The sequence below is a fragment of the Pogoniulus pusillus genome, chromosome 33 (genome assembly GCF_015220805.1).
Source record: "Pogoniulus pusillus isolate bPogPus1 chromosome 33, bPogPus1.pri, whole genome shotgun sequence".
In the NCBI taxonomy this organism is placed as follows: Eukaryota; Metazoa; Chordata; class Aves; order Piciformes; family Lybiidae; genus Pogoniulus; species Pogoniulus pusillus.
This window is the reverse complement of record NC_087296.1, coordinates 100,038-169,609: the sequence shown is the minus strand read 5'-3', so window position 1 is coordinate 169,609 and position 69,572 is coordinate 100,038. Positions and strand designations below refer to the sequence as shown.

Genomic DNA, 69,572 nt, shown 5'->3' with positions numbered 1-69,572 from the left:
GCTCTGCTACCTGCATTTTCATTGCAGCGTCTCCTGCCTTACAGGAGCAGCCTACAGCACGCTGCCAGCGAACAGAGCCTCCTCGGCCGTAGGTGCTCGGCGTAGAGTTCAGATCCGACCCAAGCACGCCTGGCCGCCGCTGCCAGCCCCGACAGCCGCCAGAACCGCCGGGCCGTGGCCTGCGCACACACCCGGGAGGAGGAGCCACGGGCGGGGCCCGCTGTGGCTGCGGCGGGCGGGACGGGCGAGCGGCTGGGGGGCGCTGGTTCGCCTGCCCGCTGCTGTGCCCGGCGGTCCTGCGGCGCTGCCGTGGGGCAGAGCCGCTGCCGAGGCAGATGGGCAGGTGGCGCTGAGCGGGCTGACGGCCGAGAGTCGGTGGCAGGGGGCGAACAATGCCCTGCACTCCTCTGCTTGCGCTGCCCTTCCGCCTCCTCTTCCTGCTCTCGGCTTTGAAGCTTTTGTTCTCCTCGGCCGGCGCGATGGCAGGAAACTTAACAGAGGGATGGGCTCAGGCCGAGCTCATTCCGCTCCGAGCTCCGTGGGGCACCGGCCACGCCGTGAGGTGAGGCGAGGCGCCGCGGCTGGCACCAGATCCGAGGCGCCGGGCTGCGGCTGCTCGTGATCCCAGGGGTGGCAGGAAGGGACAGAGTTGCAGCGGCGGCCGCCGAGGACCATGCACGGCTGCCCCGGTTCCTACCGCTGCGATCCCACGGACAGGAGGACGCTCTAGCCCCGCAGGATCACTGCAGGGGTCCTGCCGCGTCCCCCAGCCGCGCAGCTGTGTTCGTGGGCAGGCCGGCTCGGGGACCGAGGAGGCTGGCTGGGCACGGGCGCTCCCGCTGCGAGGGCCGTTGGCGGGCATTGGCGAGGGGGCTCGACGGCGGCTGCGGGCGGGGGCAGAGCGGGGCCCGTGAGGCGTTGCGGGGCTGGCTTGCGGGACGGCAGCGGGCCGCGATCCTCGCAACTCCCCGCGCAGCGCAGCCGCCCGGCTACCGCGGGGTACTCCGGGGGGGGGCGGTACTGGCTGTGCGCTGCCCCTGGGGCTGATGTGGGGAGTCGCCCCTGGGGAAAAGGGCCGTCTCGCCTTGAAAATCCTTATCGCTTTTCATCTGCTTCAGTCTGTGGTTTTTGCTGGGGTGTTCCACATGGTTCTCTGCACACTTGATGTTTAAGTCAGTCAGTGTGGTGTAGCCTGACTTGTATGTGCGCGACCCAGCCTGTCGTGAAGCTTTCCTTGGACACGAAAGCTTTCGCAAGCACAGGGATTTGCATACAGGTGACATGTCTCTTTGAAACGGTGAGGGCTGGGTGCAGCGGACAAGTGAGAGCCATGCCCAGGATTGGTAGGCAAAACTATTTATCCTGGCCGAAAACGTGCATGTGAAGCCCTGGCACAGGTCTTACAGTGTGTTTTCCATGGGACAGCTCCTTTGGAACGCAAGAGCAAAGGCAGCAGGGGCACTGGTCACAACACGGGCATTTTTCAGGAGGCTATTGCTAGATACCTGAAATTGCAGAGACTGCAAAAAGCACTGATCACACAGAGCAGTTGTGTGCTGTCAGGTGTCAGATACATTTGCACAGTTATCTGTTGTGGAAGTGTATTTGCCAACAGTGCAATAACTATGTTTCAGGATAACAGACTCGCTAGTGATCAGATTGTTAGTCTACAGGAGCAAATCTGGAAATGACTAGTAACTATAATAATAATAGCCTGTAAATAACTTTCATGTCAAATATTTACTGCCAAATGCTCAGCATGCAGAAACCCAGATCCTTACACTATTTTGCATGACTCATTTGCTAAACAATGTCTTTATTGTAGGAGCATATTTTAAGCAGCTATTATTACTTTTTTAAACTGAGCAAATAAATGAGACTGTGCATATTAGATTATATGCCAAGTCTGCCTGCTCAGAGAAGACTGGAAGGGGAGTTCTACTCATTTCTACTTCTCATGTCTGCTGTGGGGTGTTGACAGCTTGGAGCAGGTGATGCTGTTCAGACTGTGCTTCCTTGCATGTGTCACTTTGAAAGGCTTCCTCTAAGAGTAATAGCAAATGAAGCCTGGAGAGCATTCAGCAGTTTGGAGTTCCACTTCCAGAGAATGGTTCCTGGCATTGCTTGATTTGCTGGTATGGACACAGTGTCTCAGCAATAGTCAGTAGCCCCTCTGAATTCTCTGCTCAGCCATAGCTAATTTCCCTGTACTGGATCGCTGGCGCTATGAAATGCTGATTTCACAGGCCAGTGCTTCGAACTGCCAGGGCTGTTCTCTTTTCCACTTGTGCTTCCCCACCTGCCCATAAGGGAGAGGTGAGCAGGATCAGGGAAAGGCTCCCGCGGCTTGTTCTGCTTCTTTGGAAATGTACCCCTGATAGAGCATGTCCGTGAGCAGCCCCCGTGTCTGGGTGTGCACATCTGTGGCCTGCATTCTCATGCTGCTTTGCTGCTGTTTTAATTGCTTATCTGCAAGTGACAGGTTGGTCAGAGGAAGTTTGTGGGTTTGTATTTGTATTTGTGGTTTTTTGGTTGGGTTTTTTTTGAATGCTCTGAAGATTACTCTGGATGTCTGGAGGGGTTACTAGCTTGTTAGAATTCCTAGACTAGACATCTGAAATAAATCCCTCTGGTCTCTGGCCCTGCTCAGTGCCTATCTGGTCGGATGGTGACCAACACCATGGTACATTTGACACAGTTTCTGTACCGTGTGCTTCGGAACAGTGTCTCACTGTTGGGCTCAGTAACGCAGTGGTGCACCCGCCTTGTACACTCTGCTTGCTCCATGGCTGTTGGTGTCTGTAGTTAAGTTCATAAGTCTCGTAAATTTGCTCCAGAGCAACTCTACAGGATATCAGACTTGATTGTTACAAGTGAGGGAAGTGAGACGAGATCTGTGGCTGTCTAAGGCATCCTAGATTTGAATCGACAACTGGAGTCTCTGGTGGGAAACTGCTCTGTCAGGTCACACTGCCTCTCACAGACATGTCAAATAGAGCCTTTTTAACTCTACATATGCTGTCAGCCACCAGTTTGCTAATCTGGCTACTGTTGTAGTTTGAACTGAAGTAGGAAAAGTGTTTAGCTGCCTCTTTTTCAGCTGAGGATAATGCTTCGATGCTCACCTAAGCCCTCCAGATGTGATGGGAGGGCTTTTAAAGTACTTCACTGAACGGGTGGCTTGCCTCAGGGAAATTCCAGCAAATTGCAACTGAAGCAAGCCTCAACATTAAGATTCGTATTTCACGAGAGATTTCAATATGTGTTTCAGCAGAAGGAGGAGCTTTCCTTCTGGCCCTGAGGTGAACACACCGATGCAGTGAAATGTTAAAATGCTTTTGCACATGCTGAAGTGTCTGGGGAGTCCCTCTGGTTTGAATAGCGCTGAGAAGAATCTCTTGCATCACTGTGACATGATTTATCTCAGTCTAGATCTGTAGTAAAAGCATATTGTTAAGACCACATAAGCATGAAAATGTTTCAGAATGTAAAGCTGTGAAGTGGTGATAATGCAGGCTTTGACAGCTCTGCTTTATGCTATCCAGGATATGATTTTTCTTCAGAACACTTAGGATAACAGATTGGACAGCCACAGTTACTGCATGGTTATGAGTTTCACATCTCTTCCTGGATGTTTCTCCTCCTTGGACATACCAAAACAGGGGTTGAATTGTTGATTAAATATGGTGACATACATTAATTGGGGGAAAAAGGCAAGGTTTTGAACAGTTGCTCGTCTTGGTGAGCACTGGACCTTCTAAAATAAGCTGAATTCTGCCTGGATAAGGAGTATTCAGTCACGTGGCTAAAGCCTGTATCAGTGTTTAATTAAAGTTCCATGCCTGTTCCTTCTCAAGTCTTCAGAGTTTGACTTTCAAACCTTAGTAGCATTTGTTTCTTTGCATAGTTTTGGGGCATGTAATTTTCCCTTTGTTTTTTTCCCCTTAGTTGATATCCTTGAAGCTGACTTCCGGGCACTGACACAGACAGTGGAGAAAAATAAGCCTGTCCAGAAAGCAGTTTATCCCACCTATGTCTGAGTGACTTCTCACTGCCGCTCTGCTTTGTGTTGTGAGAGTCTCAGTGGCTATTAGCCATGCTCTCCAGCTTTTAGGACAGCTCCACTTAGATAAGGTTAATCCTCAGTGAGCACCTTCATAGTCCTTTCTTTTCTTGTCATTATTCAGTGTGTGATCATATTTGTTATGTACAACACATTCTGAGTGCCTAATGCTTTGCTTTGGTGTGCGTTGTCTGTGGCAGTATTCATCCTCATAATGCCTCCCTTCTTCAGAAACAGTAAATGATCTTCCTTATCTCGCTGTCTTGTGCAAGCTGTCTTCTCATTGTAAAATCAGGAAAAGGGAAAAAAAATGATAGAAGTTAACAAATGAGATGCTCAGTTTGGGTTTGTTTGAGCACAAGGGGAAGACTACAACAAAGCAGGAGAAAAAATACTATTTTAAGTCCCATTGCAAAATAATAACCCTGCCTTGTGCCTCCTCAGAGCTTCAAAACCTGATGCTACTCAAAGCGGTCATTGCTGTGAGTTTTCTGCACCGGTAATTCACAAAATTGTCCCTTTCAGAGGACTGTACAAGGTTCATGTGGTATAAAGATCTTGTGAAAAATAGAGATCACTTTTTCTTCTCCACAGTAATCTGAAAATGTGTGATGTGTTGAGTGAGTAGGGTTCTTCAGTAACTAGTACTTCAACAAGCCTTGTGTCACTTGGTCATTTGGATTTAGACTCTGACAGATGCCACTCCTGAATTTTCTCTAGACTTTTTCTGGAGTCTTACATGGTGTTTGTGGATATGGTTTTACATGCAGGAGCACGAGGAGCACGTGGTGTGCTGATTCATGTGTCACCAACTGTATGTGCTCTTCCATACCTGAACTCCAAAGCATAGATAAGGATTTCAAATTCTATTTGTACACAGATTTCCTGTCTTTAATCTTACTAAAACCGATTTTGAGAAACAAAGTAAAAAATATCTTGTCAGCAACATCCCAGCTTCCCCTGTCTAGCCCATGACCTGCCACGAAATGCTGAAGGGAAGCATGTGTCGTGTTTGCAGCTCTGTTCTCTCAGATGGACACACCAGCACGCCGCTGCCCCAGACCTTTGTGTACTTGTCTTGATTGCTTTGGGAAAGTCTGTATTTAGCCTGGAGAGGAGCTGTCCATCCTACAGAGTAGCAATGGAGTGTCCCACATCTAGTATTTCTGACTTGAGGTTTCATGAACTGGTGGAGCCAAGCAGTTGATTTTATCCTTCATACTATTGAATTTGTTCAGCATGCCTGCTCAGGCTCCAAGTGCGTTGCTTATGGTTAGGAGGTGACATTTGAAGGAAAGTTGGCAACATTTAATACTGGCTCTCAAAGGCATGTTGGAGGGAGAGGCTGAACTATTCCTTACTGGCATCACGGCATGTGCCATGAGAAATTTCTGTTGCATTTGTTATGAGAATAGAGATGAGACTCAGTGCATTTGCTGGCTGAAATTAGGAGACTTTCTCTCCCCACTCCCTTCATTTCTATAAGATAAGGCAAGTTCCAAAAGCATTTATCTTTTCTGGAGATGGCAAATCAAAGCACAAAATTTTAGGTAACAGCATTTCTGCTGATAAGCTGCTAGATCCAAACGAACTGGGTTGAATTCATGCTTCAGGACCCCTACAGATGGTGGACTTGACAAAATGTCTCTGTGGTGCACTGCAACCTGAGGAGCTGCAGACACAGCAGTCCCTGTGGGTTCTCTCTTGTGTCCCCTCAGCTTTCAAAGTCTGCCTCTCTTCCGGGGTGTGCAGCTATCTGAATAACTCACTGGACTCCTCACTCCTTGATGCCAGTAGAAATGAGCACAAATTTGGCACTGGCTCAGGCACAGACCGGTCCCTTTGGCGGTCTTCCAAGAGTTCACACTTTGAAGCAATGAAGAAGGTGCAAGATCTCGATTCCCTTATGGTGCCTGTGGGCTTCTGGCAAGCTCCAGAGCACACTGATCCTTAGCAGGGCACCTGAGCCAGCAGTTAAGGCAGGACAGAAGCGGGTGCAGAGTGCTGGGGTTGCTGGACATTCTGCTGTTGTCAGTGGTGTCCATCCTGCTGATAGAGGCCTGGTGTTACCCAGCTCTGTCTTCTCTTGGCTGCAGTACTTGGGCATCACTGGTTACTTCCTAGACCCTGAGTTGACTTCCCTGAGTATTTTGAATTTGTGCTGTTTATGCTCTTAACAGCATTGTTGATGGGACCGGATTTGCATTTTCCTTCGTAGGGATGGTATTTGTAGTGCTAGATGCAAAGCCCTGAAGAGTGAATAGAGAGCGACTCACTTTGTAATGCAGTCACCTTCCGTGGGTCTCTTCTGGCTGCCACTGATCCCATTGCATTCCAGCTCTTTCGGATCACTTCTCTTGGAGAAGTCTTAGCTGACCTCGTGCAGTTGTGAAGGCTTCCTCAGCTGGGTTTGAGGAAACGAAGATGAGAGTAATGTTTTGATTTCTGAAACTTGCTGAAGATGAGGTACAAGATATCAGCATCTGGGAGCCAGGACTTAGGTCTTCAGCAGCTCTGTTTCTTGTCAGAAAGAGATGCTCTTGTGACACCTGGGAGCTGAAAGGCTCAGTGTTTGAATCACTTGTTCAGGCTGGAGCAGGGAGAGTCTCTCTGTGTGTGAAGAACATTACTGCCTTCCCAGATTCATCTGCAGCTCACTCATTGTGACGACTGTGTGCTGTTTAAAATAAAACTGTTTCTGAGCCTATTTCCGGTGTACAGGAGGACATGATTTGGAAATTTAGCTTTCTGCAGCCAGATGGATTATTGTGTTGCTAAGGAAACAGACTATAAATGAAGTGGCCGCTGAGTGTCCCTGGAACATCAGGCTGCTGGAAAGCTGGTATTTTAAACTCATTTAGGTGGGTAGATAGATTGATGATGCAATGAGAAGTTAATTTCCTGCATGTTATGGTTTGCTAATTTTCATTGTTTTGCCAGTATTTGTAAAAGGTACCTTAACTTCCCACTGAGACCACCTCATATGTGGGTTACTGAACAAAAAATTACTGTTAAAATTAGAAAACTGACAAGAGCTGTACAGAAAGATCCAAAAATAATCACTGAAAATGCTACTCAGTGCACAGATAATGGTGTAACAAAGACCTGGTAGCAGGATAAACCTGCTGGAAAACTGTGACGAGGAAGTAAGTTGAGATTCTTCAAAGTACATGGAGAAGAAAGGAGCCTTTAGAGATCTGGTGGACATGCAGGTTCTGAAGTTCATAGGTAAGCTGGTTAAAATCTACTATACCCGCATGAGTTACGTACGTGGAGTTACTCAGAGTAAGGGAATTATGGTTTTGATAGTTGCTCTGCCCAGGACCTTGGTCCTTTTTTCTAATGCTTTGCTGAAAATGTGTCAGGTTTCCAAACCAGAGTTATTGCCAGCAGGATTCTGGCTTTTATTTCATCCCAAGCACAGCTGAGCCATCCTAGCTAAGCATGTAGCTGCAGGGATACTTAACTAAGCTAAGCCTAGAAGACAGACATCAACCAGTGCTGTTGGTAGGCTGAATTGACAGGGCAAGGAGAAGGCAGGAAGAGTGCTGAGCAGCTTGAAATCTGCAGCCCTTAGACATTCAGATGCCTATGGGTAGGACGTGAATCCTCTGCTGCTGCTTGCCTAGCTCTGCAGGGTAAGAGCTGAAGGAGTGAGCCTGTTTCACATGGCTGGCTTTGCTGTTCAGAGCCTTGTTAAAGCCCCTGCTTTGCAGCTTGATGGGCTTGGAAACTGCAGTGCTAGAGAAGGTGCTGGTGTCCATGTCCTCAGCATTGTGTAAGCTGGGGTTTGAGATAAAAGGCACGACAGGCTTTGTTGAGACAGATGTAGAACTGCTCCCAGCAAGCCCTGGTGATAGCAGATAGGCTTTTGTGTTGTCTTTTGCTAAGGGAAGAGTCTGCTCTGCTGGTTTGCAGTTGTATCCCATGCAGACAAGGGTGTCAATTCAAGCACACAAGCAAGTGGCTTTAACTGTTTTCAGTGCTGTTATTCTGGGGGCTTATCTATTCAAAATGAGACTGGCATGGACTGAACATGCCTGAGTTTCACAGCCCATGTTTATGTAGAAGAAAATGAATAGAAGAATGGTTTGGGAGGACAATGAACAGTGGTTGAGTCTATAGGGCTTCGGAAGCTTACTTTAACCGCTACTGTGATGAAGAGATCTGGAAAGGCCTTTGTAAGACTGGGAACGGTAACAACTTGCCAAGCAAAGAATGTTTGTGAGCAAAATACAAAAAGGAAGTCTAAGGAGGGATTCACTCTGTGCAGTGGTCAGTGGAATTGCCATGCTCTGTTTGCTGCATTGAAATGAAACTTTCAGTAAAACACCTGGAAAATGAGTCCCTGTTCCAGCAGCGTTCAACCTTCTCAGCATGCAGTGCTTCAGATGGTATTTAGAGTACACTACAGAGAACTCTGCCTGGGCTTTTCAGCAAGCTAGGAGCAGAGGTCGCTGCAGAGATGGCAATAAGTGCACTGTAGCTCTGCCCTCCAGGTTTGGGTGGCATTTATTGTATTAGACTGGACTTACTGCATTGCCCCAAGCACTGTCAGCCTACATGTGGGTCATGACTCAGTTGCAAAGCAGTGGTATACTCCAAACATTTCAGAGTAGTTTTGAAACCTCTAGCCTGGAAAATATTTTTAGGTTTAAAGTTGTTTAAGGTTTTAGTTCTGCTATTTCAGTTCTGGCAAGTGTTGGTATTAAATGGTGAGATTCTTATGCTCCAGAAATGGAGTAGCTGGAGGATCCCTTTGGCTTGGTGGAATCTAGATGCTTTAATCCTGTTTAAGGTCTATCCCTCCTGCAAGGAAGGGACACACAAGCTGCCTTTTGTAAGGAAACAGCATCTTCTGCCTCTCCCATTAAAAATAGTTTTATTACATGAAAAAACTTGTGTATTTCTCATCCTATCCTGCCCCAAGTGTAAATATGTGACTATTTTTTTTTTGTTTGTTTGTTTCTGGCCAGGCTACTTGGGAAGGCAGTGCTTTGTTGAACACAGCAGCACAAGATGACTTATGATTCCTGCTCTTCATGGGAGCCTGTCTGCACTGGTATGTCTTTTTGGGTGCTTTTATTTGTCAAACTGACGTGTATTGATTGTATGATCTCAAGGCCACTTAAAATTGAGGAAACCAAGCATTTAGGGAGATGCTCACTTGTGATGTTAACAACTAGGCAGCAGCTAGGAATTTAGAGAGTATGTTTTCAGCAATATCCTCAGTGTTTAGTCCTCAGTATTATGGTATTCAGTTGGATACTGTTAAGAAGACCACTGAATTAGTGGGAAAGTTACAGGTCAAGAGGAACACTGTGGCAGTACTAGAAATGAACATAGAACTGCTGAAGTCTTCACATGATTTACAAATAGAGAATATGATTTCTCCCAAGGGCTGAGAAAATAGGAATTATTCTTTACATTTTGTGTATTTGTCGTTTAGAATAGTAATAATGATTCTCATGACGGACATTTCTTGGCAGTTAATGGCTTTCTAAATTAAGGACAGAAAGAAATATCCTCAAGAGGGCAATTAGTTGTACTCGATGATCCAAAGTAGAGGTGGCTGTTTCCCACAATACTGTCCTGTGAAATTTGCCATAGTGGTGTTTATAGAGTGGGGGAAAAAAAGGAAAAATTCCTAAATTAAACTAGTGCCTCTTGTGAGTAGTTTTATGGGTTGTGTGCTCATGCAGTGTATTTGATCAGTTTCAAATTTTAAGGTATGTAAACAGATACTAAACCCAAAACCTGAAGGGGCACGATTAGGTGAGCCAGAACATTGTCCCTGCTGCAGGGTTCTACACTTTGGCCACAACAACCCCAAGCAGTGCTACAGGCTGGGGAAGCAGTGGCTGGAGAGCAGCCAGGCAGAGAGGGAGGTGGGGGTGCTGGTAAATAGTAGCTGAAGATGAGCCAGCAGTGTGCCCAGGTGGGCAGAAGAGCCAATGGCATCCTGACCTGGATCAGGAACAGTGTAACCAGCAGGACAAGGGAGGTTATTCTTCCTCTGAACTCAACACTGGTCAGGCCACACCTAGAGTGCTGTGTCCAGTTCTGGGCTCCTGAGTTCAGGAGAGATGTTGAGATACTGGAACGTGCCTAGAGAAGGGCAGCAAGGCTGGGGAGGGGTCTGGAGCACAGCCCTGTGAGGAGAGGCTGAGGGAGCTGGGGGTGTGCAGCCTGCAGAAGAGAAGGCTCAGGGCAGACCTCATTGCTGTCTACAACTACCTGAAGGGAAGTTGTAGCCTTGTGGGGCTGGTCTCTTCTCCCAGGCAACCAGCATCAGAAAAAGGGGACACAACCTCAAGTTGTGCCAAGGCAGGTCTAGGCTGAATGTCAGGAGGAAGTTGTTGGCAGAAAGAGTGATTGGCATTGGAATGGGCTGCCCGGGGAGGTGGTGGAGTCACTGTCCCTGAAGATGTTCAAGAAAAGACTGGATGGGGCATTTAGTGCCATGGTCTGGTTGGTTGGATAGGGCTGGGTGCTATGTTGGACTGGCTGATCTTGGAGGTCTCTTCCAACCTGGTTGAGTCTGTGATAATGCTTGTGGGAGCACTTGAAGCACTTGGCTAGGTGCCACAGAAAAGCATAGAAGCTTTACACTGGGGAGAAAGCAGAAGGTAGGAGGTAGCTGTTTGCTTAGAGAGCTGGGATGGTGAGAGCCAAGAACTCTGAACACTTGGCTGATGTTTTGAGAGCAGACTATCAGAACTCGAATATCTTGGTTTATCATCTGTTACTGTGCAGATCATTCTTTTTGTCTACGCATGTGTAGCTTTACCTCTAGCAACATCAAGTTTTATCAGGCAATCTTTTAGCTTGTCACCAGCTGTCGTGAGATCCTTCTGTAGCTCTTCATAGTTGACCTTTGCTTTTATTGAATTGCTTAAATGGTTCATGTTCATGAGCAGCAAATGTTGCAGTTCTCATTTGCATTTTCCTCCCTGCAGGTTGAAGATCTTGGATACCAGTACAGATTTGCTTTGTAGGATCATTCTAGGGACCTTTTCTTTTCATTGCAGAACTAGATTCCTATTTTCTTCCTGATTTTAAACTGATTATTGCCTGTGAGGGAGCTTTGCATTTATCTCATGGCAGATTAGTTCCCTTTAGAGCCTTGGTGGAGGAATATTGTCAAAAACAATCAGATATGCAAAAGTTAATTTTGTCTTAGTGCATACTGAGCTGCCCTGGGGATCTAATCTTAGATCCAGAATTACTTCTTGAATTTCTGCTCTTTTGCAGTCTTTGCAGAACGCTACTGCTTCCTCCCCTCTTCAGTGTTTCTGCCTTGTGGAGTCATAAACCTCAGTGGAACTTTGGGTGAGATTTTCCAGTTCATTACTAAATCCTTGCCGATTTATCCTGGAAAGCTGTGTTAACTTTTCTGCTGTTGGCTACAGATTTTATTCTAACAGATACATTAAAGAAGCTTAGTAAAGGAAAGGTTTGTAATGACCAAAGAAAGAAGAGTTTTGGCTACTGAGATTGCACTCAATCCCCTTGTCCAGGTCAGTGATAAAGACTTTAAAGAGAACTTCTCTCTCCCATGCTGCAGGAAGAAGTGATACAGTGGCTGAAGGAGAGATGGTTTCCTACAGCTTGGTATGAGTCAGTCAGTGCATGGATTAAGTGGAGAGTGCTTTAATCTTGGGAACAAGATATTTAATAATTAATGACAGGTTAGGATGTTTTGCATGTCTTTCCTGCCATGGAACCCAGGATTCTGGAGGCTAGCTCAGGTAGGCTTTGCAGTGCTTACCAAACAGCAGAAAGGTGATATTGACACTGCTGCAGCTATTTGGAAATGCTATTGAAGTTTCCAAGTGTAGGCAATATCAGAACAAAATCGTGACCTTAGTTTTACAGTTACGAGACTTCAGTATGGATGGTCTCCCTGCCTGTGGAATGAGATGATCTTTAAGGTCCCTTCCACCCAGATCATCCTATGGTACTCTACTGATTTGATTTGTTCACTCTTAATCAGTAAAGTTTGTTTTCAAACAAAAATGTTTTCTGGTCCAGGTTATAATAGAAAACAGCCTGGAGAGTGAGAGTGTTGTACAGTGATCGCAAGGCTACAGTAGGATCTGTGCGAGAAAGACCTCACCAAATACTATGACACTTGCGTAACCAATGCTGAAGTAAATCGAGTTGACCTAAAGTGTAAATATGTATTGAGAACCCTTTCCTCATTAAGTGTGGCATCGGTTTGCTTCCCACTGGTTTCAGAGAGTCTTTGTTTCTCTAAGTTATTCTTCTTTTTCAGATGGAAACACTGACATGAATTTAAGAACTTTGATGCTTTCAGATGGTGAATTTTGATTTGTCAAATAACCAGGAATAACATACTGCCTGCACAAGATGAAATGCCTTGAAGACCTTTGGTTCAGCATTCCTTTCTCCTGAAGCAATGGTTTTCTCCCCAGTGTTGACGCTGGCCCACTCTGGGACCTCCAATGCTACTTTTATTGTTTATGAAAATGCCTATACGAATTCTACCCCTCCCCAGTCCCTGCTTCGCAGTGGCACAACAGCTCCACTGAGATATGTCCTCACCACTGCGGGAGGTGCTCTTCTGGTGAACACGACAGCTGTCCTGCCGTCACAAGAAGTTTTCAGGAGCTTGACTTTGCCCCTCCAGATCATGCTTTCTGCTGCTATGATATTTATCCTGTTGATTTCTTTCCTCGGCAACTTTGTTGTCTGTCTCATGGTCTACCAGAAGGCAGCGATGAGATCTGCAATTAACATCCTCTTGGCAAGCCTGGCTTTTGCAGACATGCTGCTGGCAATGCTGAACATGCCTTTTGCTCTGGTAACAATCATTACCACTCAGTGGATTTTTGGGGATATATTCTGCAGAGTCTCTGCCATGTTCTTCTGGCTCTTTGTCATAGAAGGGGTTGCCATTCTGCTTATTATTAGTATCGACCGATTCCTTATCATAGTTCAGAGGCAAGTTAAGCTGAACCCTTGCCGTGCAAAGATCCTCATTGTGATTTCCTGGGCAGCATCCTTCATCATTGCTTTTCCCTTGGCAATAGGGAATCCAAACCTGCAGATACCCTCGAGAGCACCTCAGTGTGTTTTTGGCTACTCCTCAAGCCCGGGGTACCAAGCCTACGTGATAGTTATCTTGCTGATTTCTTTCTTCATCCCATTCCTGGTGATGCTGTATTCTTTCATGGGCATACTCAACACTGTCCGCCACAACGCGGTGCGTATCCATAGCCACCCTGACAGCATATGCCTCAGCCAGGCCAGCAAACTTGGTCTCATGAGCTTACAGAGACCTTTTCAGATGAATATTGATATGAGCTTTAAAACTCGTGCCTTCACAACCATCCTGATTTTGTTCCTGGTCTTCATAGTCTGTTGGGCACCCTTCACCACTTACAGCCTTATTGCCACATTCAACAGCCACTTCTACTACAAGCACAACTTTTTTGAGATAAGCACTTGGCTCCTTTGGCTCTGCTACCTCAAGTCTGCACTGAACCCGCTGATTTACTACTGGAGGATTAAGAAGTTTCACGATGCATGCCTGGACTTGATGCCCAAATACTGCAAGTTCCTGCCGCAGCTCCCCGGCCACACAAGGCGGCGCATCCGGCCCAGCACCATCTACGTGTGTGGGGAGCACCGGTCGGTGGTGTGAGGCTGCCCTTGCTGGACAGGGATTGTTACTTTCTGGGGTCGTTTGGGTTTAGTCTTTAGGTTAAACTTGGGTTTGTTTAATACAGCTCCTTCCCTGCGGCCATACCTTAGAACTTGATTATGTTTTCCAGTACTCTGTGCAATGTTGGGAGGGAAGGTGGAGGGAAAGCAGTTGATTATAGCTGGGTTTACTGCCAGAAGGTGAGTAAGCAAAACAACAAATGTTACCTCTAGGATTCCATGGAAATCCATTCTTTTAAAGGAAAACTACATTTATAACGTTCTGTCAGGTTTATGCTTACTAGGCCTGCACTTGCATCTAATCATAGGGACTCTTTATGCTGCTAAGATACAGGATATTGAGTTGGTGTCATTTTTCTGGAAATGCTGCTGCTGTCTGCCAATACATTGGAGCCAAAAAGTCTCCTTGGATCACTTCTATTTAATTTTAACACTATTTCAGAAGTTCTCATGGTGACATTAGGAAACTTTTTTATTAATTTCCAGTAATGTTTTTGTGCACTTTACAAAATTTGCCATGAAATTTGTTCGTTGCAATATTTTGTTTTGTATCAAAGGGGTATTACTATCATCATCACTATTTGTTGTGTTGGTGGATTTCAGTGAAAGCCCAATGTAAGCTCTAAGAGGGTAGTAGCAGAGGTTGGTATAGTTGCACATGTGGCCAGAGACCTGCTGGGTTTCTAGAACTGATCAAAGGGAGCAGCGACTGCTCAGTTACCAGGGGAGTGGGAAGATGAAGATGGAGGAGTGAGAGGGAAAGCAAGCAAGGAAAACATGCCTCAAGGTTTAGGCTGACAAGATTTAGAAAAACAGAGTTCAGGTGAAAATTGTCACATGGGAAAGGGTGGCTGTGCTGACACTTTGGGCTATTGCAAGCTCTCCAAACTGAGGATACACCTGAAAACCTACCTGAGTTTGTGGGCCTGCACTATGTTGCTGTAGCACTGTTTGTGCTGGGAACTGGAGTGAGGCTGAGTTCTCCATGCTGCCCAGGTCAGGCTGTCAGGCCTTTGCTGGGGAGGAGTGAGAAGGAGCAGGATAAAGCAGTAAACAAATGGCATGAGTCCTAGTTGAGGCTGGGACTTGGCCTGCATAGGAATGACTGGGAAGAAAATCTCCACCTTGCTTGTTTTCCAGTGTAAGTACTGGAGTGAAACCACAAGCTGATAATAACAAGTATGAGGTGACCAGCAGAGCTTGCCTGAGATGTGAGCTGAATTCCCCTTTTCCCTCCAATTCTACTTCACATTGATTTTTCATTGCCCCTTTTCCTCTATAGTGCCTGCAGCCTCCAGGGCTTAACTCTTCTGTTCTCTGTTAGGTATCAGCTGCTCTCCTTGAAATGCCAAACAACCTTTCTGATTGCCAGGTTGCCTCAATACCTGCCTGGAAAGCAGAAAGACATGTACTGAGTGTAGCAATCCACACTCAAGGTATTTTATTTCTTTTCATCAGCTAAATATTGAATTGTGAGGTAAGTAAAATTAAGACTTGGGTTTGGGCTTTGCAATGAGATCTCCAGTTGCTGTGATGCTAGGGAGGAGTGCCTGCAGAATTTGTGTGTCCTTGCTTCTTGGGGCTGTCTGTGACCAAGCTAAGGAGAATCAGTGTACAGCAACCTTAGCATCCAGGGCTAAGGTCTGAGCTTCTCTAGCTCTCATCTCTTTCGTTACCCCAAAGCATAGGAACCTGTTCATTGTTCTTTTACCCGAGGAACAAATAATAGCAATGTTACTTGTTTTGTGCTGTCCACACTGTACAGAGCTTTTCTCTCATGAGGGAAGTGCCCTGTTCTGTGTGGATGTCTAGGAAACGGTTGCTTCCTGAGGCCAGCCAAACAGTCACACTCCAGACTTTATTTAGGTCTTCATTGAAGAACTGATTTAACAGTTATCTCTGTTCTTCTCATTGACAGCTATCAGTAAAACTGTTGGCAATCGTTACGTTTTAGGAGTAATAAAGAAACCACTTTGAATATAGTAGCTTCTCTCTTTTTTTTTTTAAGATGCTAACTGGCTTTGTGGGGTACTTGTAAAGGCACCCAGACAGCAGTGATGTTACTTATGTCCTTATCAGCTCCAGTGATGGTGATCTGGATTATTCTATCAGAATGAGTGGCAGTAGAGGCGTTCTGTTGCAGAGCAGTGTTTTACTGAGTCTTTTCAGTACGTTGTGTTTCTTAATTGCATTTACATTGATAGCGGAAGTTTAGGACCTGGTTAGCACGGATTTTCTGCTCCAGAGCTGTCATGCCTGTTTGTCTCTGAAAGCAGCAAAATTGTGCTTACAGCTAATGTAACAGAGTGAGAGCATGCACTGTCTGAGCTGACAGGAGCAGGCGTTTTTGCTGTCTTCCAGAGCTATCATGTAAGAAGTTTAAATGAATGCTGTAAAACAGTAATTCAGGAAGGAAAGAAAATGAGTAGTAGAGGAAAGTGAGTGGAGTTACCTTCTGGGGAGGCAAGTATTTTGTGGGGATTTCATAATCTCCAGTAAGTAGTGGATGAAGTAGATATTGCAGGCATCAAGGAAAGTTAGTTTGTCTTGATAATCGACTGTTTACCCCGACTGTAGCAGGGTTCCCACTGCACCTGCTGATACTTGGAGAAAGAAACCCAAAGTGTGTGGTCCAGATTCAGAAGTGACTCACCTAGTGCTGCAGCATTCACATTGCCCAGAGACTGTAGAGGTGATCAGAGCATACAGTGAACAAAAAGGTGTTCAGAGGAGAAGCAAGATGGCACAGAAATGTCCTGAGAGTGTGCTGTGTTTGCAGGCCCATTGGGGCCCATTGTGTCTGACATGCTGTCTTTGCAGCAGTGCCTTGACGATGGCAGCCAAAGGCCCAGGACCACATTGAAGGCCACTGAGCTGCTCAGTCTTTGGGTGATTCTGCAAAGATCAGCATAACCATGCTGGCATTTGGAGTGGTAAAACACATGTTGGCAGGACTGGGGCTACCAAGGCATTTTAGTGGGCTTGGCCAGGACCAAGGATTCTAAATGTTGACATTGATACTCCTCTGTTCTAGTGGGAAGTTCTAATTTCCTCCTTGCCCAGAAATGCTACTTGTTACTCAGCTCTCTTCCCTCGTGTCACATTTTCAGAAACCTTTGGTATGGAGGGTCTGAAATGAATGTATTTTGAATTATGTTGCAATTTAATTAATTCTGTCCAAGCATGCTGCTTACACAGGTCTCACTTGTACAAATCTAATGCTAAAATAATTCTTTTGTACTCAAAAATTGTGTATTTTTGACATTTCTTGTTCCTCGTGTAAAAATATTTATGCATATAGAAAAGAAACTTGTTTTGCTTCTTACTGCATTCTGTTACTGTGGTTTACACTTTCCTATTTTCTTGGGCATTTGCATAAACAACTCTAAGATTTCAGTGGTATTTCTGCAGCTGTTGACGATTTTTAATCCTCCATTCTTTCAACAGTGTCCTCCTTGAAAGTGATTTTGATTTATTTTTGTGTGAAAAATAAAAGGTCAGAGCACAACTTTGTTATGGTTGGAAGAGTAGGGGAGTCTCTTGGGTCCAGTTTTCCAGGAGCCACTGCTTGCTGTGGTGAGCTGCTTTGATGCTCTTTTTGAGGAGCGGTCACTTTACGATGTCAAGAAACCTTGAATTTCTGTTTTAAAACAAGCTGTTAGGTAGGATGGCATTGTCTCCTCTGTACATATTACACCTGTGAAAATGCCTGAGAAACAATAACAAATAAACATGAACATCCCCCAGAAACGTAGCAGGTCTGTAGGATTTCTTTGTGCAGTCACAGGTCCCTTGGATGGAGTGCCCAACTTCAGCGTTTCAAATACTCTACCTGTGTATGAAATAACCAAACTTGTTTGCCTGCTTTAGATGGGTTTGGGTAAGACAAACCAAATGTTTCTTGTGTAAAGAATTTCTGAGGTGTCAGTATACCTGAAACAAATGCAGTACTATCCAGCAAAAGAGACAGCCTAAAAAGAAAACAGCTTTCCTAAACCTGCTGCCAATGCTACATTTCGGCGAGGCCTGAGTAATGAAGGCCACGGTGTGCAACACACAAAACACCACTGGAGCTGCGTGGTCTGAGTTGCTTCAGTGCTGGACAGTGACCCTCATGACTCAAGTACTGCATGCTTGTGAGTGGTGGATCACTAGTAGAATGAAACATGTTCAGCATCTTGGCTCTTCTGGAGGCACTTGTCATCTTGCTAATGATTTAGCAGAAAGTCTCTAGGAGTAACTTTTTGAGATGATAGAGACACTTTCTAAAGTCAGACTCCACTTACAGTCTCTGTGATTTCTGGTGATAACTGCCCTGGAAAAAGTGCATATTAGAACTGTAGCCATGGTGTGGGTTTTCTCCAGCTAAAGTAAATTTGCCTTAGCTTGGTCTAATTTGTCTGAAGGAACTGGACCAGCCTGCTTTTGTGCCAGAGCACCTACACCAAGATGTAGCATTGTTCAGCTAGAATGTGTTACCCTTCCACCTTCAATAACTTGGTCTTTTATTTCTCCTGTTTCAGTGTAGAGCAGACTTGAGAGCTGCTACTCGACTAATGAAAAAACTCCTATTGAAGCAAAGGATCAGCACAAACCTTATCACCATCATATCACTATGGACTTAAAGCTGGGTTCAGCCTCTGCTCAGATACACCACAGAGATGGTGCAGAGATGCACCACAGCTTGACCAAGGGAAAGCATTTGACCTAACTTTCAGCATCAATGAGTCAGGCATCTAACCTCAGCTACCCCTCTGTGCTCCCTAGGTACCTCCAAGTGGTGAATCATCCCTTCTAGCCAAGAAACTTCTTTTGAGTCATTCTCCAAAAATGCCCACCTGCTTCCAATGACTCCCAAGGAGGGTAGATTTGGCTGAGGGGCAAATTCTGCATCTCCAGGGTGTGGTAAGATGGGGCTTGTGCTTTTTCCTTGTCTTTTCAGATGTGATTTATTACCATGGTCATGCTTGTTTTAGAAAGAGAAAAGCACAGAACCACACTGTGATTATTCCATGATGCTTATACTACGGTTTTACTAAATCAAGCCCTGTGTGGGCAGAGAAATGAGGTATCTCACACAGCATTCCCACTGTGTTGTGAATGTGCACCAGTCCTCTCTTCTCAGAGCTATAAAGATTGCTTTAGTTCCAATGTTGACTGCCCATGTTGTGTCATCTTGCTTCTTTCCTGCTTCTGGTTAAGTGTGGGCAACAGAATTAATAAGCATCTTGTTCCTATCCACTAGGACATTACTTAAAGCTCACAAAGGACCCCACATTTCTGGGTGACAGATTCTGCGGTGGGATTCTCACAGCAGGCCTAGCAAGGCACTCCTCTCACCCCTTGTTCAGGACTCAGCACATTTTGCTTCCTTTCAGTAACTTGCTCCATTTATTTTGTGTGTACCTGGTTGTTGAGTGTTGTCTGTTGGCATCACTGCCAACTCAGTTGTTACAAACGCAAGGCAAAGATTCCAGCCTGGTGATTGTTCTTAATGTTGCTACTCTCAGATTCTGGATCTAGTGTTTGTATTGTGAGTAAACTGTACTTACCATTAGACTGTTCTATACCACACTCTGTTACAATACAGGTATGAGATATTGTTTTGTAGAATACAGCACAGAGAAAATTGCCTAAAGGTTCTTCTCTTAGCTCCAAGATGCATCTAGCAGCATTTCTCTCTTTCCTTCCAAGGATATTTTTAATACCTTCAGCAAATCTGCCTTTCAATTCCACCTACAGAGACTTGTTCTCACAGATTGGGACCTAAATAAAGGAACAACACAGAGACTGTGATGAGCTGTGGTGCATGACTGTTGCAGCAGTCACAGTGATGTACTGTGGGACTGCAGAGCACAGTCCAGGTTGCTCTAACCTAGTGCTGTGTTAATAGACCGAAGGAGGACTGTCAAATGCCATAGCATGTGGTGTTATTCCCAGCAGGTCTGTAGGTGAGGCAAGATGAGTTTCTAAGAGCTCTTTCCAAGCTCTAACAAGCTACCACCAGTACCAGTGCTGATTGATGTTCCTGTTCCAACCTCACCAAAAGGGTTGTCTGCAAGGGCTGTCCAGCGTGGTGCTGTGCATGAACATCAGCTCTGGGAAGGTACAGGTGAACTCATTTGTGCTCAGGTATTGTGGCCCAACTCCCACTAAAGCCGACAGAATCACACAGCTGGATCTCTACCCTGCAGCAGGGATGCAGCCAGGAGAGTTCTGCTGAATTCCTGAGCCAGCTGTTATACCAGTATAAAACCCTTGCCAGCACCATGCCCAGGGTCTGCTGCACATCAGCAGGAGTGGAAAGCAGAAGGACATTGTGTCAAGCAGCAGAGCCAATGAACCGGGAGTGGGACTGGCAGCTGCAGGAGCTCTGCTTGTCTCTGGGCAGCAGCACGCCCCAAAATCAGCAAGACAGCAAGCAAAGGGCCAAGACTGCCCTCAGCTCCCTTTCTGTGCATTCCACGTCTTGGAATAGGACAAGGGGTGGTAGGCACAAACTGGAACACAGAAGTTCCACCTCAACGTGAGGAGGAATTTCTTTGCTGTGAGGGTGGCAGAAGCCCAGACCAGCTGCCCAGAGAGTTTGTGAAGTTCTCCTCTGCACAGATTCCAAACCCCTTTAGATATGTTCCTGTGACCTACTCTAGTTTACCCTGCTTTGTCAGGGGATTTGGACTTGATGATCTCCAGTGGCCCCTTCCAACCCCTGCCATTCTGTGGGGTTCCATGTGCTTTTGGAAAGCCAGCTGAGACCCCCCAGTCAGATTGATCTGAAGAAGACCTTTCAGAAGATCTGTCCAGGTTTGCACTTCAGGGAGAGTGCTGCCATGAGAACTCTGGATAGCAGCGGCTCCACAAGGCTGCTGTAACCTTAACCCTGTGTAGCTTTGCTTCATGAAGGGTGAAACTGGATGAAGAAAAACATTCCAAACTTCCTGTAGCACCTCACAGAGTTTTTATTTTCTAATCAGAGAAACAGATGTGAAAGAAACCTGTTTTTTTTCCTTCCGTGTCCAGCAGGTGTGGCATTGTATGATGCTCTTCTCAACTATGACACCATAAAGCAGTTTGCACAGCCACTGGAGAGAGTCTTTATGTAGATCTGCCCAACAGTGACCTAAGCACAACGAGATGAGGAGCACTGCTTTGTCATAACTACTGGGCAGGGCACCAGAGAGATTCTCTGCTCTCTGAAAACTGCAACCTGTAAACAGATTTTCTTGGGTATGAAAACCAAAGTGAGCACATTCTGGTCAAAGCAGCTGTCGCTGGTTTGCCTCTGTGCACTTCTGAGCAGAAGTTTGCACCAGAGATTGTGCCTGAGCAGGTGCTGAGGATGAGCAGGTGGCTGCTTTTTGCCACATTTTAAGCTTTGAATGGCATTGTGGCAATGTATTTGACTGTGGCAGTTTCCATATCTGGAAGTCTCAGAAACCAAAACAGTTAATCAGTGCTTCCTAACTTGTAGGCTGGTCTGGTTTGCCTTTTGATGACTGAACTTTTCTGCTTTACCTGCAACTCTAAATTTAGTTCATTTTAATATCTCCACCTAGGCTGGACTTCTACAGGACTAAATATTCCTATGCTTGAGGCCACAGGCAATGTTTGGTATTTAGCTGGAGTCGTTTGTCTACCTCAGGTGCATCCTCCAGGCGATCACTGGAGTGGTACCAGCACTACAATCAAATACAAAGCAAGTGAGAGTGCAGAACTTCCCAAGGCAGGAGTGAGAAAAGAAATGCTGCTGTCAGGGAAATACTAAGCACCACACGCAGGAGAGCTGAGCAGCTGATCACATGGATGAAGCTTTTTCTTTGTTTAGATCATCACATGTAAGAGACTTTCCACTGCCTTGCTCCCTTATTAGAGAGTTGTCTTCTAGTAACAAATTACTAACACAATAAAATCAGAAAGGTTCTCAGCCTGATACCACAGTAACTTTCCTTAAAAATAATTGTGTGTGGCTGCCATCAGTTTTTAATGATGTCTGTGACTGCAATCTTTTATGGTAGCATCCTTGAGGTAGCATTTACTGTTTGGTCTCCTGGGTTGCCAGTGCAGTCTCTGCACATGCTGTGTGTCAAAGTGGCAGACAGATGATGCAAACTGTGCACAAACTCTGAGGCTACAAGATTAGCTAACCTCTGGTCTTGATGTTTTTACCTTCCCCGTGTCACACTTTTTCAAGAGGTCACCTGCCACGTTAGATGTGGCAGTGACAGGATGACACCATCACTGACACAGAGGTGGTAAAAAGATCTGCTTATTTTATATGCCTGACTGTGTGGTTTTTCTCTTGAGATCCATCTGTTGCCACTGGCTCAGAAATCTGATTTAGATGCAGCACAATGCCCTTCCATTCCAGCAAGTGCATAAATGCAGTGCTGAATCACAGTCTGAGATCTAAGTGGGTGGAAAATACATTTCATTACACTACAGCTTGAATTCTTCAATTTCCTTTCCCTTGCTTCTGGGAAGCTCGATTGCTTTGCTGTTCTGGCAGTGGGATTAGACGTAAGCCTTAAAAGCCTTCTTTCCTTGAAAGGGCCACCACGGGTTGCTTGGCTTTCCCTCTGGTCTCCACTGGCTTCAGACACAGCCATTCACCTCCAGCTTGCTTCAGCTGAGTGCAAAGCCTGGCAGAAGTGAGTTCCATCTCACTGTGTCACTGGCTTTTCATGTCTCACCAGCTCTGGTTTCTCTGCCCACGCTTCTCCCACAGGTTGTCTGCATTACCTCTTCAACACCTCTTGTGTCTACTCTGCCTACTCTTGCTGGCTGTTTGAGAAGCAGGATACAGTGCCTGTGGCAGTGCCTGTGGCAAGAAGCCACCCAGCTAGTTGTGTGGATTTCCCCTGGGCTGTCCTGAGTCAGAGGTATGTGCTCATGGGCTCCTTCACCTCACCTCCAATCCAGCCTTCTCTACTTTCTGTTCCTCACCTTCCTGCAATGTGAGTGCAGGTGAAATGACAGATGCTGTGCAGTGAGTCCAGAGGTAACACGTGAATCACTTTCTGTTACCTGCCTAATTGTGGCTGCTTCGTCCCCATCCATGCAACAAATCATTTACATCTCAGGTTGGGAGGCAGAGCAGAGCTGTAGTCAGAGGGACATTTTCCTGGGAGAGTTTCAACAGAACTGGACAGTGTCTGCTCTGCAGATGAGTCTCTAAAAAGCCCTGGGTGTTTCCTCTTTGGAAATGCTTTGTGATGTTTTCTCTAGCTCAGAACCAGCTTGACCCAGAAATATCAGCATGGTGGAGATCCCTGCGAGTGTGGCTTTTGGCAGTCCAGAGTGGCTCAGGAGGCTTTAACAACAGTGGCAAAAGTCCTGTGGAGAAAAATAATCTCTATCAGAGCCAAGTTACTGAAGAGAATAAACTCGGGGCTTCAGTGAAGTGCCTTCAGCAATCACAACTAACCTGCCTTCCTCTCTGCTGCCTTCCTGGTTGTGCACTTGGCCCAAAATCATGTCTGATGTCTGGAACCCTCTGCCTGCATCACATCTCTTGTGTGGTTTAGCAGGTAGCAGAAGGTCAGATCAGGAATGTTTTTGTTTGAGATAGTGATACAGAACGGCCACAGAATGGGGCAGACAGCTTTTATGATTGTAATTTGGTACAGCTAAAGTGAAAAGGGGAAATCTAGGTGCCACTTGACATTGCTGGTCTTAGGGAGGAAGGTGGAGTGAGTCAGGGGATATGTGGCAGGACAAGAGTTGCTTGTACCAGCAAGACTACATCTGGCCTTCCATTGTGCCTCCACGCTTGTGTTTCACAGAAAATTCTGGTTGCTTTGAGTAAGTAGAGCTATGAGCTACAGAGAGACAAAAAGACATCAGAGGGGAATCACTCAGTGGGCAGGAGAGTGGCCTGCTCTCCTCTGCTTTGTTCCATCTGCTGTTCTCCACTGAGAAGCTGAAGTGCAGCTGCTGGGGAGCCTTGCTCTGCTGGCAAGCCACACTGTTTGATTTGCTTTCACAGAACTCAGGCTGAAACCTGTGTTCCAGCAGAGCTGGGTTTATTACACCAAGGCTTTTCCAGCCTTGGCAGCCATGTGTTTTCTCCTAAGGCTTTAGTTTTCAAAATAAGCTATCACCTCATAGTGTACATTTAAAGATTATCCAAATTTAGATAACTTCAAGCTGCAGCGAGGGAGGAGAATGAAGCAGCAGTTACCAGTCTGTGCTGGGTTTAGGAGCTTGGAGTGACAGAAATAATGAGGGCGTTTAAAGCAGTCAGCAAGGGGCTGTATTGAGAAGAGCAGCTTTGATGGCTGTCGATGTGCTGTCTATGTGCTGGTGTGGGTGATTCATCCAGATGCGCCACCTGAGGCGTTTTGTTTATTGTGTTTGTTACAGTTTGCAACTATCCTTTGTGTCAGAGAAATCCACATATTTATGTCTTCTGATGCCCTCATTTCTGACGACCTCTAATACTGTGAAGTAAACCAGGCTAATCCCACTGATCTTAATTTAGCATTTCTCTGCTTGTTATGGCAGTGTCACAGCTACAGCGCAGCCCCAACACATGTGCTGAGCAAAGACAGGTTAAAGACAGCCTTTCTCTCCAGAGAGCATCTCATCTCCTGCAGTCCTGCTCTTCGGAACTGAAATCAGAACAGGAGCAAATGTTAGCCGAAATTTCCCTTATGAAATGTGAAAAATACACCAAACCCCCTATTTCAGGTGTGTTTTGGAACAGAGAGCAGTATACTCTGGAAGGAATCAAGAGCAAGGGGTCAGAAATGGTTTTTGTTTTCAGACTTGAGACAGAAGAAGTAAAAATTCTCGATCTGTGAATTCTAAAGTTCTGCAGTGTTTACAATCATCTAAGAAGTATGGGGATGGGTATCTAAGAAGTATGGGGATGGGTATCTAAGAAGTATGGGGATGGGTATCTAAGAAGTATGGGGATGGGTATCTAAGAAGTATGGTGTGACAAATTTCCCAGTCAGGATGAATAAAGCGAGATGGCTCTTGTGTTAAGCCCTCAGACAAAAAAAACAGAGAACAGAGAGTGGCTGCAGGCAGGGCAGGCAGTAACATCCCCTTGGCTTGTCGGGGAAGCCTCGTGTTGCATGGGGCCTTTGTGTGGGCTCTCTCTTCTCAGAAGCAGTCTCACTGGCTGAAAGTGGGGATGCTGATCTGGGACTTGAAGAATTACAGGCACCTGATTTGAGATGTCCACTCAAAGTGGCCAAGGTCTCCTCATGAAGGGCAGGGAGTGCTGAATTTTGCTGTCTCTTGGCCAAGGACAAAATAATTTGTTTCCTTTTGACGGGGTGATGGAGGTGAAGATTTTTGGAAAGAAGGAAGTTGCTTTTCTTAAGGATGCCAGGTGATGTGGCCAGGACTCGGATAACAGCCTGCACCTAAAACCAGCCCTGAAATGCCTAAGTTAGCAGCTTAGTCACACAGCCTTCCAGTGTCATCGGAGCAGAGGCGCAGCGAGTGGCATAAATCTTCACACGAGCATGACCTGAGAATAGTTGGTAGCAATCCACACCTGACCTCACCACAGGTAAGACTGGCTTGGCTGAACTTGGCAGAAGACCACTAGGAATTTAGCACCACCGACAAGAAGTGTTGCATGTACTGGGAACAAGGCAAGACCACACCTCAGAATACCCCACACCTGCCTTTTTGCTGTCTGAAGTAGGTACTACTGCGGTGCAGCCTCAGCTCTTACAGGTGTCAAACCACAGCAGGGTTTCTCCAGGCCTGTTTCCTTTACTGAGATTTGTGAGCAATCACTGACGGTTGAAACTGAGGCTATGAATTGTGTGAAGTTTTTCACAATATAAAATAACCTTTTCCTTTGTATTTTATGTAAACATATCCACATATCTTCTGGCAGCTAAGCACAACTTCTCTTAGGAAAATATTTTTTCACATGGAAGCAAGAACTGTCTGGTCTTGTGCCCCAGAAACATGCCCTATTCTTCTTGCTAGATGGAGGGCTGTAGCTTTTTTGGTTCCCTGTTGCTGGTGAAGTTGAGATGGCTGCCACAGCAATCTAGCAAGGCTTTGCAGCCATGTTCTCAAGAGATAAAGGGATGCATATTTAGAAATCTGCTCAGGCCTGTTACCCTCTGTTAAGAAAACAATGAGAAAAAGGAATGTATGAAAATGCCATGAAGTTGTAAAGATTTAGATGCAGATGTTTAGATGATGAAGATTTTATGAAATGCAGTTGTACTGAGTGAATTTACTCATCACTTCTGCCTGGCTCCTGCATCTTTAATCCTGCCAGTAAGCTGCTGTATCTAATCTGTTTTCATTAGGGAAAGTAAGGACTACCATTTATTTTGCTTTTCATTTGTTCAGTCATCATCCTGAAGTCCCAATGCATGTAGCACTCACCAGTCCTTGTACCAGAAGCAAAGGAGCTAAGACCTTGAAAGATGCTTTCCAACTGTGAAAATGAGGACAATTTAACCTCCTTAAGTCTTTACGTGACTTTGCCTTTCACTTCCCAGAAAGCTGTGTTCCCTTTGTCCTCTTTAAACATCTCTCCTTAATGTCAGGTCAGACTTCTCTGAGAACCATTCCCAAAGCCAGATGTGTGCTTTAGCCAACAAATAGGACTTACAACATTGTATTTATTACATAAACAAGTCGCCTTGCCTCCTATCGAGTATAAAATAAGCACAGTTTATGAAAATTATTGCCCTTGGTTTTGACTCTGCTTAACAAATCTCTTGCTCAGATATGAGAACTGTTAAGTGGGAGAGCACATTATTAGTGTTAACACTGAAAGAATCAGGTTCAAACTGAAAAAAAAACAAACCCCAAGTATCAAGGGGTGAAGCCTGTGCTCTCCAAACATGAGACTGCAGCATTATTAACTTGAAAGATAACTCTCAAAATCCCTTTAGAAGATAGTCCCTGCCTGAGCTGCCTGAAGACTGTTAGAACTGTCTCCAAATTCAGATAAAATGTGTGTCAGCAAAGGGGAATTGATGAATTTGAGGCCATCTGAGACAAATGCACCCACCTCCATGAAACATTATCTACAGAAAGTCATAATAACCTTGAAAGGTTAACCATTGCACAGGACCTGTTGTACAGGAGCTTACATCTTCTGCTAAGATCTGAAGTCCGCACAAGAAACCCAAACACCCAGCTCATGTTGCTGGAAAGCAGTTGGGCTTTTTCCTTGCTTTTCATGGTGTTGTTTACCAGAGCATACTGGAACTAGAGGGAATTACCAGAGCAGTGAATGGAATCCAGTGCTGAAACCCACTCAGCAATAATGGAGAACGTTCCTCAGATAGTGCAAGTTTTTGCTGTGCTGTCTGCCCCATAAAGCAAAAAGCTGGAATTTAGTCCCTAGTGCCAGGCTGGTTTGGAGTCCCAGGGATGGGAGTACCCCTTGGCACACTCTTTGACAGACCACATTCTCTTCATCCAACATGGTACCTTTAGGTGTATGAGAGAAAGAATGAAGAACAAATATTGGAAATTTATAATACAAAAAATGTTATTTGGTTGAGTAGCACTTCATATCCTGTGCTCCTTCAAATACCTACCAGGGAAATGGGAAAGCTGCAAAAGCAGAAACATTTGGCATTCAGGTCTCCCTCATCCTTCTTGCAATGCTGTGGGAGTTGCAGTAGAAGGATATGAACGTTTCATTACAAAAAATGCAGAAGCTGTGTGATTTGCATTCCAAGGATGTTTTCATTATGCATATCTGTCAGGCTGCTTCCCAGTCTTCAGCTGACTTTAGACCAGAAGGATTTCATTGTCCCTGTTGACACAGAAAGGCAGCCAGCCTGTCCACGAACGTGCTGCTGAATCTCCAGGGAAGGAAAAAGGCAATTACCTGAGTAATAGCATCTGACATTTTTGCAGTGGAGATAAAGGCTTCTGGTGCCACAGACTGCAGCATGCTTGCGTAACGGCGGAGCGCGAGTGATGCCAGCCATGGGAAAGACAGCTGGGCTATGTGCTGTGCCTCGGTTGCTATAGCAATGTGTGACACTGCTCTTAGTTACTTCAGCAAGCACCCCATGCTATGCCCCTGGATGATCTGTCAGTTCAGGAAGACTGAGAGCAAGGAGCCTGCCCAGATCTGGAGACAGACCTCATTAGTTTTGAGGATCAGACACAATACCTAGCATAGATACAAGTAATCATCACAGATGCGTGCAGAAGAATCCCAGAATGCTTCTAATGAGGCCACTCAACCTGGATGTTGCATTACTCTTCAGCTCTTCAAAGACAGCCAGTTGCAAGGCTAGTGGGTTACCCTACTGGAGCTGCCCTTCTAATCATAGCTGTTCATATTTAAGCCCAGGCTACATCAGCTCAGAAGCTTCTATGACTTTTGGGGGAGTCACATGGATATTCACAGGGCTGCAAAGAAATAGAAGTACCTAAAGGTTGCTCTTTGCTACTGACTCAAGCCTTTGGACCAGTTTTACTCTGAGAAGTGCAACTTCAAGACAACTTGCACAGGAGTAGCTCTTCAAAGGCAGGTGTTGGCTGTTCCTTTTTCTCTTTTCACTGTCAACTAAATCATCACCATATCTCTCTTGCTCTGGGAGGGCTGAGAAGGAAGGGGCAGCACTGCTCTCCTGCCCAGCTTTTGGTGCAGATGTCTTTCTCAACACCCAAGTCTTTGGCTGACAGAGTGAGGTTGTCAAGTATTTTACAAAAGGTAAAGCATGTTTCAGTTCTGTGCTGTAGGAAGCATCCCCCTCAGCCTGAATCGAGCTGCTGGAGACTTTGAAAGCAGAATGCTAACAAAGGTGCAGTGGTAGAAAAAACATCTTTTACTTCCTGCAGGTGTTTTAAACCTTTTTTTTTTTTTAATCTTATGACTGAGGTCTTAATTTTGGACTCTCTGCCACTGACCATACTTTTTGCATTTATATTTGTTCAAGTTCCATGACAAGTTAAGGGAAGATTGGCAAGGGAAAAGGGATTTTGAAATCTCTGCTGTCAGAGTGGTTGCAGTTCCCTCCTTCCCCAAAAAAGCTTTTGTTGTCTGTTACTATTTTCCTATGTGTACATAGAGGTGCCTGGAGTCCTAATAAACCTGGTGAGCATTCTGTGCTGATAATACTTGCACTGTAATTCTGAATTAGTTATCTCTGCATATATGTGAGAATCTGTGAATTCACAAATGGCAATTATCAAACAGATCTGTTGTGTTGAGAAGTGTGTGCTCACTAAGTAGGAGAATCACAACTTTGGAAAAACTTTGATTGGTTTGTGTTTCTCCACAGATTTTGTCCTCCTGACACAAGGTTTTGGGAGCAGAGATTTCAGACAGGGTTTCCATTGCTTCCCAAGGGTGGTTACCTCTGGGTGTGGAGTCACCTGCACCTCTCCCTTCAGTGTTCCATATTCTCACCTGACCAAGCACCTGTCTTCCAAAGTGGTCTGTGTGCAGTCTTAGATCTTTTTTTATCTTTAATCTGCTTTTCCTCCCAGCGTTTGCTTTCCGAAGCTGTGCAGTTTGCACAGATGTGGGTTTTGTCTTCTAAGCACAACTGCAGTGGCCTGCACACCTGCAGCCCATGCGGGCTGTTCCCAGAGTCTGCCCCTGCCTGGCAATCAAGGGTATGATGTGGCCCGAGGGAGAACACTTGCCCCTAAAGAAACCTCATTTACTTTCCAGAAGAGATGCAGTAAATGCTAAGTCTGTAACCCAGATGCACTTGGAGTGCTGCTCAGAGAACGCTTTGGGGAACAGCTTTCTGCTTCGTTAGCAAAGATCTCCTGCCTGCCCTGTGCTGGCATTACAGCAGCCAGGCCTCGAAATGATCCTGGTGACTGCAACCTTGGACTGCCAGCAAGAACTTGGTGTAAATTGCCGTATATTTTAGACTTGTTCTAATGCAGTTTTGTTCCCCAAACCAAAAAAATAGCTGAAGTGTGGCACAGTAGAACTCCTTAATCAGACAGAGCTACTAGGCATGTAGTCACAACACTGAACTCTAAAACCAATGCACCTCTTACAAGCCATCTCCTGATGTGGGGTTTCTGCTGGAAAAAGAAGTCCAGTTTGGCAGCTGAGTGCTCCACAGGTGCGAAATCAGACAGCTCTGAGGTTTGTGCCACCTGCTCTGAAGTGGGGCTGTAAATGGCTTGGAGAACATGTCAAGAAATTACAGGAGCAAGAAGGGATGGGCAGTTATGGGAAGATACAGGAACAGCTGGGAGCAATTAAGCTGAGGTGGAGGGTATAGGAGGAGGGACAGAGAGCTGTCATGGGTGATCAGAGCTGTCAAAGGTTTAAATTGAACATGTTTGGTTGAAAATATTTAGTACAGTCTACTGTATAACCAAGCTGGATTATTCTTTGATTTGGAAGGGTGTGCATTTGTTCAGGAGAGCTGAATAAGGTACAGAGTGGGTTGACTGAAAAGAGACTTGGTGTTCTACCCAGGCCTTTCCTTGGAAAAGAGATAACAGCAAAAGCTTTATTTTGTTGCCCTAAGTAACAGTGCAGGAATTGATATTCACAGAATCAGGTTGGAAAAGACCTTTGAGATCATTGAGTCCAACCTATCACCTAACTCTTCCAACTAACCAAACCATGGTACTAAGTGCATCATCCAGCCTTCTCTTAGTCACCTCCAGGGATGGTGACTCTACCACCCCCCTGGGCAGCCCATTCCCATGCCAGTCACTCTTGTTGTGAAGAACTTCTTCCTAACATCCAGCCTGAACCTTCCCTGACACAGCTTGAGACTGTGTCCCCTTGTTCTGTCACTGCGTGCCTGGCAGCAGAGCCCAACCCCACCTGGCTACAGCCTCCCTTCAGGTAGTTGTAGAGAGCAATGAGCTCTGCCCTGAGCCTCCTCTGCTGCAGGCTGCACACCCCCAGCTCCCTCAGCCTCTCCTCACAGGGCTGTGCTCCAGGCCCCTCCCCAGCCTTGCTGCCCTTCTCTCAACACCTTCCAGCACCTCAATTATCAGACTCCAGGACTGCAATCTAGGTAAGATGCTGAGAAAATACTTACTGGTAGGCTTTAATGTTTACATTGTTCTTTCAAACTGCTATTATTACTCCAGAATTTGCATTGCAGAAACTCAGATTCAAAGCCTGGTAGGAGCTGGAAGGGACTTCTGTAGACCATCTGGTCCAACACCCCTGCTAAAGCAAGATCACCAGGATCATGTTGCACAGGAGTGTGTCCAGGTGGATGATAAAAATGTGATCTTGCACTTAGTTACTATTTCTCATGGGTATTTAGGTGTTTGGGAGAGAATTGTGGAGGTGGGAACCAGGCTTCTTCCAGCTTTTCTGAAAGAGTCCCTAGCTGACCCCCCTGTAGCACCCAGACACTTGTTCACAGAGCGCGCAGAGGATGGTTACTGAGATCATCTACTTAAGGCATTTAGAATGTCAAGCATAATTTATTCTCTGCGTTCTACATATTTAAGAGAAATTTAAGTGAACAAAGCTTGTGAAAAAACCTCAACCAAACTATGTTTCTGTGTCGGTGGAATAGCTCTCAAGGAGACAGAATGTTCCCAGAAAATGCTTAAAACAAACATGCAAAACAAACATGCAAACAGACTTCTAAATTAGGACCACGGCAAGGGTTCAAGTACTTTATTTTCTTTCTGAGACAGGCAGCTTAACCGTTTGCTTCAAAAGATGCAGATCAAATGAATCCCTATGCCTTGCTGAATCCCTGTCCAGAAGGTTACTCTGACTGCCCTGAGGTGCAGCAAGGTCCCGTTCAGGGTCAGCTTTCCTCTGTGGAGAGCAAAGACAGGCCTGACCCTTGTGCATCAGTAGATGTAAACCAGAAACCTTTAAACATGGGAAAAAAAGCAGTGCCCAAATCAATAGGCACCAAATGGCATGGCTTCAGCTTTATCAATGATTTTAAGGAGGTTTTTGTGATCAAAGAGTGTCAGGATGAATGTAGAAGTTACTAGCCCAGTCAGCCTTGCAGCAGCAGTGGCTCCATGCTGTGCATGCAGCGTTGCAGAGGCAGGGCTGTGGGTTCTGCTCAGCGCAGAAGCTGAGTCCTGCTAAGGCCTGCCTCTGGAAAGCCTTGTGGGCCTTGGAGGGCTGCCAAACAGGGAATGAAAATAGTCGTGAGTGATCCTGGCTAATTTGAGCTGGACTTTTCAGAGCTTGTCTCTGAGCTGGGTGAGGCTGCCCTGGAATTAGAGCTGCCTCCACCGTGCCCTTCTCTCCTCACCTAGAACAGGCTGCAAGCAGAGCTGTGTTGCACTTGCCCCCAGATGCAATGCCCTGCTCTACACCCACCCTGTGAAATGGAGGGACTGCCTGGGTGCCAAAACTGCAGATCATCTCAGCAGGCTGCACTGTGATGTTCAAGTGTACAGCAGGGCCACTTGGCTGCAGGGTTTGTCATCTCCTGAAGTTCTCTGGCATCTGGGCAGTGCTGGAAGATCTCAAACTTTAGCCTTAAGCGCTGACTGAAGCAACAGGGCATCTACTTCACTCTTCAGAAGATAGCTGCAGATGGCAGCCTCCTTTCCAGGCCCTGGGATAACCAAGTACAGCCAAGATGTGTTCAGAGTGTTGGAGACATAGCTGCTGATTGAGCCTGGCCCTAACAAAAGCAGGATGACTCCTGTGCTACTGGGCAGTAGTGCCAAGGGAGAGGATAGGTACATGTTAAGATAAAGCAGTACAACACTAAAGAAAAGCAATGACTTGAAATCTTCTTCAGCTTCCACCCACTGAAGTTTCTTAAGATTGAATTGCAATGGAGTCTGACTGTGACTGATGGTAATTGCTGAGTGATCTCTCCTTGTCCTTACCTTGACCTATGAGCCTTAGATTATATTTTCTGTCTCCTGTCAGGCTGAGGAGGGGAGTGATAGAGTGGCTTGGGTGGGCGCCTTGCATCCAGCCAGTGTCATCCCACATGAGAGTGTGACTGGGTTTATGGTTGGGCTTTGGTAGCTGGGGATAGAGACCAGAAAATACCAATCTGGTCTCTAACATATCTTTAATTCAAACTATTTTTAATATTGTTCCAAAGTAAAAATGTGTAGTTTCAGATTTGACTGCAGTGTATTTACAGCAGGAGAAATAAGTAATGCAGTTGCTATTTCTAAAAATATAATCAATTGTTGAGTCAGAGAAGAATTTCCTTTTCTCGGATGTTAAGGCTGGCAGGTGTTTATTAACATGATTAACGTGTCTGACCCTGTGACTGTCGTATCTTAGGACTCTGCCTGGTAATTCTCACATCAATTTGTAATTAAGCCAGCAGATTGTTCAGACAAGGAGAATAAAGGCCCCAGCCCACATCCCTGTATTTTGCTGAATGTTATTTCTCAGGTCAGCATCTGGTGATTAAAAATATGAGGCAATTAACATTTGTCTGGCCTGGGCACTGATACATCAGTGCACATTCTTAGTGCCTTGTACATAACAGGAAGCACTGCTGCACTGATGGCAATGAAACATTTCTATTTATGGGAATCCAAGTCTCACCAAGAGCCTGCATCAGCCACGTGGAATGTGAAAATAGAAAAGGAAGCAGCTGGGGTAAAATGGAAAGACATAAACTAATCCAAATCGAGGCTGCAGCATGGACTGCCATGGAAGAAGAAATTGACAGCCAAAACCCAACACCAGGTAGAGCAGATCAATGTTTTATTGACTGAGAGCTGGCCACTCTGTGCTGGTCGGTCAGCTGTTGCCCATAGTGATTTGATGACACTGCAGCTCAGCTCTGGTGTAGCTATACTTACACATTGCTTTTGCTTTTTGCCCTTTTTTTTCACTTTTCTAGCTGAAGTAATGGCAGTGTGTGGTAATTCACCAATTCTGTCACTCTGTGATGATTCTGTCTTCAGGATGGATAAAGCCCACTCAAGTCAGCCAAATAATGCACTTAAGGCCAGACTCCAAAGGAAAACGTACAGCATAAATAGGTAAGATGAGGACCAAGCCAGTGTGGAGTGGTGCAGGACCTGCCGTTTTCCACAGTATCTCTCACAGGAACATGAATCAGGCCATTGTAGCATAGAGTGTGAAGAAGGAAGAAGATAAATGCTTGTAACAGCTCCAGCTGACCTTTAATGATGGACAGTGAAGTGCTGAAGCACAGCAAACTCTCAAAGCCAGGACTGCTTAGCCTGCAATAACACTGCCAGCCCTTGACACATCATGAGCATGTGGCACACAGACCAATGAATTAGGTATTGATGCTGAAGAGCTTATAGCCTGCTACAGACAGTGGAGCATTTGCAAGAAAAGGGGTAGACAGGGAGCTAAAACCTAGCAGAGTGGAGAGGATAAGGCCATTAACAGTGCTTTGACATGGGTTTTGAGGGAGGAAAAGTATGGGCACGAGCTGACTTTTGTGTCTCCCAACAAAAATACCTATTTTATGTGTCTATTTGAAGGTCTAGAGAAGGTAGTGGAGACAGCAGCACTGCCCAGTCTTGGACAATCCTTAGCTCTCACAGTAGCTCAAAAGTTGGGATTAGTTATGTTCTAAAGCAGTTTTACACCTGAAAAATTAAGTACAGCTGCCCAGTTTTGGGAGCGGAGCTGCCGTGCAGTTTTGGGCTGACTGCAGACTGTCTCTGAGGAGCAATCTCAGCAAGGAGAGGAAATTTTTTTTCCTCACTTTATCTGGCTTTGGAATGGGCCTGACTCAGAGGCCCTCTGTACAAAAGCATCCCTTCCTCCCACGCTCTGCCTGCTTTGTCAGCAGCTGAGGCATGGAGGAAGCTGATGGTTACAAGCTCTTCCCATCGGTGTCAGGATCCCATAGAGACGTGCAGGTGCCCTGTTTCTGATGCCACGATCTGTTTCTGTGAAGCACTGCTAAGGCCTTCCTCCTAGCCATGTGCCATAGAGACTTCATCAGCCCTCCCTGGTTCTTGGGAGATGAAACCTCCCTGTTTAATCTTCTAACAGCAGAGAGCAGTGTCTCACAAGGAGAAACGTGCTCTGGCGGTATTGGAAACATCTATGATCCTTTTCTGTGTTGCTTTCCTAGGCATGGGGCTTTGGAAGTTTTCTGTGTAAGCCGTTGAGAACTAGGATAGAATGATTCTGCTGCTGGAATGGCTAAATAACTCTTGCACCTTTGTCATGGTTTTCTTGCTGCAGAGCAACAAGGCACGTTGCTGCAGAGCAGGAATAATGCAGCTGTGCAGCTCTGCGCAGAGCTATGGAGCAGAGCCACACTTGTGACAGAGGACATCCTCCTGCTGGGTGAGGAAACTCTGCCCCACCAGCGAGGCCAAGCATTTCCTGCAGCGAAAGCACTCCCCGTGCCACTGACGCTCTTCAAAGGAGATAAACCTGGGGCCTCCAAGAGCTGGAAGAGATGGTGAGAAAGAAGATGTGAACCCAGTGTTACTGGACACGGTTCAGAGGCACAGGGTGGGCAGACTCGTGATCACTATGTCCTAGCAGGATATGTAACGTGTGATGCAGAGTGTCTCTCTTCTTGTTAACTCCTTCAGACTTTCATTCTGATGGAACTACTTTTATTGCTGCTTTCTAGAGTGAAGGTCTGCTTTCAGAGGAGAGGGATGGTTCAGCAGTGCCTAGGCCCCTTTAGAAGGTGAGACTCACCTGTAATAGGTTTCTTGCAAGCAGCACACTTCTTAGCATACAGTTTGCTGAAGCAATCCACACAGTATGGAGAGTCATCTTTGGAAATAAATCTTTGTCCACACAGCTGGGTTTGGCACCCGGCACACACAAAGCATTCTTTATGCCAAGGCTGGTCATGGTAGCTCACTCCCCCAGAAGTTATCACCTGATGTATTGACAAGCAAGGACAGAGCAAAGAAAGAAAGGTGTGAAGGATTATCCTGGCCCTCCACTTGCTTTCTCTCTTCCCTTGCGCACAAGGGAGTGTGGTCACATCAACTGTTCTTCATCTGGAACATCAACTTGACTGACTGCAGTTAAGATGAACATACCACACGTGAGTATTTTGATAGACTTACAGAATGGCTTGAGTTGGAAGGGACCTTCAATATCATCCAGTCCCAACTCCCTGCCATGGGCAAGGACAGTTTTCACTAGACCAGGTTGCTCAAGGACTCATCCTGACCAAGGGAAGGGTCATCCACAACCTCCCTGGGCAACCTGTTCCAGACTCTCACCACCCTCACTGTCAAGAATTTCCTTCTAATATCTAGTATACATATAAAATATATCCTGCAAAAGAGGTGTTTTTATCAAGGCAAAATTGGGGATTATCAGGACCCAAGGGTTTTATGTAACCATCTGTGAAAATGTCCGTTTTTGCTAAACTCACCGTCAAAAGTAAGAGAACCCTGAAGTGTTTATTATGGTTACTAAGTTTATTTTTAATATAATCACGTTTAAATTAGTATTAGCTAGAAGGGCCAGCAGACCCTTTTGAATTTGGTTTCAGTGACTCATGCCAAAAACAGGACTGCTGTTAGCTCACCGAAGGTCTTCTATGACCTAGCCTCTTCCCCAGGAGCAATATTGCATCCTTCGGATGTTTAGTTACCTTTCTGCAGGAGTAGCAATGGTGAGCAAATTGCTTCTCAAAGCAGGGCAGGCAGTAATTCTCCTTGTCTTTGGTGATCAGAAGCTTTGTCCCCAGCGGCTGTCGGCAGTGCTGGCAAATGAAGCAGGATTCGTGCCAGGAGCTTCCCTGAAAGTCCATTTTGCGGGACCCTGCAAAAGCCCAAAGCAAGCAGTGCTTCCAGATACAGCCTTGCAACAGAGCCTTTAAACCCTGGCACTACTCTTGTTTTGAATCTCCTGCCTCAGCGCTGGGATACCCAGAGAAGCACTTATCCTCGGTGTAGTGGAGTTTCTAAGTGTGCACTTGAGATGTCAAGAGCAGCTTCAGCATCCCACGGTCACCTGCAAAGCGATGTCCTGAATTGCCTGAGCTGCGAGCTTTGGAGTCTGCCCTTGTATGACTGCTTTAGGGTTACTTCCCTGGGTTCCTCTTAGGTCCCCCAGCTCAGTGACAATGGTCAGGTACACAGCACTTCCAGGAGTCAAAATTTATTGCACATTTGGTACATCTATTACTGTCCTGTCTTTTGTCTGCCTTAAACCATTTCCTTCACTTCCAGCTGCATTATTTCCAGCTGAAGCTGGTAAGATTTAAGAAGTCATCATCATCCTGTGACAAAGTGCAAGGCCCTGCCTCATCTTGCAGCTCAGCATTTCTGTTTGAGAGCAGCACAGAGGAGAAGTAATCCCCTAAACACTGTTCTGAAAGGCAACTTTGCAGCTTGGTTGTTCAAGGCTGTGGTTACAATTAAAAATGCAGTTCCCACTTCCACTGAAGGGTTCTTTCTGTCTTACCAGGCATGATGGTCTTCTGGCAGTGGAAACACCTGGATGAATACTCATCAGAGTAGCACTCGGTACACAGCAAGACCTTGTCCTTGGCAGCAAATGGTTTCTCCACCAGTGACTGACAGCATTTGGCACACTTGAAGCATCTCTCGTGCCAATGGTGGCCTTTGTAGGACAGATCCTGGAGAAAGTAGTTCCATGTGAATGGGGATGTTTCTTTACAGGGTTTTTAACCCTCAGTCTTCTCAGAAATGCAGTGAAACATGAAGAGCATTGAAATAGTGGCTGGAAGAGATGACATGCGTCCAGCTGAGGTGTGCTCAGCAGTGACTCGGGTACTTGGTGCCACTCTATTTTGTACGTGTCTTGCAGGGGGGATTAGGAGCAGCTTTGGCACAGGTAGTTGTCCTTCCTTATGTTATGTCAGAGATGTTTTTATTGCAAGAGTCATTTTATATTTCACAATCAGCCTTCAGCTATAAACAGGCCATCAATACGAACACTGCACAGGCCACCTGGCAGAAGTGCCTTCTCTGCCCACTTGGAAGTGACCCTCACAGATTTCTAACATTGCTGCTTCTTCCATCTGACACTACAGAACCCTACAGAAAGGCCATATTATTGTAGAAAGCAAGCAATTAAAATCTTGTTGAGAGCAAAGTGATTCTTAGGAAGATTATTTAAAAACTGTAGCTTTTGTTTACACCTGATATAACCTCCTCCTAAAAACATGGCAGAAAAATGTTTGTTTAAAGCACATGGCTTAGAGGGTGAGAAGGCCAAGAGTTTGTGTATGAGACCTCAACCAGGAATTAAAAAATGAGCAAACTGCAGGTTTCATTTTCCCAAGGTTAAAAAAAGAAGGGGAAAAGCCATGCCCAGAGTCACCACCACTAGCACGTGTCTGTGAGAGGAGCAAGGTAAGCACAGAACTGAGTTGAAATTCAAACATACTTTGCTTCCAAGAAACAGGGGGAATATACAGATTAGAGACATGATTTCTTCTCAGCTTGGCATCTGCATCTCAACACCTATGGTAAAAGGAACTGATCCTGTACTCAGGAGGTTTTTTTCGTGGACATCTCTCAGAAATTCCAAAGTTTTGTTCACCTTGATCCAGTGAATTGCACCAGCACCCCACTGCCCCTCAAGCACTGTGCAGTCTGCAGTCAGTGAGTGGCTGGAGAGAAGAACACAGTCCAGCTGTGGTACATCCCCAGCCCTGGTACGTATTTGAGCTTGGTGTGTGCACGCAGATTTCCTACCTCTTGGCCCTGGGCCTGCCCTGTGCTGGGAAAACAGCACCGTTCCTGCTGTGCATGGATGTGCCATGACCATGCTACAGGAATGCAAGGTGCTGGGCACTGAATCTGCTGTAAAAGGAATGGGGTCTGCATGCAGTGCAGCAAAGCAGTGGGAGCAAAAGCGGAGTTGCTACCTTGGCATCACACTCGATGGGTTGCTTGCACTCCTCACAGGGGTTGGCAAACAGGCTGTTGTAGCAGGTAACACAGTAAGCATTTTCTTCTCTTAAGGCATATTTCCTCCCATGAAGGGACCGCAGGCAGTAATGGCATTTGGTGTGATTGCTGGTCATTCTGCTGGGGCTCTCCATGTCATCTGTAGAGGGAGAACTCATGTCGTTCAGTGAAGGCCCTTCTGCTTGCTCAAATGCTAAGTAACGCTGCTTTACTTGTGAATGTGAGGACAGGCATTTCTGAGTCAGTTGCAGTGCCCTGGAGGCTTAGTGCTGAGCCATTCCATACCAGAGTTCTGGTCCTTACCAACACAAACTGTGTGCTCCACTGCCTGCATGATGGTGAGCAAGAAGATTGCTTCAGCCTCATGTAATGGCACTTACGTAGATAAGTCATCTGCCTGAAAATGAAGCCATCTCCACATTCTCCATGTACACCTTCTGGCACTGTCAGCAGTAGAGATTGGCCTGTGAGGCAAGTTTACTCAGAAATCAGGGAATGAAGGCAGAAGCAAGGGTTTAATAATTAAACCAGCTGTGGAGTTAAAAAGCTGAAGAGAAGTGACAAGCACTTTGCAGTGTGCTCCTGGCTTTCTCTTGCTCTTCCTGCCTTCCTCCCCTTTCCTTCCTTTTTGAGACAGCCCACATCTGCCTGACCAAACAGAAGGCAGGCAAATGACTGCAGGCTGTATGGCTGGGGTTAGACCAGTGATGTTTAACATGCTAAGAGTCGTGGAGATGGAGACGTATTGTGGTTTTCTGTTGCTGGTTGGATCATCAGCACTTTCTTAAAACTGGGTCTTAACTCCTGAGAATGAAGGAAGAAGAATCTAGCAAGTTCTCAGTGAGGCAAACACAGAAACATCTACTGGAGTCATTGGGTTGCACTCTCATGCAACGCTTTGTGTGTAGCTGCAGCCAGCACCAGCAATCATAAGTTTTAGAGGACTTGAAAATAACTGGGAAATGTCTCCTGAAATATTCACGTATCAGTGACTTTGGGCAGCTAAAGTCTTTGCACCTTGACCAACAGTGCAAATTAGTCTTTTCTTAACCTGGTACAAAGCCTGAGACTGAGGAACAGAAGAACATGGACAGGACTCAAGGGACTCAACCACCACAACACTTAAGGGAATCTGTTTGGAGTCACCGTCTCAGACTTGGTTTTGTACACTTCTGCCTGTCCTACACCCACGGCTCAAGTTTTAAAAGGCATTTCAGCTTTCTCTGGGTTTCTGCTTTGTAAGATGTAATCCAAAATTATTGTTTGAACTGTGAGAATGAACAACTACTGCAGGTCTCCACTGGCACCAGTGCATAGAGTCAGGCATTTATGTATCTGTTCCTCCCTTGAGGAACAGTAGTAAGACAGTGGAAAAGGAGCAGGGAGAGAGGCAATAATGATTATTTCAGAACAAAAGTAATGACTCAGAGTTTTGGCACAAGCTATTGAAAATCCTTTGAGCTAAACTGATTTATTCAATTTCTGCCTGCCTTAAATCTTTGTGCTAGTCAGGACATGGTGTAGTAAGAAAATCAGGCAAACTAACTCAGGTTAGTGGGAACATGTTTGCTTAAAAATACTACAGGTGTGTTTCATGTGATATCCTTGGAATAGCAACAGGGCTTGAATCTGAACTTCCTTTTCCTTCAGATAAAACAGAGATTTGAATGTGAAATGGCTGTGAGAAAACAACATCCACCAGCTTGTGCAACTGCAAAATGTGACACAGAGTCCAGTGCAGGCAGAGCAGAATCACTGCACAGCACCAAACCCAATTTTCGCTCATTTCCTCCTGAACTGGAGAAGCATCATGAATGGGTGGCTGGAGAGACAATGTTAGTGGTTGTCTGGGCTCCATATTCAATGTCATAGGGCAGGCCCAAAACTGGGTTTCAAAGGAATGTTCCTTCCTTTTTCATGGGAACCCCAACCTGCTCCAGGAAGTTCAGGGTATGTGCACCAACTAGACCAGTGACTGGTATCTCAGAACTCCTGAATGTTGTTCTCCTCTCCAAACCCTGCCTGGGTATGGGAGCAAAGTGCTGTCACTCTTATTTTACAGATGGCAGCAGCTGCTTGAGAACGTTGGAAGAGTCCTCCCAGAGTCAAATCCCAGGGATGTCCTTCCAGTAAAATGCTCAAGGCGCCCAAGGCTTTGCTTCAGAGAAATTGTTCATAGTCTGACCACGAGGATACAAGACCATACTTGGAAATGGAGCAGTGATGATATGAAAGAGTGATGATTTTTGCTAGTCTCCTGGCAAAGATCTGAGTAACCTTTGTGAACTGCTTTTATTATTAGACGAAGCCCCCAAAAAGTGGTTCTCATCTCCCCCAGCACCACTTACCCTTGCTCCAGTAAATAATGGTATGAGTCCCATGCAGCTCAACAGAATGTTTTTCATGTGCTTTGATCCTAATCTCTAGAGAAATATGTTTACTTTGAGTTTGCTGGAAGCTAGACTTTGTATTTTGAAGGTCAGTTAAGAAATCTCTGGAGGTCTGATGCTATTCACTCTCATGGAATGAAACACTGACTCCAGCATTCCAACTGCTAACTTGTGTCCTAGACACAGGGAAAGGCTGTGATGCCTTCATTCCTTGGGAAAGGGAGATTTTGCTACTAAAGCTAAATAATGTTGATTTTTATGTATCTAGTAGGCATGGATACATGATAGGATTTGTAGTGTTAGACTATTCCAAGGGGATGCAGAGAGATGTTGCCAAGGATGTAGGCTATGGCAGCTGGAGTTCCTGGGGTCAGATCTGGGAATGCAGTGATCCCATGTTCTGAAATACAAAGCAGAGGAAAATAAAACAGCAGAGCTGGCTGGTCTCCCTGCAGCTCCAGCAGCTGAGGTAGAATTTAGCTGCAATAAATTAGGAGAGAGACTTTCTGTAGAGTTGGCTTCCTTTAAAATGCAGAGCACTGAAAGACTTCCAGTGTGAAGTCTTCTAGTTGTGCGGTTGTGAAACCTGATGAATGTGGAACCCTCAGGCAAGGAGGGCTCTTTCTCTCACTGGAGTTAAAAATCACAGCCACAGTGTTCATGTATCACTTAATAACTCATTTGGTATTCTCTAGAAATGTTTGCTATCTCCCTTGTCTTACACGAGTGTAAAAAGCCCAGAATCACGGATGCTACTTGGATAGGGATGAACATTCATCTGCATGAAGGTACAGAACTCCACGTTAAAATCTGACACCTTTTGCTTCAGGGCAGTTCTAAGGGACTGCTGCTTGATGTCAGTAAGCCTGCTGCTGAACAGCACCATCTTGTTCTTTAAGGACAGACAGTGGCTGAGATAAGGCTCTCAGTAAGGTACAAAGAAAGAAAAATGATGGCAAGATAAATCACTGAAATGACACTGAAGGATAAGAAACCAAACTGCTCTGTTATGAAGGGGACACCCCTGCAAGCTGTCCCAGGCGTTTGTTTCCAGGTAGCCACGGTTTTACCTCAGAACAGAGCTTTGCTTATTTGCATGAATATGCTGACTTCATATTCCCTAGTTTGGTTCTCGGCTTCTAACAGTCTTAGGTTACAAATGAACGCTTCTAAGTTTTTCCTCACTGCAGAGATGATGGTTTCCTGATTTCTCTGGATGCCTAACTCCCCAGAAATCTGTTATTTTATTTATTTATTCCACTTTAACCATCCAGGATGGATGCCAGCCAGGAGAGCACTGTGAGTCTGCACTGCTTCAAGGTCCACAAGGGCCAGCGTGTTGTTGGATCCATCTGAGCACCACAGCTCATCTAGAGGCTGCTGTGGTAGCCTAACTGCTGTGCATGACCTAGGGAGTGTGGGGGGGAAAACAGCTGGAGCTGTACACAGCTTTTGCTTTCTCTTCAGCAAGAAAACCCTCCTAAAGAATGTGCAAGAAATGCTACCAGAGGTGGCTAGGTGATAAAAAGCTTCCTAATCCCTTTTAGAGGATTAAATGCATGCCTTGAACCTTGAGTATTTATAAGCTTCCAAAGCTAATATAAATTTTTTAGAAGTTGTTTCATCAGGGTATTTTGGAGAGAAAAAGGAATTTTTATTAAGCTCATTTCCAAATTCTCTAGCACTTCTATATTTAAATTGTGTGTGTATTTTAATAGAAAAGATTAGTGAATTTAAAAAACCAAACAACCATTTCGTGGAAAATGACTGATTTACAAAAGTAGGATTCAAAAAGTGACATCTTACTGCTAAATTTTGGTCTAAAACCAGATCTTTCTCAGCAAAAAGTTTCTAGTACAGACTTAAATTTATTTTTTTCTATAAGGTTAAAAAATGAATCTGAAGAAATTATTTTATAGCTGACTGGTTTATTCCAGGAAGAGAGACAGGAATCACTGTTAGAGTCCTGCCAAAGGAGGAAACAGCCTTAACAGGCAGTGCTGTGCTGACTGCAGTCCTTAAAATCTTGGTAAAAATAGGCCACTTCTTACCTGTGTAGATGCATCAGCTGCAGATCTCCCTCTCCCTGACATCCTATTTCAAGGACAGAAAGGCAGAAAAGGAGCCCTGTGCCTTGTGAGAGCCAGAACATCACACAAAGTAAAATACTTCAAAGAACCTACTGTGCAGCACAACATTTTCTAGCCAGCTTCTTTAAAAGCCTGTGACCTACTTTAGAGCTGCTTTGAGAAATAAAATGAGCAATAAGAAAAAGATGAACAGCAACACCAATGCTAGCAGCAAGCTAAAATTGGAAGGGATTTTCATTACTCTGTTTGAAAGGAAAAGAGCTCCTTCCCCAAAATGAAACAGAGCCCCCCAAGGTGGTAATAAAGCCTCAGCTGCAGCAGCACAGCCTTTGCCTCTTCTCTCAGAACAGCACTATGCCAACCTGACCCAGTTTCCTGATGAAAAAAATAAACTGAGCTGCAGCACTTTTGTGATAAAAATATGACACCTGATCAAAATGAACCAAACCTAAAGGTTTCTGGTCCCAGCCCTCTCAGAAGACTGCCACAAGCAGTGGCAGTCATTTCAGCTTAGGAAAGGCAAAGCTGAAGGAAGGACTGTTGGCATGCAAGGGTCCCTGTTTCAATTGCCCAGCTCTCTGGAGTTCCAGGTACCTACATTTTGCCCAGGAAATGCCCAGTTTTGTTGCTGGGAGCAGCCACAAACTTGAGATCTGCGTGCCTCTGGCGTTGCCTTTTCTGCCTGAATAGGAGGTACAGGGTCCCCTGAAGAGTTCTGTGCTGCGTTGTCCTGACTGTTCTAGATGAGTTTCAGTGCATGACCATGCTCAGAGGCCACAGCTCTGCCCAGCTGTTGGGGACAAGGTCAGGCTTGGGCGGAGGGAGTGGTAAACTCCAGCAGAAGCCTCATTATGGAACAAATACAATTCAAGTCTTTTTTGCTAACCTTTGCTAACTTTGAGAAATGCTTGCAGAAAAAGTCTAAGCAAGTGATTAAAAATAAGAATTCTGCCACTGTATTTAAAGGAAAAAATGTTTTGAGCTTTTAATTTGAAATTTCTCCATGGTATTTAATTTTTAAGCACCAAACTAAACAGAAAGTGACAAACAGAAAATCAGCATGAACCAGTTCTTCCTCTAATCTTTTCCTTTTCATGCAAATAGAATCCCAGACTTGCACATGGCACAGTTTTGCACGTTCTAATACATAAATTGTGATGGTTTGGGTGTTGCCTCCCCCCCACTTTGTAACTCACCCAGACTAGACTCAGTGTCTCTGGAAATTGAATGAAGCTTTGTATTTACAGCTTAGCAGGATATGCAAGCAGGTGCTTACAATATATACAGTTATAGACAGAAACATACAAGTTAAAAAGTAATACAGAAATGCAGCACCCCTTCCAGAAACCTGAGTCCCCAGGAGGGGCTCTCAGTTGCCCTTCCACCTTCTTCCCACTCCTCTCCCTTACTCCAGATGTTGCCTTATGCCCAAGGAAGATTGGAGGGTCTGCCAGCCAAGGGGGTTAGGAAGCAGGTGGATTTAGTCACACAGACTAATGTTTAACAGTACAGTAACAGGTTAGGTTAGAGAGAGATGCAACCCAAAGCCCAGACAGAGAGCGACTGCCTTATCTATATTTACATTCTTGTTCTTATACATCTCAGCAAGCCTACGAGTGAAGCAGACATCACCACTGTTTTCTTCTCATAGCCTGTAATCCAGTTCTTCTCACCAAAACATTCTAGCTAGCTTCAAACTAGCGCATAAATAAATCATGCTGTGGCTGTTTGGAACTTGAAGAGCTGACTGGAGGAAGATTTGGCTCCTAATAGATTTATAGGCTTCTGATCAACAGAACTATAACCAAATACTCCCAGGTATTTTGCAGTCTTCCTTTCAAAGGTTTCAGAATGCTTTTCTGCCGCCAGTAATGGAGTAATGCTGAACCACAGCTGTGAGACACTTGTTGACAGAAAGGTCTGACATTTGTCGAAGCTGAAAGTCAGAGGGCAAACAAACCTGGAGGAGTGGGAAGAAAAGAAGACAGAGACTGTGCCCATGCCTGCCAATTCCTGCTGTCCATGCACCAGGATATGTTTCAGGAAGGTGAAGATTTTTATAAAGCCTTTAGGTGTGAGGCAACCACAGCTGAGAAGAAAAGCAGCATGCTGGCATGAAGGAAGCAAAGAAAACTCTCAGTCTGAGCAAGAGAGCCAAGAAGGGCCAGTGGCTGGGGTGTGTTGTGCAGCAGCAGAGAAGAGTGGGATATTAAAAAGCCAATGTGAGTCTAGTGAGGCTGGTGAGCTAGGCACCTGGTATCATCAGAGACAGCAGCATCTCTCTCCAGGGTGGCTCCCAGCAAAACTTAATCTAACCTTCATTATAAAGGCCACCATGGGAGATTAGGCAGCCTTTGTAACACTCCTGTCCCTCACTGTATCTCTGCTAGAGAATATATCATGGGGCTTTATTAACTTGTTTTTAAGGCATCAGCTCTTGGGGCTGCAGTTAAGTTTGCATCTTCCTAGGCAACTATCTCCATTTCATCGCTCTCACATTGTACAGGGAAACACAAATGCACGAAATGAGCAGCTCATAGTACCCTTTCTCTCCAGGGTAGTGAGCTCTGGTCCCAGAAGAATGAATCCTGCTGCAGGAGCTCAAATGGACCATCAGCAGCATCTCACTGTACTAGCTTCAAAACCTGCGGCTCCAGAGGTTTTAACAGAGCATCCGAACATCACCCTAGCATTAGACCTAAGACATCATCTTTCCCCTAACTGGGAGGGAAGTGTATAGACCAGCCAGTGTTATTGCTCAGGTGATCCAAAAGAGCAGCAGAGCTGCTGCAGCTGACAGGAGGGCTGCTCATTTCAGTAGAATTTCACCCTCTGATTTTTGGCTTCACATTTGGAAGCACACTGGTTAAGATTTCTCATGTTTCTTTCTGTCTGCTCGTGGTTAGGCAATACTGAAAGTAGTAAGGTTCTGTTTTATTTTGGTTTTGTTTGTTTGTTTTTGTGAAATAAAAGTCAGATATGGGGGGGGGGGAAAGTGAGGCAAGCAGGGCTTAGTTTGGAGCCCACTGAACATTTGTCTTACCAAGTCAACCAAAATTACATGCCTCATGAAACATCACTGCCTGCAAATAACTTGGAGGCACCACAGCTCACAACTGATCAGAATGTCTTCCAAGCAGCTTTTGATTTCATTTTGCTCTAATCCTACAGGAAAGTTCCTGTGTCATCTTCTATTTCTACCAGCTGTACAACTTTAAATCAAAGTGACTTCTGTGCCACTGTGATGAAATTCCCCAGACAGCCCATCAGCAGTCTGATCATGGTAACATCCCCATCCGCTGCACCCTTCTCTGGTAAAATGCTCTAGACATGTTGACTCATTGCACAAATGAAAGATAAATATGGGTGAAAATATTAACCAGAAACAAAAAAAACCATCTGGATGATTTTTATAACAAGTCAAAATATTGCTCTGAACAGCAGCTCGCAAATGAGCTTTACTTTAAAGGCAGGAACAACCCGTGCTAGGCATTGGAACTTACCTTACCAGAAGAGACAGCATCCAGGAAGTTTTCATGCAATAGCAAAGCTATAAAAGCTGGCTAAGAGATAGACGTGGTGGTTGAAATGTCACAGGAAGCAGCACACACTTTTATTGCTGGGTTGTGCTTGGAGAAAGCAAAATCAGTCCTCACCCCACACCATCTTCCCATAAATTAATGAATCAACTCAGAAAAACATTTGCATCCCACTAATATGTGAGACTGGCACACAAAACAAAGACATTCTGATATACTTGAAGAATTCTGCGTCTAATTCAATAGCAGTTTTGTGTCCAAAGGAAAACGTTCCTGCTTACTTGCTCAAAGTATTAAATTAGGCAGCTTGTTTACTGTTAAACATTAGCTGATAAAGGAATAATGGAAAAGAGTCTCCATACTCACATTTGGTCTGAGGCTGCTTCTGCTGGTAACTTGTGCAGTAGAATGAAGGAATAAATAATTACATGTCTTCACAGAAACAAGCATTCATCAAATCCAAAAGAAACAGAACACACTGCCAGAGCTATTTGAGAGTCCCATCAGAAACTGGATGGATAGGGGAAGGCTGAGGGTCAGTTTGTTTCCCTTAGACCTCATGACATGCAAATAGCTGGCTGCCTCACCCCAGGATCAAATAATTCTTTGACATACTGTGGTTACAAATGGCAAACACAGACCATACAGGAGGCTCTTAAGGGAACATACTTCAGACAGTTATCAAAGGGGAAAAGGCATTTCTGTTAAAACCTTCTGAGGAATCCAATCCCCCCACAACCCCCAAATTTCTGTGCAAAGAACAAAGAAATAAAAGGAAGGAAAAAGTGATGGATCATAATTTGTTTCCAGACACATAAACGTATCCAACAGACCTCCAGTACCCTTGTAAACCAAACAGGAACATCCTGAGTGCCAAAGCCTGACTGTTGTGTGCAGGAAATGGAGGGCTGGACGAAACTTTTCCAGTGTCAGAGAGGACTTCTGGGCACTGAGCAGAGCTGCTCTGACACTACAAAACCACTTCTGGTCTGGGAAAATTTGCTGCCCTTCAGCAGGCAGGAAGGTGTTTGTATGGCAGCACCATCAGGACAGCAGTGACCTTCTCCAGGTTCTCTCTAAGGACTTCTAACCTCTAGGAAGATTTTTCCACAACCAAGAGCTGGTACAGTTTCATCACTTAGTCTATCATGTTAGGTGGGTGGGAGCTAGTTTATGTCAGGTAGAAGAAGGAAACATGTTGAAGATGTATCAACTTCTCAGAGGACTTCAGGGAAAGTGCCCAAGGGATACATGTTCCAGAGGTGATCTGTGTCTGGGGAACATCTTACAAGACATTGGATCAGATTGATTGTTGTTGTCAAGAATTCATCTTTTCACTTGCAGATGACTGTGTTACCAAAGCTCTGCAGAGAACACTTTTGCCATATCCTCAACCAGACTGAATTCCTCCCTCTGTTGCTCTCCAAACTCTGAGCTTTATTTATGCTAAGCAATTCGACAGAGACTTGTCAAGCCTGATTGTCTGCAGTCAGCAGTCCTGGTTACCAGAAGACATGCCAGATGGAGGCTTGCCAACGTGGCTCCATCTATAAAAAAGGGCCAAAAGAGCTGCCAGGTTGAGCTCACACCAGGGAAGATGCTGGAGCAGCTCAGCCTGTGTGCACTCACATGAAGTGTAGGGTGAATCACTTCCAATGCAGCACCTTAACACCTTTTTTCCACACAGGGTACAAAAGAGACACCCTCTTTAGCATACCACCTTCACTGCACTCCAAACCATCTTTAGATTTGTCTAGCTGGAGGCAGAGCTCATCAGCAGATGTGCCCAAAGAAGCACTTAGAACAGCCAGCTTTTTCCAGCTGCTGTAAGCTGAGCATCACTGAGGAGAGCACTAGAAGCTCTGCTGCTTTGTTGGGGCACCAGTTAGGTGCTGTCTCACATCAGTTCCCACATCTCTTCCTGAATTGCCTGAAATAGAAAGCAGATGATTAAATCTGCCCCTAGACGTGGCCCATCTTGACCTACCTTCCTCCTCACATTGAGGATCTGGGAAATTCATCAACCAGATGGTGTTTCTCTTTCAATTTCTCAAGTTGCTCTTCCCACTTTGGGCTTTTGGGGTTTTTTTGTTGGTTTTGTTTTTTGATTAAGAAACTCTCAGGTATCATTCCTTCAGAATTCCTTGGTGGAAAAAAATAACTCATTTGTTATTTTCCTGAGAAAATATCTTTGGCATTCACTGAATATGTTATTTGGTTTAGTGAAGAAAGACATTCTGCTCTCCTAAGTATGCTGTTTATCCAAAAGCTTAGGATAATTACAATTTTCTGTTTAAAGTACAGACATGGCTCAAAGCCTTTAAGCAGCAAATACTTGGAGGCTCAAAAAGCAACCCACGGGAAAGTCACCACATGCCTTGTTCTTGTGTTCCTCCTCAGGCACCCTGTGCTGGAGACATACCAGGTTATGCAGCCCATCAATCTGATCAATGCTCTCTAGCTCCTCAGAAGAACACTAAATTTCCTATTAAAAAACAAACAAAAAAATCTATTTTTTTTTAGAAATTTGTTTTCTGGCCTAGTAAATTTTATTTGAATTTCCAAGGGATTCCAGCCTGAAACAGAATCAGACAGAACTGCTGGGCCACTCAGAATGCAAGTGGACCCCGGTGGTGCACATTATCAACTGCTGCTTGCAAGCTACAGGTTGCACAACAATCAAACTTTGGCTAAAATCCATAGAGTGCATTTTAAATTCTTCATCATTTAATGTTCTTGAAGTTAGTTTGTATTTGCATGCAGAATGTTGTACAGCATCTTACTTACAGAACAGCTCACAGAAAACTGCTTACATTCAGTATTGCAACTTCATAATTTTTCAAGTAAAGAAATCAAAGCCATTCCCTCATCTATTCCCTGGATGCAAACTATTCAACAAAGTCAAACAGCCTGAGTATTTTTCAGCTTTCACTCCTCACTGTCCTTTACTGTCAGCCCTGGGAGCCTCCAGCCAAGGAAGGAGACACACCCTCTTTGCTTCTGCTTTTCAACTGCCCAACTGCTCTTACAGCTGAGAAAGCAGCATTGCTGTGAGCACTGTTAGGCACCACTGCTGTTTAGAGATGGACAGAATTCAACTGTTTCCTTACCAAAATTAACTTCGCCTTTGTTCACCTGTTACTCAGCTTCCATACTTGGCCTCTTCAACTTCAATTTGTTATAGTTTCAGTCTCGGGTAAATTAAGCTTCTAGAGCATGTAAACTGCTGGAAAATGGAAATACCTGCATACAGTAGTGTTTGCACACAGAATGGTGCTTGGCACACAGAACAGTGCTTGCAAAGCATTAAAGCATTACAGAACTTTTGCAAGAATGTGTAAATGACATTTTTTAGTGAAGTGAAACCTGATTTTATGAAAAGAATGACACACAAACCCGCTGGGCACTACTGCAGTAAGAGAACTGTAGTATTCCCAGTTTGAAAATTATCTTCACTTAAAAGCAAGTCAGAAGTATGTGACATACACTAATTCTGTCATTAATAGAGCCAAAACTGTACTTGACACATTTTTCCACTTCCCTGAAGACACAAAGGCTGGTAAAAAACAGAGGGAAGCACTTCAGCCAGTACTTTGGTCTGTAAGGTTTATGTGGAAAGATAATCAATCTCAGTGTCTTTGCAAGACACTGAGAAGAAACACCAGCAGGAGCTCTCTCAGGGACATGGCAGAATGCAAGCACTTCCAGCTGCTGTGGGAGCTCAGCTCTGCAGGCAGTGAGTGCTCTGGATGAGCATATGACACACGGCAGGGGCAGCAGAACCCATCCACTCCCCAAAGGGTGCCACCTCTTCTGCCTGCATGGCAAGTTTTCAATGAGCAGTTACCATGGATGTGAACAGGACAGCTCCAGAGCAGAGTGTGCTCATCTCCATGCCCAAAGCAGCACCAGGCCACCCCAAATTTAGCAACCTGCACTTGTACCCAGTGCTGTCAGGACTCTGGCCTGGAGAGCAGAAGTTGAAAACATCCACTCATGATGTCCAAAAGCAAAGACAGCTTCTCCCTGGTGTGCTATCAACACATTTTCAGAAGCAGCATCTGAAATGAAGCTACGCAAGCTTACACTCAGCTATGCAGCCCTCAGGCCACTGCAAACCTCAACCAGAGAAGTACAGCCGTAAGCTTGTTTGTGGGTGGAACAGAACAGTTCTCTGAACAAGAACCATTTCTTGAGGCCTCACATGCAGAAGACAACTAAAACCCAACAATTTAATACTCCAAGCGTCCACAACTGTGCCACGTCACATCCACCCTTAATGTGTGTTACACACACACTGTAGCAGTACACAACAAAACTGCTTCTGCCTCCACCACAGCTGTGCTCCCTGGAGGTGATCTGCAATTGTTAGAAGCCAAATATTAGAGTCTGTAATGCATTTCTGGTGTCCTTCCCTTCAGGACTACAAAAATAACATCTGGCGGTAGCACGGGTGTGGATGCACTGAACACTTCTATTCCTCTGTTATAGATGATCTTCTAGGTCTGAGGACAAGATCTTTGATGGAAGTGGTGATTTCCTGGAGCTCTTTTCGAATGGCATCTTCCTCCTGCTCCTTCAGGTTATTTGCTGTGTCACCATCTCCATGTTCAGCTTTCTTAGTCTGGCTGATCAATTGCTTCACTACTAATCCCTGGTATTTGACTAACTGAGAATGCTGATCCTGAAGGGTAAGAATAGAACAAAATCAAACAATGTCAGCATTCCTCAGAAGGCAGACAGACCTTTAATTAATGTCTTAAAAAAACATTCTCCCACTCTTGCCTGAAGAGGGCTGGTGATAAACACATTTCCATCAAGGTATTTTGCAACTTAAATTCTGACAGACGTTAGTAGTGGCAGGAAAATTAAAGTGTAGGAAGAACACTGAAGCAGGAAAGCAGTGCAGTTATTAAACATCAGCAGTCTGGGCAGCTCAGAATACAGAATATTTTTCCTTCCAAAGAGGTGTATGTCTTTTTAGCACTAATTAGAAAAGTTTAAAACACAACCATGCTCTAGCTGGGAGGAAAGGAGAGTGTAATGATTCTCAGTTACAAGAACTGTACCATCTCCCCATACACAGCTGTCTCTATGGACAAAGGCAGAAGCTACAACACTAACAGCAGAGTGATCCCTGGAACCCAGCACAGAGAACCTGTGCAGACTGTACATAAAGCAGTGGCCAGAGATGAAGCACACGGATACCAGCCTCGTGCAGCACAAACAGTATAAGGTACAGCTGTCACAGAAAGAAAGCTGGCTCCCCTTGAAGAGCCTGGAAGGGTACCTCTGGGATCTTGCCACTTAGGAAATTAATGATCTGTGGTACTGATCTTCCTGGTGCATGAAGCATACAGTGAGTTGAAAACTGAAATAAAAGCACTGCTGTCAGGTGCAGAACAAGAGCTGGATCTTCTGTGACTCTTAGCTGTTCCATCAGAGCCTGTCTGTGCTGAAACAGGACTTGCCTACAGAAGAGGAGGAATACAGCATATGAAACCGTTTCTCATTCTGTCTTACAGCAGCTGGTAACAGGCTCTAAACCATACCTAATTTTGATTAATTCTGCTTTTCTTCTCTGACTGACCATTTCCTTCTGTGACACTCCACCTGGAGGTACCCCAAAGAGCTAGTACTGGTATAGCCCAACTTTTGCAAGGCTATGCTGCAGTAAGCAGTGAGCCCAGTGGATTAGAGAAGGATGACTCCCACCCTCCTCCCTCTTCTGCGGGACCAGGCCTGACACTGTGCTGTTTAGTAGACACCGCCCCTCTCTTACATATCGTGTGACTGCCACCAACTTGACATCTAACATCTGTCCAGCAATAGGGCTACCCTCCACAGACTGCACAGAATACAGGAATTTAAGGTACCTTTCTTTCTTTTTGTCTCCTTTTTTCACCATAAGATCACAAATGTCCAATGCAGAATCAAGACATGACAGAAAATCTTCTACACTCTATTAAAAATGACAGAAATATATAATCTGTGTTAGCAGGTTATACAAAAGTTTAACTACTGTTCTCAGTCAATCATACTAGCAGCTGGCTGTGAGCATATATGGAGCAAACTTACAGAAGGAAAGGGCAAGTAAAAAGTATTTAGTAGTCCAATAATTCATATCCTTAAATATGGTAAAAACAACCATTCATTAGCTTTCAGAATGGAATCACAAAAGGAACACATGTGCTACAACTACAGGTGTTTTTTTTCTTGAGAAACATCACTGTGGCTTTTTGGATAAAAGAACTGGTAAGCTCATGTCCTTTGTACTTACACTGCCATCATCTGAAGGGTTTTCTTTAAATAGACAGGAATTTACTAGTTCATAAGTACATGGGGGAAGAATCAGGAACAAAATGTAAAAGACATCAACCACTTTAAACTGCAGATTCTTTCCCAGCTTTTGCTTCTTTCTCCTGAACTCAGAAGATTACTGGATTCTACCTGAAAGCAAACACCTAGTGACCATCAATGGCACCATGTCAGGTCAGCTTTCCACCTGTTACAAGTCACAGATCTGAAGTCCACTCACTCTCACTTGCACAAAGTCAAGAGACTGTTCTGCCCTCATCCCTCATGGCAGCTACCGCTGCACTACAGATGCCAGCTGTTTGCTAGGACTGTCTCAGCAGAACAGAACATTTGAACTCTGACTCTGGATCACTGTACCTTGCCATTCAGAGACATGTGCAGTTTAGATAGAGGACCCTTGGTGTCTTCTGGCAATTTACCTAAAATCTTGGACCGGACCTGCACAAGACAAGAATGGAAATCATCTGTAAGGTTCATTTCCATTTTAGCTGCAGGCATATTTAAAAAGACAATAAAATATTAAATAAACAACACTAATCTAACTTGAGCCTGTTAAAAAGGAGCTATTATCTGTGTACCTCACTTGTGATTGCAGAATAATCTTCTGTTGTCATCATTGAATCAGAGGCTAGGAAGTTGAAAATAAGATTTGTAATGTCCGTACAGACAGTCTTCAGCAGGTGTTTGGCAAGGTTAGTCTGAGTCTCATCTGTTTAAAGAAACAAGTGATTAGGAGTAACTTATTAGTTTTCTGATTCCTGTGACAGTTATCACAGCACTTCCTAAAACGTGGACTCCGTCAAACACAAGTACCATAAAAAAGTTATCTGGATGCTCAAAGCCAACATGCCTCATAAGCAGCTGCTTCTGGAACACTCCTCAGTGACACAGCTGAGCTTTCAGGTCTGTACAAGCATTGCAGTGCACTGTGGGCATCTCCAAGGAATATCTGCAGAAGCAGCAAGTTGGTCTTTGTACAGCCCTCCTGAACCACTAACAAACAGCCACTGCTACACATCAGCAAGTAAGAAATGTGCCAAGAAAGTCTGCAGGAGGAGCAGTCAAACAGAGGGGCAGGCAGAGGACAGAATTTCAGAAAGAAGAGGCTAGAGAACACACTACAAGAAACAGACTACTGGCAAGTAATTCCATTTATTGTTAAACACAGCAATACAGAAGCTTCTTGCTAGCGAGTCCTTTTGGTATATGTTTGCTCCATGGAAAGTTCCAGAAGGAAGTTGAATACAGCAGAGAGTCCCATAAATGTGCACAGTATCTTCCTAATGCTATTTTTCTGTCAAACAATACATGTATCTAAAGGACACAACTTACAAAGTATTCCACTGCAAAACTAATCTGCACATGTTGAAAAGCTGTCCTCAAGGAGCAGCTCTTTTCTGTACCAAATCTAGAAAAGGTTTTCAGAGGGGCTTCTTGGAATCAAGCACCATTTGGTTCTTTCACAGGTGACAGGATGAATAGAGTTTTCCAATATGTATTTTTAACTCCTGACACTAAAAACTGGGAATGGATACAAACACTTTGTAAGGAAGGACAAGACCCCACCGTTGTTTTGACAGAAGACACAGCGAGTGTGCAGAGTAGTGCATGACAGCATTAGCTCAGCTCTAGGCACTGCAAATACCTCTTTTTGTCCTTTTTAAACTGCTGCTCTTCTTTGATCTTGGATGCAGATTCTGGAATAGCTTCCCCATCCCTGATGGAGTGTATGAATGGATTCAAGTGTATGTTTATGTACCTGTGAAGTGTTTCACTCCCTTTTCAAACAGCCGGATGTTGCTGTACAGGTTTGACAATTCTTCCTGCAAGTCCTTCAGTGTCTGCCTCCTGTTAGCCCCAGAGGATGCTGAGGATGTCAAGACAGAGCGCACAACTTCCTGGTAAGATTTTGTTAAAGGTCTTAGGAGAGAGAACAAAGAGAGAAAAAAAGGGAACATTAACCAAAGCCTAAAACTGTAAAAGGTTTTCTCAGGTATATCAGCAGCAGAGCAAGCTGCCTCACTACACAGCAAATAGAGAGAAGGTGAGTGCCACAGAACTGTGCAATACCTAAAAAGAATTCCAAGTACTAGGAAAGGAAACTGCAATTTTGTTTCTGAAAAAGTACTGCTGGTTACAGAATGAATGGTATGCAAATGCTTGCAAGGTTTTCACTCATGACAAGCCCTAAGCAGGAACAAGAAGGAAAATTGAGATTCCCGGAAGCAACAGTCCACAAACTGTCAGGAGTCAGATCAAGGAGAGCTGTTGAGAGGGAAGACTAAAGCTGCATGAAACCAGCACTGGGTCTTCTAAAGTTGCAGCTGCACTCCCAAGTTTGCTCAGGATTGGGCTGTTATAGTCCTGTCCTGCCCTTTCTGCCCTGGACACACATATTTGCACCCCCTCTCTAGAGCGTAACAAGTTACTTATCTTTGCTAAGGTCAGTTTGCTGACCTAGTTTACTACCCAGTGCAGATAGGTAGCAGTGGAGCCACAAGCCAGGGAGCAGGAGCACACAGCAAGGGCTGTACCACAGATGGAACTGGTGAGATCCCAACACAGTCAGCATGAGGGGTGGGAATGCACCCATGCCCCTGGAGCTGCTTGCAGACAGAAGACACAGGGCCAGCAACAGCAGCAGAATTCCTCATCGCTGTGAGCATGGCTCTTTAATACACAGGCAAGGATATAACACAGAGTTGTATGGGAGATGAGCCCTGTGGCACACTTCCAGCAGCATAACTTTCCTTCTAAACAAGCAGACTGATGTGGATCACAAACTCTGTAAGCTTCTGAATTACAGGAGTTACCTTACGAGATGTTCAGCAAGATCTGTAATTAGCTCTTCAGGGCAATCCTTTTTGTGGGTCCTCAGAACATCCTGAATTTCCTCTTGTGACAGGAAAGGGAATTCTGGTTGCTTATTCCTCCCTGCAGGACATTCAGCATTCACTGAGAAAACATTCTATATGGTTTTGCTGCAGCTGCTATGTGGCATGAGATGGTGAAATGCTTCCCAGTCCGAACCTCCACAAGAAATGCATCACAAACAATGCAAGACAAGGGACAGCTACACAGGACAGTCAGATTTTAGATGTGAAAACTTAACAGACTTTCTCTTCTGATCACTTATTAATTATTTTCTGTAACAGACAACTTAAGCAGTATACTGGGATGTGCATTTTTGGCCAAGTGTCAAAAAGATGTCAGCATGAACAGAGTGCCCACAATGAAGTGACAAACCTGTGCTTGTTGCTTGTGACTCTTCATCGCTGTCAGCATCCTTTCTGCCCTTCTTCTTGGTTTTCTTAATCTTGATCTCCCTGGCGTTGCCACCTCCTCCTGCTCTCACACTGCCACTGCCCTCTGGTGAGAAGCCATTTGCTTAGTACACGGCAAAGTTCAAGCGCTTGAAAGGCCTGCAGCATTTTGGCAATTTATCTTTTGCTGTGGTCATGCTGAAGTACAAAAAGGCACCACAATCCGACTCTAAAGGAAACCTCTCACATACGCCCCAGAGTCTTAGGCCGATGAGTGTCATTCTTAAGAACAAAACCACGAATGAGTCAAAGCTGTGCTGATGTCCTTAAGAGACAGAAATACTGATCACACCTACAGCAGGCTGATAAGTGTAGGGGCTTTATCTCAGATTTTTTTCAGAAACGGATTGGAGGCAACTAACAGACTACAAAATACAGCAACTTTTGGATTTGCATATTTCCAAGGCTAAATAAGCCCTTCTGGTTTCTTTGGTTTGTAATGGTTTTGAGGGCTGCTTGTTTTCTTTTGCTTAAGCCAAACACCTGTCTTACCTGTTGCTTTCTTTCTTCTTTCATCTTTTTTGTCTTTTTTACCAGCATATGAATTCTCTAAACCAGATGCCTGTTTTAAATCTTCTTCAGTGATCAAATTAACAGGGTTATTTTTCATTTCCTGAAATAAAGAACATGCACTTGGCAGCAATAACACCCAGCATCAAAAGATGCCTACAGGATCATTTAACCTATTTGGTCATTCTTAACTACACCAATCTAACACTGCTTTCCAAGTGCAACACATGGAGACACATTCATTTTTCTCTTAAAAATTCAGCCTCTTATCCTATCTGTATGATGCTGCTCCCTGAGCACCACTGAATACACCTTACCTGTACTGATTAGAGACTTTGCCTCTATTTCAACCTTTCTTCTCAAGCTGTATTTCTGATGAGATGTAAGGAGAAGGTAACAGTAAACAGTCACATGCAGCTACACTCCAACAGTCACCAGATTACCTCTTGGCCAATAAAAGGATCAATACCTTCTCAGCTTTCTGCTGCATTCTGTCAGAGAAGAGCTCAGCACAGCTGCTCACAAATCTCTCGCTGACCACGATGGTGTCACTGAAGACTAAACCTGAAGAATTTTTGCTTAAAGATCTCATCACTTGCTGAAGCAAAATCCCAGCATCTTCTACTGACAAAGAGCTGGGCAGAAGAGCCTAGGGTAGAGAAAAACACAAGCACTTACATACAATAATCTGTTCAGGAATGGACAGGCACTTCTGTGTGCATAATCCACAGGAACCCCACTTGGCACCTGTTAACTGTTCAGAATTTATTGTACTTTTAAAATTAAACAAGCAATTCACAAGTAAATGCTATTATAAATCACAGTATCACCAAGGTTGGAAGAGACCTCATAGATCATCAAGTCCAACCCTTTACCACAGAGCTCAAGGCTAGACCATGGCACCAAGTGCCATGTCCAATCCTGCCTTGAACAGCTCCAGGGACGGCGACTCCACCACCTCCCCGGGCAGCCCATTCCAGTAGCCAATGACTCCCTCAGTGAAGAACTTTCTGCTCACCTCCAGCCTAAACTTTCCCTGGCGTAGCTTGAGGCTGTGTCCTCTTTCCCAAATCAACACTGCTCTAGAATATGTGTTTCCTCTGGGAAAGCACATGGCAACTTCTTCAAAATAAATCAGAGACAGAGTGATACCAACCAAAACAGAATCAGACCTCCTTACACACAACAGTTAAGTGCTGTAAGGCCCAAAACTGGGATTTAGTCAGGACAAAACACCTAAAATTCCTCTGCTTTCCGAAACTGCTATAACAGTTCAGTTTAAACTTCTCTTGAAAAAAAAACCCTTAGGAATCCATTGCTCATCAGCAGGATGTATCAGCACTCCTTTTGGAAGGAAAGCTAAGCATTGGGTATCTATCGACAATGACTGCTATGTCCTTCACTGCTTTTGTTCATGTCAACTTAAAAGCCTTTTTAATTGTCATTTTACTTCAATATTCTTCTTTGACAATATGGATTTTTCATCATACACACGTGCAGTTTCAATAAAGCATCATTTGACACAAAGACAGGACAAAGTAAGTAAACCCAGAACAAACAACCAAGATGACTGCTTACTGCTACATCTATCCAGCTTCCAGAATTGATGGCTTCTTCAACAGAGGCTTCAACTTGATCCACAATTTCCTGACCAACACAAGCTGCTTTCAGAAATAAGAGCTGTGTGGATTTGTATCTTTTTTTGATGTAGGCTGCTGGGTCTGGGATGCCGAGTCTGTACAACGCATCAAACTCTAGAGAACAGGCAGAGGTCTGTCACATTTAGGTACCTTCACATCCCTACAGCATCTGCTGTAGGCAACATTTGGGAGAGCAGCAAACAAAGCATCACACACAGGTTTTACACATAGAAATGCAGCCTCAATGGATGCTGACCTAACAGTTCAGTACAAGCTACACCTACACACAGGTGTAGCCTGAAAGGACGTTGTAAGGAGGTGGGTGTTAGTTTCTTCTCCCAAGCAGCAAGCGACAGGACAAGAGTCAAGTTGCACCAGGGGAATAACTGCAGGTGTTTCAAAGTTACGGAGATATGGTGCTGAGGGACATGGCTTAGTGCTGGGTTAAGGGTTGACTCAATGATCTTAAAGGTCTTTTGCAGCCTAAACAATTCTATGATATTATAATGAATGGAAGTGTGAAGATTAAATCATGGACATGACTTTGGTCTTTCAGATTCTGGTATCATTCCTTTATCTTTGCAATTAGAGGTTTTCAAAGCACTCTAATAGAACATGAACAATATTTCCAACACTTACAGTGCCAAACCACTTTGTTTTCAGAAGCCAGTTGTAGAACCATGCAGGTCCTCACAGGCAAAGCATTGAAACTGTTTGGCAGTTTATATTTAGAAGTTCTGAAAACGTTCAGGCTGGGGGAGTTGGGATTGTTCAGACTAGAGGAGGCTCCAGGAAGACATAGCGGCAGCCTTACAGTACCTGAAGTGGGGCCTACATGAAGGATGGAGAGAGACTGTTTACTAAGGCCTGCAGTGACAGGACATGCGGTAGTGAATCTCATAGAATCAACCAGGTTGGAAGAGACCTCGAAGATCATCCAGTCCAAACTATCCCCCACCCTAGCTAATCAACTAGACCATGGCACTAAGTGCCTCATCCAGTCTTTTCTTCAAGACGTCCAGCGATGGTGCCTCCACCACCTCCCTGGGCAGCCCATTCCAATGCCAATCACTCTCTCTGGGAAGAACTTCCTCCTAACATCCAGCCTATACTTCCCCCAGCACAACTTGAGACTATGTCCCTTTGTTCTATTGGTGGTTGCCTGGGAGAAGAGGCCACCCCTCACCTGGCTACAATGTCCCTTCAGGTAGTTGTAGACAGCAATAAGGTCACCCCTGAGCATCCTCTTCTCCAGGCTAAACAACCCCAGCTCCCTCAGCCTCTCTTCATAGGGTTTGTGTTCCAGGCCCCTACCAGCTTTGTCACCCTTCTCTGGACACCTTCCAGCACCTCAACATCTCTCTTGAATTGAGGAGCCCAGAACTGGACACAGCACTCAAGGTGTGGCTCAAGGCCTTCAAAACAGAACAGGGCAGACTTAGATTAGATGTTATGAGCAAATTCTTTACTGTGAGAGTGGTGGGACACTGGAACAGGTTGCCCAGGGAGGTGGTTGAGGCCTCTTCCCTGGATATATCCAAGGTGAGGCTCAGCAGGGCTCTGAGGAACCTACCTAGTTGAGGATTTCCCAGCTGACTACAGGGTGGAATGGACTAGATGACCTTTCAAGGTCCTTTCCAGCCCAGCCCATTCTATGATTCTATGGGGGCAGTTTGGCTGTAATCTGGACACCTGGACTGAAACCCCAGCCACATGGGTCAAATGTGATAATCTGAAAAGTCTACAATGAACAGCCTAAGAAACATCCTCAGCACAGTATTAAAAGCAGCATTTGGAACTTGTGAGAAAATTCCTGTTGATCAGTATGGTTCTGTCACCAGCATGGTTCTTGGTGACACAGCTACCCATCATTACAGACAAGAGGCCTTGGAGCAAAGGAGTATCAGCTACTGCCCTGATGTGCACTTGCTCTTGTCAGGCATCACTCCAGACACCAGCTATTATTAGGGTAAGATCAATTACCTAAACTAGGTTTAGAAAGAGATTTTGTCTAGGAGAATACAGACTGTTTACCTAAGTAGCCATTCTGCTTGAAAAAGGAATCCACCCAGTTGCTCTGTGTCCTGGCATAGATATCTGGAACAAACACAGCCTTATCCTGTCTTCCACCAACCACAGTGCCCTTGAGCCGACCAGCGTTAACGAGTTCTTCCAGCACAGCTACAGGAACAAATGAAATGCAGCAACATTTTCTACTTCAACACACCCATTAATCAAAATACAGAAACTATTTTCTTTCATTTATTTACTCTTTTTTCCCAGTCACCAGTTGTTTGTGCTTGTTACAGTCAAACATTTCTGAGTTCCATCAATCATTTTCAAGATTTCTGCTAATGTCTTGATAAAAGCTCTGGAAATCAGGTTCCAGAACACTGAGTCACAATGGCAGGGGCACAACACTTTATTAGGCATATCCCTAGACAGCCTGAACTTTCATTCAGAAAATGTCATAAAAGACTCTTTCACTAGCCAGGCAGTAAAATAGATTATATTTATATTAATCATGCCCTCCTAGAAGTGCCCCTGCATGTTAATCAGACAGAAAAGAGAGAGATCTGAATATCTGAAAAAGACCTGAAAAGCTGCTACCTACAGTGCAGTGCTGCAACAATACAGTTTGGCAGTTTTCCTTTTCATCTGTTACACCTGCACTGCACGTTTCATGACAACGACCAAACCTCAAATTCAGTATGTGAAAGTGGAGTGTTTACATTATTTTATATAAACGCTAGGATTCTAATTCTTAGTGGGCAAGGTTGTCAGAAAGAATAAGATAATAAGCAGAGTACAGTGAAGCTGAAGTGTGCAATGGTCTGAAGGCAAAACAATCCAGTCAGATAGAAAAGAAACATTAACTTCCATGAGAAAAGCATTCTGAAGACCAGTAGCACCTGGCAAACCACCATACAAGACTAATGATGCCTGAGCAGCATTTTGGACAGACAGGAGCAGCTAGGCAAAGAAAAGCTGAAGTGAGAAACATTTGAGTACAGCAGCTGGACAGAAATCTTTCTGCATTTCTACAGAAAAAAGGAACTGTGGAAAACAAAAGCAAACAGCTTAAGGATACGGTTTATCTCTCAGAATAGAAAGACATTTAACTAAGAGACCAACAAAAGCTCTGCCTCTGCTATTAGACAGAAGTCAGTAAACAAAATCCAGAGCTGTTAATGTCATTCAGCTACATAAAATCTGTCCCCTTTTGTGTGCTACACTGATAGAACTGTTAGTAGCTAGGGGCAAAAACCAGAACAGAGGACAAAATGAGTACTGCACTTGCATCACTCTGCCACAGAGGGACTTCAGCAGGGTGTGGTCTCACTGCTTTAGATGCAGACACCACCATTTAAGTTATGGATAGCAGAAGAGGGGTAACATTTTTAACACTACAAAGCAGCATGTTGTTCTTCGCTCCAGAACTAAGGCCATACACTAGATTGCTTCTTTGAAAGCACGGCTCTAGTAACAAAGCACCTATGAACTAACAAACAAAAATACAAACCAGTTTGAATGCAACTCACAATAAAGTAAATGTTCCTGAAATCCGTAACGAGTGATCAAGTTACTTACAGGTGTGGGCCTTGAAAAAAAGAAAAATAAACCAATGTAAATTAATGACCTGAATCTAAGGCAGAAAACCTAGAAAGAAGAGGTTACTCCAGATGGGAGAACCTGTGTAGAATCACAGAATGGCTCAGGTTGGAGGGTACCTCAGAGATCATCTACTTTGACCTCACCACCAAGGGCAGGGTTAATAACCCCAGGGTACTACAGAGGTGTTTAACACAGCTGACAAAGTTTTAACTCCAAATTGTTACGAAGTTGTATCTTGCAACATAGCTATGGTCATCACCGTACAGAAACTTCAGCTGCCTGAAGTTCTCCTCTTCACACAAACTGACACAGGTCACTGATTTAATAAGAAACAATTATCTATAATCCCATGGGGGATAGAAATCAATATGTAATGGACTGGGGAGTGGTGGAATGATAGTGAGGATAGTCTCCTGACAAACAATGGTCATTTTCTTCAGCCAAACAATGTTTATGGTATAGTGCTGTACTTGTTCTCCTTTCAAAAGAAGGTTCCCGTTTCAAAACGTGAGTCCAATAGAACTAAGTATTTCAGCCTAGGAGCTGAACCACACTTAAACCTATCCAAGGGTTTTCTCTTCAACCACAACTGACTGTGGTCCATAAGGAGCTGACTGTGGCTGCCGTGTTACAACTCACCGAGTAATGGCTGTGAAGAGTCCACGGATGCGTGCACGGTGCCGGGACACAAAAGCTTCTGTGAAAATCACCCCACAGTTCTCCTGGTCCAATTGTCCATGGATAATTCTCCCCAAACGTCTGGATAATGCCTGGAAACAGAAGCTGGCATGACTGCTCAAACTGCGTATTAGTGATACTAAATAAAAATTAAATCAAAAGTCTTTCCTAACAGGTCAGCAAATCAGCTAAAGGATAGATGATGAAAGAAACCTCTGCCCAAGAAAGAATGATGGCCAGGAGATGCACAGCAAAAACCGAGATTTAACCCCTCAGTTCATTCTGTACAAAGCAATATTCACCAACAATAAACACAAAACAAAGAGGTGCTTCCTTCCTAAGTGCACTAAATCTGCATATATTGTCCAGGAAACAGAGAAAAAGCATGCAATAATTTCTGTATGCTAGCAATATTTTTGTAGCAGCTGATCATGAAACTATCAGTAGGGCAATCTGCTCAGAAATGGAGTCAGCCAGGTCGTCTGTACAGCATAGATGTACTGGGCTGGTATCCAACGTGACTATTTACCCAACACATGCCACAGGACTACCCTTGGAAAAAAAACATCTTTCAAACAAAATCCAAGCAATGAAATTCAACAATGTCAAAGTCTCCCCTAATCCTTTTAAACAGTACAACAGTCACTAACAAAGGTAGATTTGTTTTGCTTCTACTTTAAATGTCTGATTTCAGCTTCCAGAAAAAAACATCTGTTTTGCCTTTGCTGAATAAACTGGAAAGTGTTTACCACTGTATTTCTGCTTCCTGGGTAGCTAACAAGACTCCTAAAATTACTGCTGTCTTTAATTCAAACATGAATCTAACCTGTCTCTAACACGACTAACCCTGATCTGTTCTTAACAGTTACAAAGACGCTAAAGAAATTTTGCTCAGTAGTGAAATGGCAAACATTAGCCTCAGTTACTGTGCAGCCTTTATGAAGCTAATACTTTTTGGCTTAGAATGACAAGTAGCTGACCACAATGAAAGCCATGGGTGTTGTAAAGGTAACAAAAGGTGAGCCAAATCAATTCTGCATTGTCTAGGTCGGTTGCTTGCATCACCTGTACAAGGAAGTCTCCTGGCAGGTCGTAGGCCTTGCAGAGATCTGCTACTGTCACCTGCCCAGTTTCCTGTAGCTTATCATTTATTTCTTCAGCTAATTGATCCAGGTAACTCCTTTGTTAAAAACAAGAAAAAAAAACCAACCATGTTAAGCATAGATTTCAGGGTCAACCTGTTAGCCATATACTGAATTATCAACTGACCTGGTATTACACCCCTTCCTGTGTCATCTTTACAACAAAATCCAGAAGGTATTTTAAATAAATACAGGAGAACAAGGGCAGTGAAAATGTGGGGCTAGGCAGCTAGTGCTGAAACTGGCCGTTTATCAGCTTGTAGGAAACTGACACAAAGCAGCAGCAGGAAAACATGTCAACGATACTGAGAAAAGCAATTCAGTGAGCAAGATAGGTCTTAATTATTTCAAGAGAGCCAGGTACTTCACATTCTTGCCAAGAAGAAATCCTGCAGCGCAATCAGTGAGAGAGACAAAAAGAGTTGTTAGCATGCTGAATACTATAAAGTGACTTAACTTACACATCTCAATCTTCTGAGGTAAAGCAAGAGGTAGAAAAAAGGAGTGACTGTCACTAGCTGAAGCAAAGAGCAAAGGCACAAAGCAAATGAGATCTGGCTGCTGTACAGACACTGGGTAAGAAAAGGAGCCCCTTTAGCAGAGGATACTGGGCAGAGACATTCAGTAAGGTCTTTGCTCCAAGGACTGGTGCTGAGATGAACTTCACTTGCCATGTAGAGAAGAGGCACCAATCACCACCAAGCAGCAAGCCAAGAGAAATGCATTTCCTTTCAGAAGGAACAAAGGCTGGTTATCGCTTCCAGTCTGCATTTTGCAGAGAGAGGGATGTGACTGATATACAGTGCTCCTGAAGTACTCACTCATTTATCAGCTGCCCCAGTACAAGCTGAACAGTTTTCTCAGACTTAATGATGTCATTAGCTCTGTTTTCAATGTGCAGGAGGTCCACATTTATTACCTAAAAAAACCCAACAAAACCTCTTATCAGAACTTAAAATTGAAATGAATCTCAAACTTTGAGTTATTACCCTTATACATTCCTACATCTTGAGGAAAGCTGCTTTTATTCTTTTCTACTCTTGTATATGCATGCAGTTATTTTGTGATTTGGAAAAAGGCAGCAAAGCTCTAGGGGGAAAAGGTCTCTTTTGCAACTGTGAGAAAGTTAAAAGAAACCTCTGTAATAATAAATTCCGGAAAGCTACTGACAGAACAGACTAAATCAACTTCCAGAAAAGTTTTTTTCAGATTCCAAGCAACTTTACTCAAGTCAGAAGGGAAAATTAGTCACAGCGGGCGACTACTGGAGGATAGAGATTAGTGGAAACATGAGATTAATGAAGGAAGAGAGAAGATCCAAACGGGCATGCAAAGTTAATTATGCATGCTCCTGCAGCTTTTAATTTTAGTGGCAAACATATTTCTTTTCTGTTTGCCTTCACTTAGTTTACAAAGGAAGAGTTCAAAGAGAAGATTTGTGTATTTTAGTGGTGATTTCAGAGGTTGCAGATTATCATTAAGCAGAGAGGAGTTTTCAATGAGGCAGTAAGTGGATGGATAAAGTGATCTGCAGCACTCTGACATGAGCTACCAACTCTTCCAAAATAATCTTCCTGGAGTGCAACTGATAAACTCCACATTTACAGTAAGTATAGTGAAGAAAAAAAAGACTTTATGACTAAAAATGTTACCTGCTGTAAGTCAACAATGTTTATTCGACCTTCGAAGAGAAGTACAAATACAGTTTTAGTATAAAAACCATGTTTTAACAGAGTTAGAATACAGCACAGTCCATTGTGTACAAAACAGTTCTTCCTTCCTTTTTGCAGACCAACTCAACCCCATAGTGTCCAATCCCAGAAACCAGACGTGCCCTAAGATATCCCATACTGTTCTACCCCATGGCCACGCTGACAACCTACGCAGACACTTCGGCAGCAAAGATCACCATACACATTCCCTGTCAGTTAGTTTTTGCCTTGATGCTAATCTGGGTTTGACCACAAGTCACAAACCAGAGACCACCAAGACTCTCTGCCTTTGCATGATGCTACTAACAAAACCCAGCAACTCTGCATTCGTCCCACGCTGTCACACTGATGTGATGCACCAAGGCAGAACACAAGCTGGGGCACGTCTGTGGCAGTCACAAGAACGTGACTGATCTCTATGAATATAACAAGTAGGTTAATTCTCCAAATATACCACTCTGTGAAATTCACTTTTAGCCATCACTAAATATAACCCAGTCTTCTCACTGAACCCCCTGAGAAGGACAGTTTGAAGTGGGTTTGCTCCCTCAGAGAGTCAAGTCAGATCTTTCAGAATAGATGGCTCTTCATGCTGGTAAAAGAAGAGGCTCGCCAGTGACAAAAAAAATGTCATTACTAATGACATGAAATGAGGATGATTTTGAAACTCTGGGTTAAGGGCAAACATCTGGGAAAGACAGTTAACCAGGCTAAAATGCCAGACTTCCTTCAAAGGGGTAACATATCTTGATATGCTTACCTAAAAGCTTACCACAGATCTGAAGTGAAAATAAAATAATAGGCGAGTTGATGTGTACATGAAGCAATAGGAAGCAAGCTCACTTTTTTGGCAAGATTAAGGGAATTGAAGAAAACTTCCAAGTTCTCCCTGTGGTCTTCAAAGCTAAGTTCCAAATCCACGGGAAGACACCAAGTGCCCCACTTACCACCACAAACATGCAGCTCATCTCGGATCTCCTTGCTGATCTGGGCTGGAGTGACATACTCTTTTCCATCGAGGGTGTGCACAACTTCCAGCTGCTTTTCTGCAATCAGCTTAGTGACAATTTCTATGCAGTTCCGTTCTGACAACCTACAGACAGCACAGTCGGTTGTTCTAAGTAAGCACTTGCTAACACCATCTTTTAATAGATCTTTCCAAAGTACTAAACACATGGAGTAAAATGAATATTGCTCGCTGGTCTGTGTAAACACTTTTTAAAGTAACTTAGGGATCCCACTTACTGCTGCTCGAATCATGCACTTAGGGGGGTCACCCCTTTGAAACAGTTTTATTCCTCCCCTGCACAGCGGTCAGCCCCCTTTCTGCGGTAAGAGTGCAGCGGCCGGTGAGGCTGGGGCTGCTTGTGCTTACAGAAGCTGTTTCCGTACTTTTAGCGCCAGGTTCGTTTGTGGCTGTTCGCCCGCTCAACAACGCCTAGGGAAGAAACCGCACTGAAGCCGTGACGATGTTTATCGGCTTGAATTGAACGCCAGTGCACTGTTGTGAGCCCCCATATACTCTGGGGGCCCCAGATCTCCTTCAGGGTTCACAAGCACTAACACTGGGTCCGGAGCCAGCCAAAGTGGGATCGCAGAAGGGCAGAGTTGGCTGAACCTTCGGGTCACGGCTGTGTCAGGATCGAGGCCATTGCACAACCGTCCTCGCAGCCGGAGGCCGGGGGAGAGTGCCCCGACGCAAGGAGGCGGGCGCCAGCTCCTGAAGCAGTGTCGGGGCATCCCTGCTCACCTGTGGGCCACCTCAGCGAACTGCGCCCGCTGGAAATCGGCCGCCAGGCGCCGAATCTCGTCCCAGGCAGCCGCCATCACCGCCTCGCCGCGACACGTCAGCCCTCCCGGCAGGCTACGGGCAGCGAGCGAGGACAAACTCCTCGCCACGGTCGCCGTCCGCTGTACCGCCTGCCGAGAGGGAGTCGCACTTAGGCTGTTGTGCCGCGACATCGCCGTCCTTACACGGGAGGGAAAGAAACAAAAGAAAGAAAATAAAAGAAAAGCAAGACCGAGGAACAGCTTCCCTAGGCAGTTTCCCCATTCTCTCATTCGCTGAAGTAATCGGAGACGTCTTCGGGATACAATGACAATTCGCTACGTCGTGCTGCCGTGAGGCTCTGGACATGGTGCCTGTGAGCATCACTTTCGCTTGTCCTTCTTTTGTCAGTTGACTTTCTCGGTTTATTCTCAAACCGCAACTTTTCCCCACTGTTTTTCTGCACATTTCAAATGATGAAATGTACACTCAGAGTGGAGCTCCATGGAATAAAAGATTAACAAAATACTAGGGAATTAGTCTAAGCTTAAGCAACTCTGTATTTTTATGCTGTTGTAGAAAAGATGTTTGGTCAGAGTAGTCTGCCTAGTTCCATGGGTTGGTTATAGGTATTCCAGAACACAGGGGCAAAAAGGCACCAGATCTTTCCTTTCTTTACAGGATATACATAAAACAGTGATGAACATACAGCAGCTGGCAAACAAAAATATGTGAAGCCCTATGAGGAGAGGCTGAGGGAGCTGGGGGTGTGCAGCCTGCAGAAGAGGAGGCTCAGGGCAGACCTCATTGCCATCTGCAACTCCCTGAAGGGAGGTTGTAGCCAGGTGGGGTTGGTCTCTTCTCCCAGGCAAGCAGCAACAGAACAAGGGGACACAGCCTCACGCTGTGCCAGGGGAGGTCTAGGCTGGATGTTAGGAGGAAGTTCTTCCCAGAGAGAGTGATTGGCATTGGAATGGGCTGCCCAGGGAGGTGGTGGAGTCACCATCCCTGGAGGTGTTCAAGAAAAGCCTGGCTGGGGCACTTAGTGCCTTGGTCTAGTTGATTGGACAGGGCTGGGTGATAGGTTGGCCTGGATGAGCTTGGAGCTCTCTCCCAACCTGGTCGAGTCTATGATTCTATGAATGGAATGGGTAAGTAGAATTTCTCACATGTCCTTTCAAATTCACATGATCTAGAAGACTGTTTGCTTTCCTTTACAGAAGACTAAGCTGGCCTGGATGCTACGGCAGATCCAACAGAATTGCCAGTCCATTGCCCGGTTTGGCAAACCCACAAGCGAGTCCTGTCCGTACTGCTTGTGCCCAGTGTGCCAGCAGCATGTAGAGGTGCAGGCTGTTTGCTGCAATCCGCCTGCAGCATCAGGGTTGCAGAGCAGCCTGTTACTGGGAGCACAGCCACATTCAGAGCTCAGCGGAACTGAAAGCTGTCACTCTGACAAAAGGTCAGCAAAGGGAAAGGAGCAAATGATAAGGTTAACTTGGAAAATAGCAGCTCTGTGTGGACAAGCAATTACAATGTTGTGGATGGGAGAAAGAAATAGGAAACTTCTCCATCATATTCCTATTCCTTGCTCCAAATCAGCTTGTTAAAACCTGCATGACAAGGTATTACCTTGTAGTGGCTGGTGCTTACCCGTAATTGAAATCTATAATCCCACTACAAATGCATATGGACACGTTTAATCAAACCATATCCTGTTGTGCAAATTGAAATACAAGTTCCTAGCTCATTTCTAAACCAATTACACACAGTCTGAGAGTCCAGGCACTGAATTAGGCATCTCGTAGCAAACGCTGCCAGCTTACGTTAGCTGGGAAACTGAGTTGCTGCTGTTTGCAGTTTCTGCCCCATAGCAGGATAGCTCCTTCTCAAGGCTGCTTTGGATTTCCAGTCAGGCTACTACGTGCAGATGCTTTGTCTTCTGCAATGTTCTACAACTGAAGAGAGAGAAGCTTAAATATATGCTCATTAAGATTTTCTTGAAAATCAGCATGGTTTTTCATCAAAATCGAAGGCAAGGCTGTTGAACCAGAACATCTCTTAGTCTGTTGATCATTATTTTGCAGATCTGGAAACCGAACTGAAAATAAGTGAGCAAGTGGGAGTAGCAGCCCAGGTTAAAGATTGCCTGCTTCTTGCTTGTCTGCCCTTTCACCTTTTCCTGCCGCATACTCCCCTGCACGCCGACCCCCGCCCCTCGCTCTGCCCCGGATAGCCGCGCACAGGCAGTGGTGCCCCTGGCACTCTTGCTGTCAGCGCACCAGCGCTGGGCTGTAGGAGGCAGCCTCGGCGGTATTCGATGTTTGCACTGAAT

General features: G+C 44.9%; 3 protein-coding genes across 10 annotated transcripts; 1 reads left to right on the top strand and 2 right to left on the bottom strand.

Annotated features, from left to right (window-relative positions):
* Positions 1 to 472: 472 nt before the first annotated feature.
* On the top strand, positions 473 to 22,561 carry GPR63 (G protein-coupled receptor 63). 3 transcript variants are annotated; one of them, XR_010308176.1, is made up of 5 exons: positions 473 to 562; positions 9,040 to 9,125; positions 11,318 to 11,395; positions 18,521 to 18,658; positions 22,479 to 22,561. XR_010308176.1 is itself a non-coding variant. In XM_064170201.1 (4 exons), the coding sequence occupies exon 4, from the start codon at positions 12,486 to 12,488 to the stop codon at positions 13,731 to 13,733; it is 1,248 nt and encodes a 415-aa protein (XP_064026271.1). In that variant the 5' UTR covers positions 473 to 562; positions 9,040 to 9,125; positions 11,318 to 11,395; positions 12,342 to 12,485; the 3' UTR covers positions 13,734 to 17,503. The 3 variants fall into 3 exon arrangements, 1 of the variants encoding a protein (XP_064026271.1); XR_010308175.1 differs by lacking the exon at positions 22,479 to 22,561 and having other exon boundaries at positions 18,521 to 18,909; XM_064170201.1 differs by lacking the exons at positions 18,521 to 18,658; positions 22,479 to 22,561 and adding an exon at positions 12,342 to 17,503.
* A 10,787-nt stretch (positions 22,562 to 33,348) lies between these two features.
* On the bottom strand, positions 33,349 to 47,416 carry FHL5 (four and a half LIM domains 5). Of its 4 annotated transcripts, none has more exons than XM_064170332.1 (6): positions 46,898 to 46,978; positions 38,470 to 38,651; positions 37,038 to 37,212; positions 36,223 to 36,392; positions 35,307 to 35,493; positions 33,349 to 35,046 (listed from the first exon to the last, which is right to left on the bottom strand). In XM_064170332.1, the coding sequence occupies exons 2-6, from the start codon at positions 38,644 to 38,646 to the stop codon at positions 34,895 to 34,897; spliced, it is 861 nt and encodes a 286-aa protein (XP_064026402.1). In that variant the 5' UTR covers positions 38,647 to 38,651; positions 46,898 to 46,978; the 3' UTR covers positions 33,349 to 34,894. The 4 variants fall into 4 exon arrangements, with proteins under 4 accessions (XP_064026402.1, XP_064026401.1, XP_064026404.1 ...); XM_064170331.1 differs by lacking the exon at positions 46,898 to 46,978 and adding an exon at positions 42,954 to 43,276; XM_064170334.1 differs by lacking the exon at positions 38,470 to 38,651 and having other exon boundaries at positions 46,898 to 47,416.
* Positions 47,417 to 49,057: 1,641 nt separating this feature from the next.
* Positions 49,058 to 67,440, bottom strand: UFL1 (UFM1 specific ligase 1). 3 transcript variants are annotated; one of them, XM_064170327.1, is made up of 19 exons: positions 67,220 to 67,423; positions 66,417 to 66,562; positions 65,410 to 65,438; positions 64,579 to 64,676; positions 63,681 to 63,795; positions 62,577 to 62,707; positions 61,865 to 61,923; positions 60,357 to 60,503; positions 58,261 to 58,436; positions 57,152 to 57,331; positions 56,665 to 56,785; positions 56,096 to 56,218; positions 55,663 to 55,783; positions 54,609 to 54,769; positions 53,428 to 53,558; positions 53,207 to 53,287; positions 52,408 to 52,493; positions 51,822 to 52,002; positions 49,058 to 51,215 (listed from the first exon to the last, which is right to left on the bottom strand). In XM_064170327.1, the coding sequence occupies exons 1-19, from the start codon at positions 67,294 to 67,296 to the stop codon at positions 51,006 to 51,008; spliced, it is 2,373 nt and encodes a 790-aa protein (XP_064026397.1). In that variant the 5' UTR covers positions 67,297 to 67,423; the 3' UTR covers positions 49,058 to 51,005. The 3 variants fall into 3 exon arrangements, with proteins under 3 accessions (XP_064026397.1, XP_064026398.1, XP_064026399.1); XM_064170328.1 differs by lacking the exons at positions 65,410 to 65,438; positions 67,220 to 67,423 and adding an exon at positions 66,715 to 67,205; XM_064170329.1 differs by lacking the exons at positions 49,058 to 51,215; positions 51,822 to 52,002; positions 52,408 to 52,493 and adding an exon at positions 52,543 to 52,981 and having other exon boundaries at positions 67,220 to 67,440.
* Between the last annotated feature and the right edge of the window lie 2,132 nt (positions 67,441 to 69,572).

Excerpts from the sequence above, each read along its gene's own strand:
- GPR63 (XM_064170201.1), top strand. The coding sequence starts at position 12,486 with ATGGTTTTCTCCCCAGTGTTGACGCTGGCCCACTCTGGGACCTCCAAT.
- FHL5 (XM_064170330.1), bottom strand. The coding sequence starts at position 38,670 with ATGAGTTCTCCCTCTACAGATGACATGGAGAGCCCCAGCAGAATGACC. Across the intron at positions 37,213-38,469 it reads CCATCGAGTGTGATGCCAAG|GATCTGTCCTACAAAGGCCA; the intron begins GTAGCAACTCCG and ends TACTTTCTCCAG. Across the intron at positions 35,494-36,222 it reads ATTGCTACTCCTGCAGAAAG|GTGATAACTTCTGGGGGAGT; the intron begins GTAACTAAACAT and ends TCAATACATCAG.
- UFL1 (XM_064170327.1), bottom strand. The coding sequence starts at position 67,296 with ATGGCGGCTGCCTGGGACGAGATTCGGCGCCTGGCGGCCGATTTCCAG. Across the intron at positions 64,677-65,409 it reads ACATTGTTGACTTACAGCAG|GTAATAAATGTGGACCTCCT; the intron begins GTAACATTTTTA and ends GGGTTTTTTTAG. Across the intron at positions 52,003-52,407 it reads GGAGACAAAAAGAAAGAAAG|GCAAGTCCTGTTTCAGCACA; the intron begins GTACCTTAAATT and ends CCTCTTCTGTAG.